General features: G+C 40.6%; 1 protein-coding gene and 3 pseudogenes across 2 annotated transcripts; 3 read left to right on the top strand and 1 right to left on the bottom strand.

Moving 5' to 3' along the window:
- Positions 1-14440: 14440 nt before the first annotated feature.
- Positions 14441-15385, top strand: LOC147368507 (olfactory receptor 7E178-like). The gene has a single exon (XM_086413454.1). It carries the CDS (start codon positions 14456-14458, stop codon positions 15383-15385), a length of 930 nt encoding a protein of 309 aa, XP_086269580.1. The 5' UTR covers positions 14441-14455.
- Positions 15386-28058: 12673 nt separating this feature from the next.
- On the top strand, positions 28059-31094 carry LOC147368506 (olfactory receptor 7E178-like; annotated as a pseudogene). The gene has a single exon (XR_015168487.1). The product of XR_015168487.1 is annotated as an olfactory receptor 7E178-like (transcript).
- A 20265-nt stretch (positions 31095-51359) lies between these two features.
- Positions 51360-52439, bottom strand: LOC147368505 (olfactory receptor 7D4-like; annotated as a pseudogene).
- Positions 52440-64333: 11894 nt separating this feature from the next.
- LOC147368504 (high mobility group nucleosome-binding domain-containing protein 3 pseudogene) lies at positions 64334-69625 on the top strand (annotated as a pseudogene).
- Positions 69626-72089: the final 2464 nt, after the last annotated feature.

The following is a 72089-nucleotide window of genomic DNA, read 5'->3' as shown; positions in this document are numbered from 1 at the left end:
GTTTCTGCTATAGGATAGAATCTAAGATCATTAAACCTTTATTAGGATTGTACTTCATCAATACCTAACTACTCCAGGGATGTCTCAAATTCTGATTTAAGAATCAAGATTGAATGTTTATTAAGTGCTGACCTCTGTTAGAGGCCATTATTGGGGATCAGGATGTGCTGTGTGCTAAGTTGCTGCCGTCGTGTCGGACTCTTTCCAACCCCATGGACTGTGTAGCCTACCAGGCTCCTCTGTCTATGGGATTCTCCAAGCAAGAATACTGGAGTGGGTTGCCATGTCCTTCTCCAGAGGATCAGGATGGGTCACCTCAAAACATGCCAAAATGATGTGTTGATTAGTATGAACTGAAGTTGTTTTTGGAGGAGCTGATATAAGAAAGAAACTCTGTCCTTCTCTGTCTCTATGAAAGTAGGAAATGAATATCTCTTATGAAAGGTCTACTCCCTGCATTTGGGGATAGAAGGACCCACTTATCATCAAGAAATGGAGAATTTGGAGCCTAGAAACCTGTATAAACAATACTCTATATCTCTTTAATTTACTACCCCAAGCCCAGACTATTTAGATTCTTCACTAATTAAGCACCCAAATACTAAGATTCTTTGTCCTGCCAATTCCTCACCAATTTATTGTTTCTTCCTCTAAAAAGTATAAAAGTTGCCTGTTCTGGACACTTCATAGGTCCCATTTCTATGAAACCTCCATGTGCAAGAATTCAAATGTGTTTCTTTTTCTCCTATTAATCTGCCTTGTGTCGATGCTATTATTATTCCATGCACAAGAACCCAAGAGGGTAGAAGGGGAAATTTCTCCTTCCTTGATAACCCATATCTCCAAGTGGATGTTATTTGCCCGACTTCAATGTAAGGAGTACCAGTGCCCAGAGATGGGGAGATTTCCACACACTCCATGTTTCAGTTCAGTTCAGTTCAGTCACTCAGTCGTGTCCGACTCTTTGCGACCCCATGAATCGGAGCACGCCAGGCCTCCCTGTCCATCACCAACTCCCGGAGTTCACTCAGACTCACGTCCATCGAGTCAGTGATGCCATCCAGCCATCTCATCCTCTGTCGCCCCCTTTGTTTAGTGGGTGAAAAATGTGGGACTCAGACAAAGGTCTGCTGATTCCCATCCTAGGGCTCTGTCCCACCAGGGTGCAATGACTGATTACTATTTCCAAACCTGCTTTAATCCCAGATGACCAAATGGAAGTAAACAGGATGATGGATTCCTTCTAGTGTGATTTGGTGGGTCCATCTATGAATTAGCAGAATGCATCAAATGGGGACTTTTTGAATACATATTATGGACCATAAGATTTTCTATGAATGGTAATGCATTTTCCAGTCCATTTTGGAAATTTGACACATGAAAATAACAGCCATATACAAAATGGGAATTTTCATGTGGCTCTATCATGAAAAACTATTGCTAGTCAGATTTCAGGAATCTTTTTGACTTAATTTTTAAAATCAGAACATGTACTTGATCTTGTCTGATTTTTCCAAGAGGAAAACAATTACAGGTAATTAGTAGTAAAATTGGACAGGTTTCAATTTTTACAATTGAAACGATAATGTGTGCATATTTGGAAATTCTCATTTGTGTATTATGAAGGATGGTACAAGAATTTCCCTAACTGAAAACTCAGCTTATCCCCCAGGATACTATGCTCATTTTATGTATTGAACAAATGTGGTACTTCAGGTCAGTTCAGTCGCTCAGTCGTGTCTGACTCTTTGTGACCCCATGGACTGCAGCATGCCAGGTTTCCCTGTCCATCACCAACCCCAGGAGCCTGCTGCTACTGCTAAGTAGCTTCAGTCGTGTCCGTCTCTGTGAGACCCCATAGACGGCAGCCCACAAGGCTCCCCAGTCCCTGGGATTCTCCAGGCAAGAACACTGGAGTGGGTTGCCATTTCCTTCTCCAATGCATGAAAGTGAAAAGTGAAAGTGGAGTCTCTGAGCCTTGTCCAACTCTTAGCGACCCCATGGACTGCGGCCCACCAGGCTCCTCCATCCATGGGATATTCCAGGCAAGAGTACTGGAGTGGGGTGCCATTGCCTTCTCTGCCCCAGGAGCCTACTTAAACTCATATCTATCATGTCAGTGATGCCATCCAATCATATCATCCTCTGTCATCCCCTTCTCCTCCTGCCTTCAATCTTTCCCAGCATCAGGGTCTTTTCCAATAAGATATTTCTTCACATCAGGTGGCCAAAGTACTGGAGCTTCAGCTTCAGCATCAGTCCTTCCAATGAATATTCAGGACTGATCTCCTTGTACTCCAAGGGACTCTCAAGAGTCTTCTCCAACACCACAGTTCAAAAGCATCAATTCTTTGGTGCTCAGCTTTCTTTATAGTCCAACTCTCACATCCATACATGACTACTGGAAAAGCATAGCTTGAACTAGATGGACCTTTGTTGGCAAAGTAATGTCTCTGCATTTTAATATGCTGTCTAGCTTGGTCATAACTTTTCTTCCAGGAGCAAGCATCTTTTAATTTCATGGCTGCAGGCACCATCTGCAGTGATTTTGGAGCCCACAAAATAAAGTCTCTCACTGTTTCCATGGTTTCCTCATCTATTTGCCATAAAGTGATGGGACTGGATGTGATGATCTTCAATTTCTGAAGGTTGAGTTTTAAGCCAACTTTTTTTTTTCACTCTCCTGTTTCACTTTCATCAAGAGGTTCTTTAGTTCTTCTTCACTTTCTGCCATAAGGGTGGTGTCATCTGCATATCTGAGGTTATTGATATTTCTCCTGGCAATCTTGATTCCAGCTTGTGCTTCATCTAGCCTGGCATTTCACATGATAGACTCTGCATAAAAGTTAAATAAGCAGGGTGACAATATACAACCTTGGCGTACTCCTTTCTTTATTTGGAACCAGTCTGTTGTTCCATGTCCAGTTCTAACTGTTGCTTCTTGACCTGCATACAGATTTCTCAGGAGACAGGTAAGGTGATCTGGTACTCCCATCTCTTTCAGACTTTTCAGGTTTGTTGTGGTCAACATAGTCAAAGGCTTTGGTGTAGTCAATAAAGCTAAAGTAGATGTTTTTCTGGAGCTCTCTTGCTTTTTTGATGACCCAATGGATGTTGGCAATTTGATCTCTGGTTCCTCTGCCTTTTCTAAAACCAGCTTGAACATCTGGAAGTTCATGATTCATGTACTGTTGAAGCCTCGCTTGGAGCATTTTGAGCATTACTTTGCTGACGTGTGAGATGAGTGCAATTGTGTGGTAGTTTGAACATTCTTTGGCATTGCCTTTCTTTGGGATTGGAATGAAAACTGACCTTTCCCAATCCTGTGACCACTGCTGAGTTTTCCAAATTTGCTGGCATATTGAGTGCAGCACTTTCACAGCATCATCTTTCAGGATTTGAAATAGCTCAACTGGAATTCCATCACTCCCACTAGCTTTGTTTGTAGTGATGCTTCCTAAGGCCCACTTGACTTCACATTCCAGGATGTCTGGCTCTAGGTCAGCGATCACACCATCGTGGTTATGTGGGCCATGAAGATCTTCTTTGTATAGTTCTTCTGTGTATTCTTGCCACCTCTTCTTAATATCTTCTGCTTCTGTTAGGTCCATACCATTTCTGTTCTTTATCGAGCCCATCTTTGTGTGAAATGTTCCCTTGGTATCTCTAATTTTCCTGAAGAGATCTCTAGTCTTTCCCATTCTGTTGTTTTCTTCTATTTCTTTGCATTGATCACTGAGGAAGGCTTTCTTAGCTCTCCTTGCTATTTTTGGAACTCTGCATTCAAATGGATATATCTTTCTTTTTCAAGAGGCTTAAAAGGCAATGTTTTGTATATCAGAATTCAGTTAACAGTATCTTTAGTGTAATAGTATTTAAGTGAGTTTTCAAGAAAATTTATTGTGAATACAAAAATCAACACCAGTATTAAGGAAACATTGAAAGGAAAATGCATATACCAAATTCATGACAATGTTTACCTTTGGGCAATTGAAGTTCAAGGGAATAAGATCATGCAGAAATAGCAAGAAATCCTCAGGTTTTATCAGTAATAAATATGAATTCTAAAGTGAGCATTATTAAATATTTATATTTTTCATATGGTAATAATGGTAGTATTAATACATAACATTAATGCAACAGTTAATATACAGGTAATGGTTCTCTACCCAGGCAAGATGTGTGTGTCTCTTCAGTTGCTCGGTCATGTCTGACTCTTTGTGGTCCCATGGGCTATCACCTACCAGGTTCCTCTGTCCATGGACTTCTCCAGGAAGGAATACTGAAGTGGTTGTCATTTTCTATTCCATGAGATCTTCTTGACAGGGATTGAACCCACATCTTTTGTGTCTCCTGCATTGGCAGGCAGATTATTTCCCATTAGTGCCTCCTGATAAGTATGCCCAAAGGACTACAGGTAGAGACTCTATTCTAATTGGTTCTAGGCTGTGGTCTATTCATAATTAAATTTGAAAAGATCAAAAGGATCAAAAAGATCAATCAGCTAGCACTGATAACCACTCAGTTCAGTTCATTTGCTCAGTCGTGTCCGACTCTTTGCAACCCCATGAATCGCAGCACGCCAGGCCTCCCTGTCCATCACCAGCTCCCGGAGTTCACTCAGACTCACGTCCATCAAGTCAGTGATGCCATCCAGCCATCTCATCCTCTGTCTTCCTCTTCTCCTCCTGCCCCCAATTCTTTTCCAATGAGTCAACTCTGCATGAGGTGGCCAAAGTATTGGAGTTTCAGCTTCAGCATCATTTCTTCCAAAGAAATCCCAGAGCTGATCTCCTTCAGAATGGTCTGGTTGGATCTCCTTGCAGTCCAAGGGACTCTCAAGAGTCTTCTCCAACACCACGGTTCAAAAGCATCAACTCTTCGGTGCTCAGCTTTCTTCACAGTCCAACTCTCACATCCATACATGACCACTGGAAAAACCATAGCCTTGACCAGACGAACCTTTGTTGGCAAAGTAATGCCTCTGCTTTTCAATATGCTATCTAGGTTGGTCATAACTTTTCTTCCAAGGAGTAAGCGTCTTTTAATTTCATGGCTGCAGTCACCATCTGCAGTGATTTTGGAGCCCCAAAAGATAAAGTCTGACATTGTTTCCACTGTTTCCCCATCTATTTACCATGAAGTGATGGGACCAGATGCCATGATCTTCGTTTTCTGAATGTTGAGATTTAAGCCAACTTTTCACTCTCCACTTTCACTTTCATCAAGAGGCTTTTTAGTTCCTCTTCACTTTCTGCCATAAGGGTGGTGTCATCTGCATATCTGAGGTTATTGATATTTCTCCCGGCAATCTTGGTTCCAGCTTGTGTTTCTTCCAGCCCAGCGTTTCTCATGATGTACTTTGCATGTAAGTTAAATAAGCAGGGTGACAATATACAGCCTTGGCGTACTCCTTTTCCTATTTGGAGCCAGTCTGTTGTTCCATGTCCAGTTCTAACTGTTGCTTCCTGACCTGCATATAGGTTTCTCAAGAGACAGGTCAGGTGGTCTGGTATTCCCATCTCTTTCAGAATTTTCCACAGTTTATTGGGATCCACACAGTCAAAGGCTTTGGCATAGTCAATAAAGCAGAAATAGATGTCTTTCTGGAACTCTCTTGCTTTTTCCATGATCCAGTGGATGTTGGCAATTTGATCTCTGGTTCCTTTGCCTTTTCTAAAACCAGCTTGAACATCTGGAAGTTCACGGTTCATGTATTGCTGAAGCCTGGCTTGGAGAATTTTGAGCATTACTTTGCTAACGTGTGAGATGAGTGCAATTGTGTGGTAGTTTGAACATTCTTTAGCATTGCCTTTTTTGGGGATTGGAATGAGAAGTGCCCTTTTCCAGTCTTGTGGCCACTGTTGAGTTTTCCAAATTTGCTGGCATATTGAATGCAGCACTTTCACAGCATCATCTTTCAGGATTTGAAATACCTCAACTGGAATTCTATCACCTCCACTAGCTTTGTTCATAGTGATGCTTTCTAAGGCCCACTTGACTTCACATTCCAGGATGTCTGGCTCTAGGTCAGTGACCACACCATCGTAATTATCTTGGTCTTGAAGATCTTTTTGTACAGTTCTTCTGTGTATTCTTTCCACCTCTTCTTAATATCTTCTGCTTCTGTTAGGTCCATACCATTTCTGTCCTTTATCGAGCCCATCTTTGCGTGAAATATTCCTTTGGTATCTCTAATTTTCTTGAAGACATCTCTAGTCTTTCCCATTCTGTTGTTTTCCTCTATTTCTTTGCATTGATCACTGAGGAAGACATTCTTATCTCTTCTTGCTATTCTTTGGAACTCTGCATTCAGATGCTTATATCTTTCGTTTTCTCCTTTGCTTAAGTAAAGCAGTGATAACCACTGCCAAAGTACTTTATTTTAATTTAATTTTTACAGCAACCTTGGAAGAAAGTGTAAGTGAGTCATTCAGTTGTGTCCTACTCTTTGCAACCCCATGGACTATACGGTCCATGGAATTCTCTAGTCCAGAATACTGGAGTGGGTAGCCTTTCCCTTATCCAGGAGATCTTCCCAACCCAGGGATCAAACCCAGGTCTCCTGCATTGCAGACAGATTCTTTCCCAGCTGAGCCACAAGTGAAGCCCTAGAATACTGGAGTGGTTAGCCTATCCTTCCTCCAGTGGATCTTCCTGACCCAGGAATTGAACTAGGGTCTCCTGTATTGAAGGTGGATTCTTTACCAACTGAGCTATCAGAGCAGCCCTGAGTCCAGTTCAATTAATATACCCACTTTACATATGTACAAACTACTCATGTATTGTTTTTCTTTTTTTATGAAGTCTTTTATTGGTAAATTTCAAGAGGTACATAGTCTTAATCCCAAGAAACAAGGTTAAATATTTTACCACTCTTTACCAGGGCTCACCAGCTTTCCTGCCCAAGATGGAAAGTATACTCTTTACCCTACTTTTCTGATATTAGTCTTTAGCTTTTCCCCTTTTGATTTTTCCCAAAATACATCATGTTTTGACCTGTCAGGAGAAATGAAGACCTGAGTTGCCTTCAGGATGATGAATGTAGGAGAAATGTCATTTGTCAATAAGGAAGGATGACTTGAAAAGCTGGTATAAGAGGACCAATGTAGCATTTGAGAACAGGCTTTGGCCTTAAATTTTTCAACTGGTGTAAGAGAGTTGGATTTGATGAGAAATCAACCCTTTACAAATGTATAGGAAGAGATATATTAGAGTTTCCCAGGTGGTGCTAGTGGTAAAGAACCTGCCTGCCAATGCAGGAGACACAAGCTGTGCAGGTTTGATCCCTGAATCAGGAAGATCCCCTGGTGAAGGAAATGGCAACCCATGCCAGTATTCTTGTCTTTAAAATCCCATGGACAGAGGAATTTGGCAGACTACAATTCATGGTGTCACAAAGACTCAGACTCAACTAAAACAATTTAGAGACACATTTAAGACGCTTTAATTAGCCACTGCAAACAAAAACAGCAAAAGGCAAATTCAACTTCAGACCTTTCTGTGAGACTGTATAGCACTTTAAAAATGAAAAAAACAAGCATTTATTAAAAGTGAATTTTTCTTTAATCATTGGCATATCATATAGTAATAAAGACCAGTGATGCTGTGTGATTTTATGCTTTCAACAAAAATATGTTTATCAAAATATGAAGCCCACCAAGGCCAAATATTTGTATTTGAGTTATATGTGAAGGAACTTTGACCAGACAACCCAGCCTTATCTCCATGGAAGATGGATGACATAAAACCAAGTAAACATGGAAAAACCATTAAAGATAATTTGCATAGAAATGCTATCTCTGAACATTTCATTTTAATTTAGGATCCAATTAACATGATTCTAGATCTTTAGGACTAAGATGCACATCAAGGAAACTTCTTGTACTGCATTTGGATTAGATAGAGTACATTTGAGTGTTTCTTAGTGTTCTTTAATCAGATTTTTTTCTAAAAGAGAGAAAAGAATACTTTCAATTTCATACACTTCCTTCAAAATCAGGGGACAAATATGTTGCTGTGTTCATTAAGTTCTGATCTCAAATTGTCATTACTTCTCTCAAATTCTTTGGCCTCATACTTTTTTTTTTTTTTTTCCATTTTTCCAAACTATTTTATTTTTTTGTTTGTTTTTGTTTTTTTTTAATTAATTTTATTTTATTTTTAAACTTTACATAATTGTATTAGTTTTGCCAAATATCAAAATGAATCCACCACAGGTATACATGTGTTCCCCATCCTGAACCCTCCTCCCTCCTCCCTCCCCATACCATCCCTCTGGGTCGTCCCAGTGCACCAGCCCCAAGCATCCAGTATCATGAATTGAACCTGGACTGGCATCTCATTTCATACATGATATTTTACATGTTTCAATGCCATTCTCCCAAATCTTCCCACCCTCTCCCTCTCCCACAGAGTCCAAAAGACTGTTCTATACATCAGTGTCTCTTTTGCTGTCTCGTATACAGGGTTATCATTACCATCTTTCTAAATTCCATATATATGCGTTAGTATACTGTATTGGTGTTTTTCCTTCTGGCTTACTTCACTCTGTATAATAGGCTCCAGTTTCATCCACCTCATTAGAACTGATTCAAATGTATTCTTTTTAATGGCTGAGTAATACTCCATTGTGTATATGTACCACAGCTTTCTTATCCATTCATCTGCTGATGGACATCTAGGTGGCTTCCATGTCCTGGCTATTATAAACAGTGCTGCGATGAACATTGGGGTACACATGTCTCTTTCCCTTCTGGTTTCCTCAGTGTGTATGCCCAGCAGTGGGATTGCTGGATCATAAGGCAGTTCTATTTCCAGTTTTTTAAGGAATCTCCACACTGTTCTCCATAGTGGCTGTACTAGTTTGCATTCCCACCAACAGTGTAAGAGGGTTCCCTTTTCTCCACACCCTCTCCAGCATTTATTATTTGTAGACTTTTGGATCGCAGCCATTCTGACTGGTGTGAAATGGTACCTCATAGTGGTTTTGATTTGCATTTCTCTGATAATGAGTGATGTTGAGCATCTTTTCATGTGTTTGTTAGCCATCTGTATGTCTTCTTTGGAGAAATGTCTATTTAGATCTTTGGCCCATTTTTTGATTGGGTCATTTATTTTTCTGGAGTTGAGCTGTAGGAGTTGCTTGTATATTTTTGAGATTAGTTGTTTGTTGGTTGCTTCATTTGCTATTATTTTCTCCCATTCTGAAGGCTGTCTTTTCACCTTGCTGATAGTTTCCTTTGATGTGCAGAAGCTTTTAAGTTTAATTAGGTCCCATTTGTTTATTTTTGCTTTTATTTCCAATATTCTGGGAGGTGGGTCATAGAGGATCCTGCTGTGATGTATGTCAGAGAGGGTTTTGCCTATGTTCTCCTTTAGGAGTTTTATAGTTTCTGGTCTTACGTTGAGATCTTTAATCCATTTTGAGTTTATTTTTGTGTATGGTGTTAGAAAGTGTTCTAGTTTCATTATTTTACAAGTGATTGACCAGATTTCCCAGCACCACTTGTTAAAGAGATTGTCTTTAATCCATTGTATATTCTTGCCTCCTTTGTCAAAGATAAGGTGTCCATATGTGCGTGGATTTATCTCTGGGCTTTCTATTTTGTTCCATTGATCTATATTTCTGTCTTTGTGCCAGTACCATACTGTCTTGATAACTGTGGCTTTGTAGTAGAGCCTGAAGTCAGGTAGGTTGATTCCTCCAGTTCCATTCTTCTTTCTCAAGATCGCTTTGGCTATTCGAGGTTTTTTGTATTTCCATACAAATTGTGAAATTATTTGTTCTAGCTCTGTGAAGAGTACTGTTGGTAGCTTGATAGGGATTGCATTGAATCTATAAATTGCTTTGGGTAGTATACTCATTTTCACTATATTGATTCTTCCAATCCATGAACATGGTATATTTCTCCATCTATTAGTGTCCTCTTTGATTTCTTTCACCAGTGTTTTATAGTTTTCTATATATAGGTCTTTAGTTTCTTTAGGTAGATATATTCCTAAGTATTTTATTCTTTCTGTTGCAATGGTGAATGGAATTGTTTCCTTAATTTCTCTTTCTGTTTTCTCATTGTTAGTGTATAGGAATGCAAGGGATTTCTGTGTGTTGATTTTATATCCTGCAACTTTACTATAATCATTGATTAGTTCTAGTAATTTTCTGGTGGAGTCTTTAGGGTTTTCTATGTAGAGGATCATGTCATCTGCAAATAGTGAGAGTTTTACTTCTTCTTTTCCAATTTGGATTCCTTTTATTTCTTTTTCTGCTCTGATTGCTGTGGCCAAAACTTCCAAAACTATGTTGAATAGTAATGGTGAAAGTGGGCACCCTTGTCTTGTTCCTGACTTTAGAGGAAATGCTTTCAATTTTTCACCATTGAGGATAATGTTTGCTGTGGGTTTGTCATATATAGCTTTTATTATGTTGAGGTATGTTCCTTCTATTCCTGCCTTCTGGAGAGTTTTTATCATAAATGGGTATTGAATTTTGTCAAAGGCTTTCTCTGCATCTATTGAGATAATCATATGGTTTTTATTTTTCAATTTGTTAATGTGGTGTATTACATTGATTGATTTGCGGATATTGAAGAATCCTTGCATCCCTGGGATAAAGCCCACTTGGTCATGGTGTATGATCTTTTTAATGTGTTGTTGGATTCTGATTGCTAGAATTTTGTTTAGGATTTTTGCATCTATGTTCATCAGTGATATTGGCCTGTAGTTTTCTTTTTTTGTGGGATCTTTGTCAGGTTTTGGTATTAGGGTGATGGTGGCCTCATAGAATGAGTTTGGAAGTTTACCTTCCTCTGCAATTTTCTGGAAGAGTTTGAGCAGGATAGGTGTTAGCTCTTCTCTAAATTTTTGGTAGAATTCAGCTGTGAAGCCGTCTGGACCTGGGCTTTTGTTTGCTGGAAGATTTTCGATTACAGTTTCAATTTCCGTGCTTGTGATGGGTCTGTTAAGATTTTCTATTTCTTCCTGGTCGAGTTTTGGAAAGTTGTACTTTTCTAAGAATTTGTCCATTTCTTCCTCGTTGTCCATTTTATTGGCATATAATTGTTGATAATAGTCTCTTATGATCCTTTGTATTTCTGTGTTGTCTGTTGTGATCTCTCCATTTTCGTTCCTAATTTTATTGATTTGATTTTTCTCCCTTTGTTTCTTGATGAGTCTGGCTAATGGTTTGTCAATTTTATTTATCCTTTCAAAGAACCAGCTTTTGGCTTTGTTGATTTTTGCTATGGTCTCTTTTGTTTCTTTTGCATTTATTTCTGCTCTGATTTTTAAGATTTCTTTCCTTCTACTAACCCTGGGGTTCTTCATTTCTTCCTTTTCTAGTTGCTTTAGGTGTAGAGTTAGGTTATTTATTTGGCTTTTTTCTTGTTTCTTGAGGTGTGCCTGTATTGCTATGAACTTTCCCCTTAGGACTGCTTTTACCGTGTCCCACAGGTTTTGGGTTGTTGTGTTTTCATTTTCATTCGTTTCTATGCAAATTTTGATTTCTTTTTTGATTTCTTCTGTGATTTGTTGGTTATTCAGCAGCGTGTTGTTCAGCCTCCATATGTTGGAATTTTTAATCGTTTTTCTCCTGTAATTGAGATCTAATCTTACTGCATTGTGGTCAGAAAAGATGCTTGGAATGATTTCTATTTTTTTGAATTTACCAAGGCTAGCTTTATGGCCCAGGATGTGATCTATCCTGGAGAAGGTTCCATGTGCGCTTGAGAAAAAGGTGAAATTCATTGTTTTGGGATGAAATGTCCTATAGATATCAATTAGGTCTAACTGGTCTATTGTATCGTTTAAAGTTTGTGTTTCCTTGTTAATTTTCTGTTTAGTTGATCTATCCATAGGTGTGAGTGGGGTATTAAAGTCTCCCACTATTATTGTGTTATTGTTAATTTCTCCTTTCATACTTGTTAGCATTTGTCTTACATACTGCGGTGCTCCCGTGTTGGGTGCATATATATTTATAATTGTTATATCTTCTTCTTGGATTGATCCTTTGATCATTATGTAGTGACCTTCTTTGTCTCTTTTCACAGCCTTTGTTTTAAAGTCTATTTTATCTGATATGAGTATTGCTACTCCTGCTTTCTTTTGGTCCCTATTTGCATGGAAAATCTTTTTCCAGCCCTTCACTTTCAGTCTGTATGTGTCCCCTGTTTTGAGGTGGGTCTCCTGTAGACAACATATGTAGGGGTCTTGTTTTTGTATCCATTCAGCCAGTCTTTGTCTTTTGGTTGGGGCATTCAACCCATTTACGTTTAAGGTAATTACTGATAAGTATGATCCCGTTGCCATTTACTTTATTGTTTGGGGTTCGAATTTATACACCATTTTTGTGTTTCCTGTCTAGAGAATGTCCTTTAGTATTTGTTGGAGAGCTGGTTTGGTGGTGCAGAATTCTCTCAGCTTTTGCTTGTCTGAGAAGCTTTTGATTTCTCCTTCATACTTGAATGAAATCCTTGCTGGGTACAATAATCTGGGCTGTAGGTTATTTTCTTTCATCATTTTAAGTATGTCTTGCCATTCCCTCCTCGCTTGAAGAGTTTCTATTGAAAGATCAGCTGTTATCCTTATGGGAATTCCCTTGTGTGATATTTGTTGTTTTTCCCTTGCTGCTTTTAATATTTGTTCTTTGTGTTTGATCTTTGTTAATTTGATTAATATGTGTCTTGGGGTGTTTCGCCTTGGGTTTATCCTGTTTGGGACTCTCTGGGTTTCTTGGACTTGGGTGATTATTTCCTTCCCCAGTTTAGGGAAGTTTTCCACTATTATCTCCTCAAGTATTTTCTCATGGTCTTTCTTTTTGTCTTCTTCTTCTGGAACCCCTATGATTCGAATGTTGTAGCGTTTAATATTGTCCTGGAGGTCTCTGAGATTGTCCTCATTTCTTTTAATTCATTTTTCTTTTATCCTCTCTGATTCATTTATTTCTACCATTCTATCTTCTAATTCACTAATCCTATCTTCTGCCTCTGTTATTCTACTATTTGTTGCCTCCAGAGTGTTTTTAATTTCATTTATTGCATTATTCATTATATATTGACTCTTTTTTATTTCTTCTATGTCCTTGTTAAACCTTTCTTGCATCTTCTCGATCCTTGTCTCCAAGCTATTTATCTGTGATTCCATTTTAATTTCAAGATTTTGGATCGATTTCACTATCATTATTCGGAATTCTTTATGAGGTAGATTCCCTATCTCTTCCTCTTTTGTTTGGTTTGGTGGGCATTTATCCTGTTCCTTTATCTGCTGGCTATTCCTCTGTCTCTTCATCTTGTTTAAATTGCTGAGTTTGGGGTGTCCTTTCTGTATTCTGGCAGTTTGTGGAGTTCTCTTTATTGTGGCTTTTCCTCGCTGTGTGTGGGTTTGTACAGGTGGCTTGTCAAGGTTTCCTGGTTAGGGAAGCTTGTGTCGGTGTTCTGATGGGTGGAGCTGTATTTCTTCTCTTTGTTCAGTCGCGCTCCTTTCGAAGAGTTGAATTGCTTTTCTGGGTGCCTGATGTCGTCTGCCGGCATTCAGAAGTTGTTTTGTGGAATTTACTCGACGTTTAAATGCTCTTTTGATGAATTTGTAGGGGAGAAAGTGTTCTCCCCGTCCTACTCCTCCGCCATCTTGGCTCCTCCTCGGCCTCATACTTTTAAAGTAGTACAAAAACACTGGTCAGTACTTTGAGCATCAGTAAAGATGTGTTCCGGCTTTATCATACTATCCATGGAGTTCTCATAGAAAGCATACTGGAATGGGTTTCACTTCCTTCTCCAATGGACCACATTTTCTCAGAACTCTTCATCATGACCCATCCATCTTGGGTGGCCCTGCACGGCATGGCTTATAGTTTCATTGACTTCTGCAAGCCCCTTCACCACAACACAGCTGTGATCCTTCAAAGATTGGATGCTTTTGAATTTTGGTGCTGGAGGAGACTCTTGAGAGTCCCTTGGACTGCAAGGTGATCAAACCAGTCCATCCTAAAGGAAATCAACCCTGAATATCCATTGGAAGGACTGATGTTGAAGCTGAAGCTCCAGTATTTTGGCCTCTTAATGCAAAGAGCTAACTTATTGGAAAAGACCCTGACACTGGGAAAGATTGAGGGCAGCAGGGGAAGCAGGCAGCAGAGGATGAGATGGTTAGATAGCATCATTGACTCAATGGACATGATTTTGAGCAAATTACAGGAGATAGTGGAGGACAGAGGGGCCTGGCATGCTACAGTCCATGGGGTTGCAAAGAGTTGGACATTATTTAGCAACTGAACAACAATAACAAAATATGTGTTCACAGCTAAGAAGTATTTCTGAAGACCATGGGATGTATGGTCTTCAAGCCTAAACATTTTATTTGTGACCCACTTAAATCCAAAGCATAGACATTTATCTGGGTCCCTCTACAATTGATTTGTTTATTGAATATTCTCTTCTTTTTCAAAAGGTGTTTCATCAACATGGAACCACATAATCTAACAAGTGTCTCAGAATTCCTCCTCCTGGGCCTCTCAGATGATCCAGAACTTCAGCTCCTCCTCTTTGGGCTCTTCCTGTCCATGTACCTGGTCACCATCCTTGGGAACCTGCTCATCATCCTGGCTGTCACCTCTGATTCCCACCTCCACTCCCCCATGTACTTCTTCCTTTCTAACCTATCATTGACTGATGTCAGTTTCACCACCACCACCATCCCTAAGATGCTAGTGAATCTCCAGACACACAGCAAATCCATCACCTATGCAGGGTGCCTATCTCAGGTGACCTTCTTTTCTCTTTTTGTATGTTTGGAGAGTCTCCTTCTGACAGTGATGGCCTATCACCGGTTGGTGGCCATTTGTCACCCCCTACACTATCTGGTCATCATGAACCCCCTCCTCTGTGGCTTGTTTGTCCTGGTGTCATTTTCCATCAGCCTTTTGACCTCCCTGTTGCACTATTTGGTAATGTCACAGCTTACCTTCTGTCCAGAAGTGGAAATCCCTCATTTCTTTTGTGACCTTTCTCAACTCCTCAACCTTGCCTGTTCTGACACCTCCACCAATAACATATTAATCTACTTCATTGGTACAATCTTTGGTGGAATTCCACTCTCAGGAATCCTTTACTCATATACTCAAATTATGTCCTCCATTCTGATAATCTCATCATTAGGTGGGAGGTATAAAGTCTTCTCCACCTGTGGCTCTCACCTGGTAGTTGTTTGCTTATTTTATGGAACAGGTCTTGGTGTGTATCTCAGCTCAGCTGCCTTGTCTTCCCCCAGGAAGGGCGCAGTGGCCTCAGTGATGTACACTGTGGTCACCCCTATGCTGAACCCCTTCATCTACAGCTTGAGGAATAAGGACATCAAGAGTGCCCTCTGGAGGATTATAAGCAGAATAGCCTAAGGTCAACATCCACGTTATCTTCTTTCTATTTATTTTCTTTATTTTATTTTATTTTATTTTTAAAGTTTACAATATTGTATTAGTTTTGCCAAATATCGAAATGAATCCACCACAGGTATACCTGTGTTCCCCATCCTGAACCCCCCTCCCTCCTCCCTCCCCATACCCTCCCTCTGGATCGTCCCAGTGCACCAGCCCCAAGCATCCAGTATCGTGCATCGAACCTGGACTGGCATCTCGTTTCATACATGATATTATACATGTTTCAATGTCATTCTCCCAAATCTCTCCACACTCTCCCTCTCCCACAGAGTCCATAAGACTGATCTATACATCAGTGTCTCTTTTGCTGTCTTGTACACAGGGTTATTGTTACCATCTTTCTAAATTCCATATATATGCGTTAGTATACACTATTGGTGTTTTTCTTTCTGGCTTACTTCACTCTGTATAATAGGTTCCAGTTCCATCCACCTCATTAGAACGGATTCAAATGTATTCTTTTTAATGGCTGAGTAATACTCCATTGTGTATATGTACCATAGCTTTCTTATCCATTCATCTGCTGATGGGCATCTAGGTTGCTTCCGTGTCCTGGCTATTATAAACAGTGCTGCGATGAACATTGGGGTACACATGTCTCTTTCCCTTCTGGTTTCCTCAGTGTGTATGCCCAGCAGTGGGATTGCTGGATCATAAGGCAGTTCTATTTATTTCCATTCATAGGACTAGAAAAGGCAGCAAGGTCAATCATGTGCAAGAAGAAATTCTGATCTTCAGTCCCACAGCATATCTATGTCTTTCTGGATCTGCTTCCTGTTTACACATTTTTTTCCTCTAGTTCAGTTCAGAAACTCAGTCATGTCTGACTCTTTGTGACCCATGGATGGCAGAACACTAGGCTTCCCTGTCCATCACCAACTCCTGGAGCTTACTCAAACTCATGTCCATCAAGACGGTGATGCCATCCAACCATCTCATCCTCTGTCATCCCCTTCTCCTCCTGCCTTCAATCTTTCCCAGCGTCAGGGTATTTTCCAAGAGTCAGTTCTTCACATCAGGTGGCCAAAGTATTGGAGTTTTAGCTTCAGCATCAGTCCTTCCAATGAATATTCAGGACTGATTTCCTTTAGGATGGACTGGTTGGATCTCTTTTCAGTCCAAGGGATGCTCAAGAGTATCCTCCAACACCACAGTTCAAAAACATCAATTCTTCGGCGCTCAGCTTTCTTTATACTCCAACTCTCACATACATACATGACTACTGGAAAACCATAGATTTGACCAGATGGACATTTTTTGGCAAAGCAATGTCTCTGCTTTTTAATATGCTGTCTAGCTTGGTCATAGCTTTTCTTCCAAGGAGTAAGTGTCTTTTAATTTCATGGCTGCAGTCATCATCTGAAGTGATTTTGGAGCCCCCAAAAATAAAATTTCTCACTGTTTCCATTGTTTCCCCATCTGCTGGCCATGAAGTGATGGGACCAGATGCAATGATCTTCATTTTCTGAATATTGAGTTTTACGCCAACTTTTTCACTCTCCTCTTTCACTTTCATCAAGAGGCTCTTTAGTTCCTCTTGCTCTCTGCCATAAGGGTGGTGTCACTTGCATATCTGAGGTTACGGGTATTTCTCCTGGCAATCTTGATTCCAGATTTCTCCTCTTAGAATAAGTTTAATGTAATTGAGAGCTTATTTGGACACCTCTATGAGTCATATCCCTTCCAGGATTTTGCATACACAGCAGTATATTCTTTTCACTTTCATCATGTACTACTCAAGACTCTTCATAATGGGTAGTTTTGTCTCTATCATTGCAAAATAATCATAGCTCCCTCTTTCTTGGGAGGGAGAAGTTTACTACTTATGTACTTTTTCTATGATTTTCCCCTATATATTAGGTGAATCTAAACCCTAACTTGCTTCCCAAGTGGTGCTAGTGGTAAAGAACCCACCTGCCAATGCAGGACATAAGAGACATGGGTTCGATCCCTGGTCAGGAAGATCCCCTGAAGGAGGGCATGGCAACCCACTCCAGTATTCTTGCCTGGAGAATCCCCATGGATGGAGGAGCCTGGCGGGCTATAGTTCATAGTGCTGTAAAGAGTCAGACATGACTGAAGCGACTTAGCATACATGCATACAAACCCTAACTTAATGACCAAGGCATTTAATATATTTTTGCTCCTTAAGGATTTTTGAGCAAATGGGATGCCTATTTCACTTCATTTCCAAGCCAGAGTATTTTGACATTGAAACAGGACACAGTTAACATTAAGTTTGAATAAACATTTATCAACTGGAATTTTCCTAGGAAAACAGGGATGCGTGTTTCCCAAGATAGGAGAGAACCTATCAGAGTAAAATTGATTCCCAGTTTCTCTAATAACTCTCCTTCCCATTCCATCTAACTTTGCCCCAGTCATATTATATAACCAGACACAAAGTGACAAAATTTGAATGATTCCACAGATATAATAGTCAAATTCATAGAGAGAGACTAGAATGGTGGTTGCCAGAGGCTTTGGGAGGAGGAGGGGGAGTTAGTGTTTAATGGGCATAGAGTTCCAGTTGGGGAAGATGAAAACGTTCTGGAGATATAGAAATGGATGGTGGTGATGGCTGCAAAGCAATGTAAATGTACTGATGCCATTGAACTGTATACTGTAAAATGATTTAAAAATAATAATAATAATATGTCCTGTCAGAAATGAGGGACATATGCTCCAATGTTAGATGTACTCAGCCCTCAGTAATCAATGCCTAAAGGAGGCTACCTCTGGACTCCTGACTGTATGGCCAGAAGCAGCGTGGTGGGATCTGCAGAAGTACCCACAACAGAGCATACTCTTCCCTGTGCCAGGTCTTCTCCAGCTAACTTTTCTTGAAAAGATGATACTGTGATGGGTTGGAGACAAGGCTACCAAACACAGAAGCATCTCTATAGTTTTAATTTTTCTTAGAGTCAATGCTTCTGAAAAAGTGTGGGGTCTATATGGGGGTAGCTTCAAAGATGCTCATAATGAACCCTTCCTCCTATATTCATGCCCTTGTATATCTGTCTCCTTGAGTATAGACTGGATACAGTGACTTCCTTTCAATGAATTGAATTTGGAAAATATTGGATTGTCCCTTCCAACCTTAATGTGTAGACCAGCTCTGGTTTCATCTTGCCAACCTGCTCCCACTAAATGACCACCTTGCTCTAATGGAAGCCAGCTGCCATGCTGTCAGAAGCCTATTTGGTAAAAAGCTAAGGGAGTCCTCTGGCCCTCAAAGGACTCAGTCCTACCAAGAGCCATAAAAGTGAGCTTGGAATCAGATACTATCCTAGTTAAGCCTTGATAAGACTGAAGTCCTCACCTATATTTTGAATGTAGACTCTCTGAGGCCCCTTCAAGCAAGCTAGCAAGTTTCCAAATAATATGTCAAAATTCATAGTTGTGTAATATGTCACAGTGGCTCAGTGAGTAAAGAATCTGCCTTTAATGCAGGAGCCACAGGAGAACTAGGTCCAATCCCTGGTCAGGAAGATCCCCTGAAGGAGGAAATGGCAACCTACTCCAGTTTTCTTGCCTGGGAAATCCCATGGACAGAGGAGCCTGGTGGGCTACAGTCCATGGGGTCATAAAAAACCATACATGACTGAGTATGCATGCAATAACATACAATATACAACAACTGAACAGAAAAATTAGAGCTAGAATATTAAGTTAACTAGAACTTAAAATTTAAAATTCTGTAATGTTAGAACTAGAGTTGGAACTCTCATTCAAAATAGAAAAAAGAAAAACCCATAAATCTCCAAATATGATATCCCAAAACCCTAAACCAGAACCAAAGAATGAAAAATAAGGTTTCCCAAGACAGGAGTCTTAATTAAGGAAATGGAAAAAAATCATGTTTTAGAAGATCTAAATCTCTCCAAATCACATAACTGATTAAGTGGATCTGCAGATTAAAAAGTCATTTCTCTTAGTGTTTTCTCTAATTGAAAAAAAAAAAAAAAGTTGCCTGAATATTATGATGAGATAAACATTGTGAAAGTCAGAGACTATGAGTAGAAGTCAAACTCCCCCAAGAAGAGGACAAGTCTAAATCTCTCACTTTTCTCCTTTTCTTCCTCCACGAAATTATAAAACCCTCAGAGACTGAGACACCTTGGACAAATCTGGCAAATTATGTGCTACCCGCATTGAGGTCTCAAGGCTGCATCACTGTAAATAAGCCTGTGATTCTCAGCTCTTCAGTTAGCCAGCTTAAGTCCAGTGGGGTTGATACCTGTGTGTCTCACCCTCCTGGAGTTGTTGTCTGCACCAGGAGGCCCATACTTAAGTACGTCTTGCCGCCAGCCCGAAGCTTCATTCCTCATCCAAGAGCAGGTAGGGGAGGGGAAAGCAATCTGCATCCTTCATCCCTGCTCCAGCAGAGACACAGCACAGCCCAGTGAGTGCCAATGCAGAGGAAGACACTGAAGGTAGAAGGGATTGGAGGAAACTTGTTTTCTTATCATCAAGGCAGTGGGGCAGTTGAGATAGTCAGTGGGAGGGCACCAAAATGCAAAGATCAGCTCAGAGGCTTATGAAGTTGATGTTGTTGCACCTTTTGGGCATCCTAGAACTCTAATTTAAATTTCTATTTCCCCTGCACACTGGGTCTGTCTTCCATGGGCATCTGGTCTACCTAATCACGACATAGGTCCCTCTAAATCATCTCCTAAGTGCTCCAAATGATCATGAAAGTGATGGTGATGAAAATGATGACTGTAAACATAGAATCACAAAGTCTTATGTAGGAACTGATATACCAATAGCCAATCTGATCACACGGACCACAGCCTTGTCTAACTTAATGAAACTAAGCCACGCCATGTAGGGCCAACCAAGACGGATGGGTCATGGTGGAGAAGTCTGACAGAATGTGGTCCACTGGAGAAGGGAATGGCAAACCACTTCAGTATTCTTGCCTTGAGAACCCCATGAACAGTATGAAAAGGCAAAATGATAGGATACTGAAAGAGGAACTCCCCAGGTCAGTAAGTGCCCAATTAGCTACTGGAGATCAGTGGAGAAATAACCCCAGAAAGAATGAAGGGAATAAGCCAAAGAAAAAATAATACCCAGTTGTGGGTGTGACTGGTGATAGAAGCAAGGTCCAATGCTGTAAAGAGCAATGTTACATAGGAACCTGGAATGTTAGGTCCATGAATCAAGGCAAATTGGAAGTGGCCAAATAGGAGATGGTAAGAGTGAAAGTCAACATTTTAGGAATCAGTGAACTAAAATGGACTGGAATGGGTGAATTTAACTCAGATGATCATTCTGTCTACTACTGTGGGCAGGAATCCCTTAGAAGAAATGGAGTAGCCATCATGGTCTAAAAGAGTCTGAAATGCAGTACTTGGATGCAATCTCAAAAATGACAGAATGATCTCTCTCTGTTTCCAAGGCAAACCATTCAATATCATAGTAATCCAAGTCTATGCCCCAACCAGTAATGCTGAAGAAGCTGAAGTTGAATGGTTCTATGAACACCTACAAGACCTTTTAGAACTAACACCCCAAAAAGATGTCCTTTTCATTATAGGGGACTGGAATGCAAAAGTAGGAAGTCAAGAAACACTTGGAGTAACAGGCAGATTTGGCCTTGGAATACGGAATGAAGCAGGGCAAAGGCTAATAGAGTTTTGCCAAGAGAATGCACTGGTCATAGCAAATGCACCTCTTCCAATAACACAAGAAAAGACTCTACACATGGACATCACCAGATGGTCAACACTGAAATCAGATTGATTGTATCCTTTGCACCCAAAGATGGAGAAGCTCTATACAGTCAGCAAAAACAAGACTGGGAGCTGACTGTAGCTCAGATCATGAACTCCTTATTGCCAAATTCAGACTTAAATTGAAGAAAGTAGGGAAAAACACTAGACCATTCAGGTATGACTTACATCAAATCCCCTATGATTATACAGTGGAAGTGAGAAATAGATTTAAGGGACTAGATCTGACAGACACAGTGCCTGATGAACTATGGACAGAGGTTCATGACATTGTACAGGAGATAGGGATCAAGACCATCGCCATGGAAAAGAAATGCAAAAAAGCAGAATAGCTGTCTGAGGAGGCCTCACAAATAGCTGTGAAAAGAAGAGAAGCAAAAAGCAAAGTAGAAAAGGAAAGATATTCCCATTTGAATGCAGAGTTCCAAAGAATAACAAGGAGAGATAAGAAAGCCTTCCTCAGCGATCAATGCAAAGAAATAGAAGAAAACAACAGAATGGGAAAGACTAGAGATCTCTTCAAGAAAATTAGAGATACCAAGGGAACATTTCATGCAAAGATGGGCTTGATAATGAACAGAAATGGTATGGACCTAACAGAAGCAGAAGATATTAAGAAGAGGTGGAAAGAATACACAGAAGAACTGTACAAAAAGATCTTCACGACCCAGATAATCATGATGGTGTGATCACTGACCTAGAGCCAGACATCCTGGAATGTGAAGTCAAGTGGGCCTTAGAAAGCATCACTACGAACAAAGCTAGTGGAGGTGATGAAATTCCAGTTGACCTATTTCAAATCCTGAAAGATAATGCTGTGAAAGTGCTGCACTCAATATACCAGCAAATTTGGAAAACTCAGCAGTGGCCACAGGACTGGAAAAGGTCAGTTTTCATTCCAATCCCAAAGAAAGGCAATGCCAAAGAATGCTCAAATTACTGCACAATTGCACTCATCTCACACACTAGTAAGGTAATGCTCAAAATTCTCCAAGCCAGGCTTCAGCAATACGTGAACCATGAACTTCCAGATGTTCAATCTGGTTTTAGAAAAGGCAGAGGAAACAGAGAAAAAATTGCCAACATCCACTGGATCATGGAAAAAGCTAGAGAGTTCCAGAAAGACATCTATTTCTGCTTTACTGACTATGCCAAAGCCTTTGACTGTGTGGATCACAATAAACTGTGGAAAATTCTTCAAGAGATGGGAATACCAGAGCACCTGACCTGTCTCTTGAGAAACCTATATGCAGGTCAGGAAGCAACAGTTAGAACTGGGCATGGAAAAACAGACTGGTTCCAAATAGGAAAAGGAGTACGTCAAGGCTGTATATTGTCACCCTGCTTATTTAACTTCTATGCAGAGTACATCATGAGAAACGCTGGACTGGAAGAAGCACAAGCTGGAATCAAGATTGCTGGGAGAAATATCAATAATCTCAGATATCAGATGACACCACCCTTATGGCAGAAAGTGAAGAGGAACTAAAAAGCCTCTTGATGAAAGTGAAAGAGGAGAGTGAAAAAGTTGGCTTAAATCTCAACATTCAGAAAACGAAGATCATGGCATCTGGTCCCATCACTTCATGGGAAATAGATGGGGAAACAGTGGAAACAGTGTCTGACTTTATTTTTCTGGGCTCCAAAATCACTGCAGATGGTGACTGCAGCCATGAAATTAAAGGACGCTTACTCCTTGGAAAGAAAGTTATGACCAACCTAGATAGCATATTCGAAAGCAGAGACATTACTTTGCCAACAAAGGTCCATCTGGTCAAGGCTATGGTTTTTCCAATGGTCATGTATGGATGTGAGAGTTGGACTGTGAAGAAAGCTGAGCACCAAAGAATTGATGCTTTTGAACCGTGGTGTTGGAGAAGACTCTTGAGAGTCCCTTGGACTGCAAGGAGATCCAACCAGTACATCCTAAAAGACATCAGTCCTGGGTGTTCATTGGAAGGACTGATGCTGAAGCTGTAACTCCAGTACTTTGGCCACCTCACGCTAAGAGTTGACTCATTTGAAAAGACCCTGATGCTGGGAGGGATTGAGGGCAGGAGGAGAAGGGGACGACAGAGGATGAGATGGCTGGATGGCATCACTGACTTGATGGACATGAGTTTGAGTAAACTCTGGAAGTTGGTGATGGACAGGGAGGTCTGGTGTGCTGCGATTCATGGGGTCACAAAGAGTTGGACATGACTGAGCAACTGAACTGAACTGAAACTTAGATTTTTTTTGTTTTTTGTTTTTAGCTTAGTTTTTAAGTAGCTTGTTTCTTTCCTTTTGTATGCATTCAGTTCAGTTCAGTTCAGTTCAGTTCAGTTTGTCAGTCGTGTCCGACTCTTTGCGACCCCATGAATCACAGCACGCCAAGCCTCCCTGTCCATCACCAACTCCCGGAGTTCACTCAAACTCACGTCCACCAAGTCAGTGATGCCATCCAGCCATCTCATCCTCTGTCACATTACCAGCCTCAAAAGACAGCAGTGTGCATTATCATTATTTTACAACTGAGGATAAGATCACAGTATTTTACTGCAATTTTTATCAAGCCCTGGGATAAAAAGGGAGTATAGTCAGATTTTAATGTAAACATTGAATCTCCTTTCATAGGGCACCTAGACCGTATTCTCTCCTGCCAATCCAAACTTCATGCAAGGGTGAATTTGGGGAAAATGTAACACCTACATAAGAGTTTATTGAAAAGTTCATAGTAATTTCTAGTTCCATCGATGTGACTGCAAATGACATTATATCCTTCTTTTCTAAAATTGCTGAGTAATATTTCATTGTATATATCTACCAAACCTTCTTTATCCACTCGTTTGTCGATGGATATTTAGATTGCTAGAGCTGGAGACTGTCGTACTGAGTGAAGTAAGTCAGACAGAGAAAGACAAATATATGATATCACTTATATGTGGACTTTTTAAAAAACAGTACACACGCATTTATTTACAAAACAGAAATAGAGTCACAGATGTAGAAAAGAGACTTGTGGTTACCAGGGGGTAAGGGTGGGAGGGATAAATCTGGAGATTGAGATTGACATATACACACTGTTATATAAAATAGATGACTAGTAAGGACCTACTGTATAGCACATCTTCTCAATATACTATCATTACAGGGAAAAGAATCTAAAAAAGAGCAGATGTATGTATGTGAATAACTGGTTCACTTGATTGTACACCTGAAACTAACACAACATTGTAAATCAACTATATTCCAATTAAAAAATTTTAAATAAGAATTCAAAATTTAAAAAAAAAAAAATAAAGCTCTTTAGTTGGCATACAAAGGCCAACTTAGCATTTGAGAACTGCTTTGGTCCTAAATTGTTCAACTGTACATAAGAGGGTTGGATTTGATGATAAATCAACCCTTCACAAATGTTTAGGATTTGAGACATATCGAAGAAGTTTTATTAAGCTATAAAAAAAGGAAAACACCAAAAAGCAAACTCTCTTCCTTTTCTTCCCAGGCAGAGACCCCCTGGGCTCCCCTGGTGGCTCAATTGATAAAGAATCTGCCTGCAATGCAGGAGACCTGGGTTCAATCCCTGGGTTGGGAAGAAACCCTGGAGGAGGGCATGGCAACCCACTCTAGTATTCTTGCCTGGAGAATCCCTGCGGACAGAGGAGCCTGGTGGGCTACAGTCCATAGGGTCACATAGAGCTGGACATGACTGAGCAACTAAGCACAGCACAGCACACAGAGACCCCCTGATCACTGTACTCTTCCTTTTGGGTGTTCACAGTAGACACAATGGACAGTATGAGTGGCACCTGCTACATCAGTGATAGGAAAGAAGACTGAGTTGAAAGTGAAAGTGAAAAAGTAAAAGTGTTCGTCACTCAGTCGCGTCTGACTCTGCAACCCCATGGACGGTAGCCTGCTAGGTTTCTCGGTCCATGGATCTCTCCACGCAAGAATACTTGAGCGGGTAGCCATTCCCTTCTCCAGGGGATCTTCCCAACCCAGGGATCAAACCCATATCTCCTACATTGCAGGCTGATTCTTAACTGTCTGAGGATCCCAGAAAGTATCAGTTTTGACAATTCAAGGCACTTCTCTCTCTTGTCTTTGATCTCAAATTTTGCTTCACTGTCAACCTGCTCCTTCATTCTTATAATTTATAACCTCTGGATCTCTAAGAGAGTATCGTGTTAGGGTGCTGATTAGAAAACAAGAAACAGTATAAAGGTATATGTTAGAAAGTTTGGAAGAGACTTCTCAATCTGTGCTTCAACTCTCTGAAGTGTACATAAACGGAGTGCCTAAGTTCAGTGCATGGGCTTCAGAAACCCACAATTTAACTTTGAATCTTATGCTCTATTTATTATCTGAACCACACTGGACAAGCTCTTAATATCTTTGAGCCTGAAACTGGTCATCAAAATTGATATCCAATTGATACAACTGCCTAAGTAAGAATGAAACAAAAGAAGTAAAAAGCATGTGATTAAATGTTCCCTGGATGCATTTGCATTACCATAATGACAGAGTAAATTTTAGGTATTGCTTTATTATTATTACCCTTGAGTTTAAGTACCAATTACTCAATCAAAATATTCTGTGATCTGAGGTTTGATTTTTCCCAGATCCTGAAAGAACATTTTATACGATAGTTCTTGTCCTTATGCAAATAGATTCTGAATGCCTCCAGGGAAAACTGAGTCGTATTCATCTCCGATTTCTCAGCGCCTCTCTTTGCTTGGCACAGAATAGGCTACAAGAACAAAAATCTCTGTTAAAAAGTTCTCAGAAACACAACGTAGGCAATAAGGCTAAGGCTTCCATATGCTGGGTCATTTCTGTCTGTCCCTTCATTCCTTCCTACAGCTTCCTGTTGTTGTTGTACAGTTGCTAAGTTGTGTCCAACTCTTTGTGACCCCATGGACAGCAGCACAATGTCTTACAGGACTAGACAAAACATAAACCAGTACTTGTATGCTTCTGTGTCACTTTCTAAGGGATCTATCATTTTCCATTTAATAAAATCTACAACACTCAATTATTCTTTAAAAAAATCATTTATTTTAAATGAAACAAAGATGAATTAAAAATTTTTTTAATTTATTTATTTTTTAATTGAAGGATAATTGCTTTACAGAATTTTGTTGTTTTTCTGTCAAACATCAACATGAATCAGCCATAGGTATACATATGTCCCCTCCTGTTTGAGCATCTCTCTCATCTCCCTCCCCATCTCACCCCTCTAGGTTGATACAGAGCCCCTGTTTTAGTTCCCTGAGACAAAACACAAATTCCCATTAGCTGTCTATTTTACATATGGTAATGAAGTTTCCATGTTACTCTCCATGCATCTCACCCACTCCTCCCCTCTCCCCATGACCATAAGTCTGTCCTCTATGTCTGAAACAAAGATGAATATTTTTAATGGTTAAAGGTACAATTCACAAAGATAGACATCATATACCATTAGATACCTTAACAATAAACATAAAGCAAAAATCAGAAGAAATATAAGGGAAAGAAAAAATACATAATCATAGTATGACATATTAACATTTCTCTGACAATATTTTATCAAATGCAGAAAAAGTAAGAATAGGGGCATCTTGAGTTATGTCATTAATAATTAAAATATAATAAATTTATATTTAATTAATTTATATTAATCATATCCTACACAAATATATTTAAATTTTGTATCTCATACATTGTTATTAGATGTCCATAGAACATTTAGAAAGCTGGCAAAAAGAAAAACATTCAAAAAGTAGAATTCTTTTTTGTGTACAACACCATTATTTAAACAAGTAGTGAATCATAAAAATTTTTTAACTTTATTATTATTTTTAATTGGAGGGTAATTACTTTTCAATGTTGTGATGGTTTCTGCCATATATCAACATGAGTTGGCCATAGGTATACATGTATCCGCTCCCTTTGGAACCCCCTCCCTCTTCCCTCCCTATCACATCCCTATAGGTTATCACAGAGCACTGGCTGTGAGAACGTAAAAGGTTTTTTTTTAAAGCAGAATCAGTTAAAGAACAAGGAAAGCTAATTTTATTGGGTGGACTGAAACACATATTAGGATTCCATTCATTCTGTAGATGAATTCCCTGAGACATGACAGGCTTCTCTCTCTCTCTCTCATATAATAGAATGTAAGATCATTAAAACTTTATTAGGATTTCATTTCATCAATAAGATAAATAGCCCAATAATGATTCAACTTCTGATGTAAAAGCCATGACTGGGGACTTCCTTGGTGGCCCAGTGCTTAAGACTTTACCTTCCAATGCACGAGGTTTGGGTTCAATCCCTGGTTGGGGAGCTAAGATTCCACATGTTTCATGGCCAAAAAACTACAGCAGAAACAATACTGTAACAACAAAAGAAAAAACCTTAAAAATGACCCACATAAAAAAACTTTTAAAAAAATTAAATAACTGTAACTGAATATTTCTTAAGTACTGACCACTCTTATGTGCCACTACTGAGGATTAAGGAGATTGGTCCCAAAATGTGCTGCAATGGTTTATTGATTAGTTTCTACAGAAGTTACTTGAGAATCAGCCAGTGCAAGAGGAAATTCCTTTGTCTCCTGGAAAAGCAGGGAATAAATCTCTGACAAGAAAGGGGCACTCCTGCATCAGAAGTGGGAAGGACCTCCTTATGATCAAAGATAGGGAATTCAGAGCCTAGAAGCCTGCATTTGTTGTTGTTTGATCGCTCAGTTGTGTCTGACTCTTTTTAACCCCAAGGACTGCAGCACACCAGCCTTCTTTGTCCTTGACTATTTCTTGGAGTTTGCTCAAACTCATGTCTATCGAGTCACTGATGTCATCCAACCACCTCAGCCTCTGTCGTCCCCTTCTCCCGCTGCCTTCAATCTTTTCCAGAATCAGGATCTTTCTCAATGAGTCAGTTCTTCGCATCAGGTGGCCAAAGTATTGGAGCTTTGGCTTCAGCATCAGTCCTTCCAGTGAAAATTCAGGGTTAATTTCCTTTAGAACTGACTGGCTTGATCTCCTTGCTGTCCAAGGGACTCTCAAGAGTCTTCTCCAGCACCACAGTTCGAATGCATCAAATCTTTGGTGCTCAGCCTTTTTAATGGTCCAACTCTCACATCTATACTTGAAATGGGCACTCCTGCATCAGGAATGGAAAGACCCCCCCTTATGATCAATTATAGGGAATTTGGAGATTAGAAGCCAGTGTTCAATTAAGTTCAGTTCAGTCACTCAGTCATGTCCAACTCTTTGCGAAGCCAATGTAAACAAATCTTATTTTTCCTTTTATTTACCACCCTAAGCCTAAATCTGTTGATATTCTTCATTCATGAAATACCAAAAGCCTACGTGTCTTTCTCCTGTCAATTCCTCATCAACTTACTGTTTCTTTGCCTAAAAGAGATAATAGCTGCCTGCTTTGGCCACTTCTTAGGTCTTATTTTAATAAGACCTCTGTGTGTAAGAATTCAAATTTGTTTCTTTTTCTCCTGTTGTCTTGCATCAATTTTGTTATTATTCCAGCCACAAGAACTCTAGAGGGGTAGAAGAGGAAATTTCCCCTTCCTCCACACCACACACATCCTACAAATGGGTGTTATTGGCCCTACTTCAGTGTGAGGGATACAAGTGCAGAGAAGTGGGGAGATTTACACACTGCACATTAAGTGGGTGAAACATGTGGAACTCAGACAAAGGCCTCCTAATTCCCACCCCAAGGCTCTGTCTCACCAGATTATTTCCTTTTAAAACCTATGTTAGTCCCAGATGATCAAATAGAAGTAAAACCATGAATTCCTTCTTTTGAGATGTGGTGAGTTTATAGGTAAATAGGCAGAATGGACCAAACTGCTTGCAAGGGATCTTTACTGTATGAATATTATGGATGATGGGCTTGTCTATGGATAGTAATGAATTTTCCAGCCCATTTTGTAAATCTGAGTGATAATAGTTATAATAATATCATTCCTTGTGCTCAGTTGCTCAGTCATGTCGGACTCTTAACGACCCCATGGACCATAGCCCACAAGGCTCCTCTGTCCATGGAATTTCTCAGGCAAGAATACTAGAGTGGGTTGCCATTTCCTCCTCCAGAGGATCTTCCTGACCCAGTAATCAAATCCCAGTCTCCTGCATCTCCTGCATTGGCAGGCAGATTCTTTACCACCTGAGCCACCAAGGAAGCCCCATCATTCCCTATGCTGCTGCTGCTAAGTCACTTTGGTCGGGTCCTACTCTGTGTGACCCCATGGACGCAGCCCACCAGGCTTCTCCGTCCATGGGATTCTCTAGGCAAGAACACTGGAGTGGGTTGCCATTTCCTTCTCCAATGCATGAAAGTGGAAAGTGAAAGTGAAGTTGCTCAGTTGTGTCCAACTCTTAGCGACCCCATGGACTGCAGCCTACCAGGCTCCTCTATCCATGGGATTTTCCAGGCAACAGTACTGGAGTGGGGTGCCATTGCCTTCTCCATCATTCCCTATATAAGGTGCTAAATTTCATGTGACTCTATCATGAAAAGACTATTCCTAGTCAGCCTTCTAGGATCTTTCTAGTTTTACACCTTGAAAATCAGACCATGTGGTTGATTTTGTCTGATTTTTCCATTAGCATAACTTGTAGAGATACTTATAGAAAAATTTAATGTTTCAATTTTTTTTAATTTAATTTTATTTTTAAACTTTACATAATTGTATTAGTTTTGCCAGATATCAATTTTTTAAATGGAAGCAATACTGTTGAATGCATATATCTTTTGGAAATTCTCACTAGTGTAATATACAGAGGATTGCAAGAATTTTCAGAACTGCATCATAATAAAAATTTTTTTAATATTTGTGAATTATTAAATCCAAAGTATGGACACTTATCTGTATGCCCCTTCAATTGTTCTGTTTATTCAATACTCTCTTATTTTTCAAAGGTGTCCCCTCTACATGGAACCACAGAATCTAACAGATGTCTCAGAATTCCTCCTCCTGGGCCTCTCAGGTTATCCAGACCTGCAGCCCCTTCTCTTTGGGCTCTTCCTGTCCATGTACTTGGTCACTGTGTTTGGGAAGGTACTCATCATTCTGGCTGTCACCTTTGACCCCCACCTCCACACACCCATTTACTTCTTCCTCTCCAACCTGTCCTTGGCTGACATCAGTTTCAACACCACCACTGTCCCCAAGATGCTAGTGAACCTCCACACACACAGAAAATCCATCACCTATGCAGGCTGCCTAGCTGGGGTGACCGTCTTTTCTCTTTTTGCATGTTTGGAGAGTCTCCTCCTGACAGTGATGGCCTATGACCAGTTGGTGGCCATCTGTCACCCCCTATACTACCTGTTCATCATGAATCCCCGCCTCTGTGGCTTCTTGGTCCTGGTGTCATTTTCCATCAGACTTTTGAACTCCCAGCTTCACTACTTGATGATGTCACAGCTTACCTCTGTGCAGAGGTGGAAATGCCTCATTTCTTCTGTGACCCTTCTAAACTCCTCAATCTTGCCTGTTCTGAAAACTCCATCAATATCATATTAATTTATTTCAACAGTACCATTGTAGGTGGGATTCCACTTTCAGGAATCCTTTACTCTTATTCTCAAATTGTTTCCTCCATTCTGAGAGTCTCCTCATCAGGTGGGAAGTACAAAGCCTTATCTACCTGTGGTTCTCACCTGTCAGTTGTTTGTTTTATGGAACAGGCCTTGGGGTGTAACTCAGCTCAGCCATCTCACAATCTCCCAGGAAGAGTGCAGTGGCCTCAGTGATGTACACTGTGGTCACCCCTATGCTGAACACTTTCACCTACAGTCTAAGGAACAAGGACATCAAGAGTGCCCCCTGGAGGATTATCAGCAGAATAGCCTTATCCCAACCCCTGTTTTTCGGTTCATGGGAGTACAAAATACAACAAAATCAAACAATAAGTGATTGCAATAAGTGATTCTGAATCTGAAGTCACTTACTGAAAATGTACCTATCTGGCTCTCTACTTTATGTTTACACAATTTTTCCTCTTTGTAGCATAGCTCTAATGGAATTGGGAGATTAGCTGGATGCCCCGTGTGAATTATAACCCTTATGGGACTTTGCATATCACATCAGTATAGCCATCTCTCTTTCCTTGTGTATTACTCAAGACATTTGGTCACAAGCAATCTTGTTTCCATCATCACAAAATAAATACACCTCTCTCTTTCTTGTTTTGCATTGTTTCTATAACTTTCCTATGAGTATTCCCTATGTGTTAGGTGGATCTAAACCCTACCTTAATGACCAAGACACCTAGTATATTTTTGCTCTTTAGTGATTTTTAAGTAAATAGAGTGGATATTTGATTTCTAAACTGGAGTATTTTGAAACTGAAATAGGACACTATGAATATTAAGTTTGAATAAACACTTATCAACTGGGTTTTTCCTGGGAAAAGTGAGGTGTATGCTTCCCAAGGAGTAGATGAGAGGGTACCTACCAAAGCAAAGTCAGTTCCCAGTCTTGCTGATAATTCTCCTTCCCATTCTATCTAACTTCTTCCCAATCATATTAAATAGCAAGACACAAAGAGACAAAAATTGAATGATTTGACACCTAAAGTAATCAAAGTCATAGAGACAGTGGGTAGGATGATAGTTACCAGAGGCTTTGGAAAGAAGAATGGGGAATTAGTTTAGCGGAAATAGAGTTTCACTTGGGGAAGATAAAAAGTTCTGGAGATGGATAGTGGTGTGTGCGTGCATGCTCAGTTGTTCAGTCATGTCTGACTCTTTGCAACCCCATGGACTGTAGTCCACCTGGCTCCTCTCTCCCTGGGATTTCCCGGGCAAGATTATGGGAGTGGGTTGCCTTTTCCTCCTTCAGGGGATATTCCTGATCCAGGGATCAAACCCATGTCTCCTGCATCTCCTGTCTTACAAGCAGATTCTTTACCACTGAGCCACAAATGTTCCTGAATTGGACACTTAAGATGTCTAAGAGGGTAAGAAAATAATAGCAAATGCAACAACTGACAAAGGATTAATTTCCAAAATATACAAGCAGCTCATATAACTCAATACAAGGAAAACAAACAACCCAATCAAAAAGTGGGAAAAAGACCTAAACAGACATTTCTCCAAAGAAGACATACAGATGGCTAACAAATACATGAAAAGATGTTCAACATTGCTCATTAGAGAAATGCAAATTACAACCACAATGAGATATCACCTCATACCAATCAGAATGGCCATCATCATTTATTGTTTCTACAAACAATAAATTCTGGAGAGGGTGTGGAGGAAAAGGAATACTCTTGCACTGTTGGTGGGAATATTAATTGATACAGCCATTATAGAAGACAGAATGGAGAATCCTTAAAAAACTAGGGATAAAACCACCATATGACCCAGCAATCCCACTCCTAGGCATATACACCGAGGAAACCAAAATTGAAAAAGACACATGTATCCCATTGTTCATTGCAGCACTATTTATAATAGCTATAACATAGAAGCAACCTAGATGTCCATCAGCAGATGAATGGATAAAGAAGTTGTGGTACACAATGGAATATTACTCAGCCATAAAAACAAACACATTTGAGTCAGTTCTGATGAGGCGGATGAACCTACAACCTATTATACAGAGTGTGAAGTAAGTCAGAAAGAGAAAGATACATATCATATTCTAACGCACATATACAGAATCTAGAAAAATTGTGCTGAAAAATTTATTTACAAGGAAGCAATGGAGAAACAGACATAGAGAATAGACTTATGGAGATGGGGAGAGGGGAAGAGAGGGTAAGATGTATGGAAAGAGTAACATGGAAACTTACATTACTATATGTAAAATAGACAGTCAATGGGAATTTTCTGTATGGCTCAGGAAACAAACTCTATCAACCTAGAGGGGTGGGTTGGGAGGCAGATGGGAGGGAGGTTCAAAAGGGAGGGGATATATGTATACCTGTGGCTGATTCATGTTGAGGTTTGACAGAAAACAACAAAATTCTGTAAAGCGATTATTCTTCAATTAAAAAAAAAAGATAAAATGGCTAAGAGGGTAAATTTTATATTGTTATATTATCCTGTCAGGCATGACAGACATATTCCTCCAATGTTGGGTGTTACTCAGCTGTCAGCAATCAACTCCGAGAGGGATCAGCCTCAGCTACAGAGCATCACTAGGCAGCCCAATTCAATGACTATATGATGAGGGTGTGTAAACATTTATCTCTTTTGCCCCCAGTTCCAGCCAACTCTAAGGTTAGCTCCAGAGCTCCCTGGGGGTTTTCAAAGGCCTGTGATGAGTTTGAACTTGACTATTTTTTCCAATGTCTTTTCTGGCTCCAAGTTGAGTTCAGTTCAGTCACTCACTCGTGTTCAACTCTTTATGACCCCATGAACTGCTGCATGCCAGGTCTCCTGTCCATCACCAACTTCCAGCATTTACCCAAACTCATGTCCATATGGTCGGTGATACCATCCAGGCATCTCATCCTCTGTCATCCCCTTCTCCTCCTGCCACCAATCCTTCCCAGCATCAGGGTCTTTTCCAATGAGTCAACTCTTCACATGAGGTGGCCAAAGTATTGGAGTTTCAACTTCAACATCAGTCCTTCCAATGAACGCCCAGGACTGACTTCCTTTAGGATGGACTGGTTGGATCTCCTTGCAGTCCAAGGGACTCTTGAGTCTTCTCCAACACCACAGTTCAAAAGCATCAATTCTTCAGCACTCAGCTTTTTTCACAGTCCTACTCTCACATCCATACGTGACTACTGGAAAAAACATAGCCTTGACCCGACGGGCCTTTGTTGACAAAGTATTGTCTCTGCTTTTTAATATGCTATCTAGGATGGTCAGAACTTTCCTTCCAAGGAGCAAGTGTCTTTTAATTTGATTGCTGAAGTCACCATCTGTGTGATTTTGGAGCACCAAAAAATAAAGTCTGACACTGTTTCCCCATCTACTTCCCATGAAGTGATGGGACCGGATGCCATAATCTTCGTTTTCTGAATGTTGAGCTTTAAGCCAACTTTTTCATTTTCCTCTTTTACTTTCATCAAAAGGCTCTTTAGTTCCTCATCACTTTCTGCCATAGGGTGGTGTCATCTGCATATCTGAGGTTATTGATATTTCTCCCAGCAATCTTGATTCCAGCTTGTGCTTCCTCCAGCCCAGCATTTCTCATGATGTACTCTGCATATAAGCTAAATAAGCAGGGTGACAATATACAGCCTTGACGTACTCCTTTTCCTATTTAGGACCAGTCTGTTGTTCCATATCCAGTTCTAACTGTTGCTCCCTGACTTGCATACAGATTTCTTAAGAGGCAGGTCAGGTGGTCTGATATTCCCATCTCTTGAAGAATTTTCCACAGTTTATTGTGATCCACACAGTCAAAGGCTTTGGCATAGTCAATAAAGCAGAAATAGATGTTTTTCCAGTTTTTTAAGGAATCTCCACACTGTTCTCCATAGTGGCTGTACTAGTTTGCATTCCCACCAACAGTGTAAGAGGGTTCCCTTTTCTCCACACCCTCTCCAGCATTTATTATTTGTAGACTTTTGGATCACAGCCATTCTGACTGGTGTGAAATGGTACCTCATAGTGGTTTTGATTTGCATTTCTCTGATAATGAGTGATGTTGAGCATCTTTTCATGTGTTTGTTAGCCATCTGTATGTCTCCTTTGGAGAAATGTCTATTTAGTTCTTTGGCCCATTTTTTGATTGGGTCGTTTATTTTTCTGGAGTTGAGCTGTAGGAGTTGCTTGTATATTTTTGAGATTAGTTGTTTGTCGGTTGCTTCATTTGCTATTATTTTCTCCCATTCTGAAGGCTGTCTTTTCACCTTGCTAATAGTTTCCTTTGATGTGCAGAAGCTTTTAAGGTTAATTAGGTCCCATTTGTTTATTTTTGCTTTTATTTCCAATATTCTGGGAGGTGGGTCATAGAGGATCCTGCTGTGATGTATGTCGGAGAGTGTTTTGCCTATGTTCTCCTCTAGGAGTTTTATAGTTTCTGGTCTTACGTTTAGATCTTTAATCCATTTTGAGTTTATTTTTGTGTATGGTGTTAGAAAGTGGTCCAGTTTCATTCTTTTACAAGTGGTTGACCAGATTTCCCAGCACCACTTGTTAAAGAGATTGTCTTTAATCCATTGTATATTCTTGCCTCCTTTGTCGAAGATAAGGTGTCCATATGTGCGTGGATTTATCTCTGGGCTTTCTATTTTATTCCATTGATCAATATTTCTGTCTTTGTGCCAGTACCATACTGTCTTGATAACTGTGGCTTTGTAGTAGAGCCTGAAGTCAGGTAGGTTGATTCCTCCAGTTCCATTCTTCTTTCTCAAGATCGCTTTGGCTATTCGAGGTTTTTTGTATTTCCATACAAATTGTGAAATTATTTGTTCTAGCTCTGTGAAGAATACTGTTGGTAGCTTGATAGGGATTGCGTTGAATCTATAAATTGCTTTGGGTAGTATACTCATTTTCACTATATTGATTCTTCCAATCCATGAACATGGTATATTTCTCCATCTATTAGTGTCCTCTTTGATTTCTTTCACCAGTGTTTTATAGTTTTCTATATATAGGTCTTTAGTTTCTTTAGGTAGATATATTCCTAAGTATTTTATTCTTTCCGTTGCTGCCTTATGATCCAGCAACCCCACTGCTGGGCATACACACTGAGGAAACCAGAAGGGAAAGAGACACGTGTACCCCAATGTTCATCGCAGCACTGTTTATAATAGCCAAGACATGGAAGCAACCTAGATGTCCATCAGCAGATGAATGGATAAGAAAGCTGTGGTACATATACACAATGGAGTATTACTCAGCCATTAAAAAGAATACATTTGAATCAGTTCTAATGAGGTGGATGAAACTGGAGCCTATTATACAGAGTGAAGTAAGCCAGAAGGAAAAACATAAATACAGTATACTAACGCACATATATGGAATTTAGAAAGATGGTAACAATAACCCGGTGTACGAGACAGCAAAAGAGACACTGATGTATAGAACAGTCTTATGGACTCTGTGGGAGAGGGAGAGGGTGGGAAGATTTGGGAGAATGGCAATGAAACATGTAAAATATCATGTAGGAAACAAGTTGCCAGTCCAGGTTCAATGCATGATGCTGGATGCTTGGGGCTGGTGCACTGGGACGGCCCAGAGGGATGGTATGGGGAGGGAGGAGGGAGGAGGGTTCGGGATGGGGAACACATGTATACCTGTGGCGGATTCATTTTGATATTTGGCAAAACTAATACAATTATGTAAAGTTTAAAAATAAAATAAAATTGGAAGAATAAAAAAAAAAAAAAAAGAAATAGATGTTTTTCTGGAACTCTCTTCCTTTTTTCATGATCCAGCAGATGTTGGCAATTTGATCTCTGGTTCCTCTGCCTTTTCTAAAACCAGCTTGAACAACAGGAAGTTCACAGTTCACGTATTGCTGAAGCCTGGCTTGGAGAATTTTGAGCATTATTTTACTAGCATGTGAGATGAGTGCAATTGTGTGGTAGTTTGAGTATTCTTTGGCAATGCCTTTCTTTGGGAATGGGATGAAATCCATCACCTCCACTAGCTTTGTTCGTAGGGATGCTTTCTAAGGCCCACTTGATTTCACATTCCAGGATGTCTGGCTCTAGGTTAGTGATCATACCATTGTGATTATCTGGGTCATGAAGATCTTTTTTGTATAGTTCTTCTGTGTATTCTTGCCACCTCTTCTTAGTATCTACTGCTTCTGTTAGGTCCATACCATTTCTGTCTTTTATCGAGCCCATCTTTGCATGAAATGTTCCCTTGGTATCTCTAATTTTCTTGAAGAGATCTCTAGTCTTTCCCATTCTATTGTTTTCCTCTATTTCTTTGCACTGATCACTGAGGAAGGCTTTCCTATCTCTCCTTACTATTCTTTGGAACTCTGCATTCAAATGGGAATATCTTTCCTTTTCTACTTTGCTTTTCACTTCTCTTATTTCCACAGCTATTTGTGAGGCCTCCTCAGACAGCCATTTTGCTTTTTTACATTTCTTTTCCATGGGGATGGTCTCGATTCCTGTCTCCTGTACAATGTCACGAACCTCCATCCATTGTTCATCAGGCACTCTATCTATCAGATCTAGTCCCTTAAATCTATTTCTCACTTCCATTGTATAATCATAAGGGATTTGATTTAGGTCATACCTGAATGGTCTAGTGGTTTTCCTTACTTTCTTCAACTTAAGAAAGAAATTGGCTACAAAGTTTGCCAAACTGTGATGGCTGAGAAAACAGTCCTCACAAGCCTGTCCTCATTTCAGACACCAGCACAAGTTCCCAGGTTCCCGGGGGACCCACACTTCAGGTCAGCCAGCTACAAATTCGAGGACTTTCTCATATTCAGTAATTTTCTAGAATGTTCAAATTAAGGAGAATCCCTCTGGTTTAATAGTACACGAGAAACTTACAGAACTCAGGAAAGTTATTGGCTCAGATGGTATAGAATCTTTCTGCAATGTAGGAAACCTGAGATCAATCTCTAGATAAGGAAGATCTCCTGGAGAAGGGAATGGCAACCCACTCCAGTATTTTTGCCTGGAGAAGTCCATAGACAGAGGAGGCTGGTGGGCTACAGTCCATGGGGTCACAACCAGTTGGACACGACTGAGTGACTAACACTCTATGATTATATCTTTTTTAATAGTAAAGGACACAAATTAAATCAGATGAAAGATACAACATAGACAAGATCTGGAAAGTCCCATAGGTGAAGTTTCTTGGTTTCCTCTTTCCATGGAGTCCAGATCCATTACCTCCTCCTAGCTACAATATATGACAATAATACTAATATATATATATTGCTAACAACAGGCTGGTTCCAAATAGGAAAAGGAGTATGTCAAGGCTGTATATTGTCACCCTGCTTATTTAACTTCTATGCAGAGTACATCATGAGAAATGCTGGGCTGGAAGAAGCACAAGCTGGAATCAAGATTGCCAGGAGAAATATCAATAACCTCAGACATGCAGATGACACCACCCTTATGGCACAAAGTGAAGAAGAACTAAAAAGTCTCTTGATGAAAGTGAAAGAGGAGAGTGAAAAAGTTGGCTTAAAGCTCAACATTCAGAAAATGAAGATCATGGCATCCGGTCCCATCACTTCATGTCAAATAGATGGGGAAACAGTGGAAACAGTGTCAGACTTTATTTTTTGGTGCTCCAAAATCACTGCAGATGGTGACTGCAGCCATGAAATTAAAAGACACTTACTCCTTGGAAGGAAAGTTATGACCAATCTAGATAGCATATTCAAAAGCAGAGACATTACTTTGCCAACAAAGGTCTGTGTAGTTAAGGCTATGGTTTTTCCCATGGCCATGTATGGATGTGAGAGTAGGACTGTGAAGAAGGCTGAGCGCCAAAGAATTGATGCTTTTGAACTGTGGTGTTGGAGAAGACTCTTGAGAGTCTTTGGACTGCAAGGAGATCTAACCAGTCCATTCTAAAGGAGATCAGCCCTGGGTGTTCTTTGAAAGGAATGATGCTAAAGCTGAAACTCCAGTACTTTGGCCACCTCACGTGAAGAGTTGACTCATTGGAAAAGACTCTGATGCTGGGAGGGATTGGGGGCAGGAGGAGAAGGGGACGACAGAGGATGAGATGGCTGGATGGCATCACCAACTCAATGGACATGAATTTGAGTGAAGTCCAGGAGTTGGTGATGGACAGGGAGGCCTGGTGTGCTGCGATTCATGCGGTTGCAAAGAGTCGGACAAGACTGAGCAACTGAACTGAACTGAACTAAACTAGGTGGCTCACCTGAGCTTCAGTCTCTAGAATTTTTATTGAGGCCAATTCCATAAATGTTACTAGTTGAATTTTTGCCCATATGATTGAACTCCATTTCCAGCTTCCCTCCCCAGATGTTGGGTTGATAAACTTGAGAACACAGTTGTTTAGACATCTTGGTTTTCTTCTAGTTCATCAACCAGACCACATTCTTTTCAGCCTCTGGATCATGCATTTATTTCTCTCTGTCTCATCTCTCCTGAAACAAAAAATGGGAGGATTTTTCAAGCTGGGGCGAGCTAACGGAAAAGCACTGGAAGATGTTAGGGAAGGAAGGTGGGTTGATAGGATAGGCCATTTGTGTTTGCTAATTGCTGCTTTCCTTTTTGGGACCTCCCAGGTGTTGGTAGTGGTGAAGAAGCCACCTGCCAATAAAGAAGACAGGGGCTTGATCCCTGGGTCAGGAAGTTCCCCTGGAGAAGGAAATGGCAACCCTTCTTGTCTAGAGATTCCCCATGAGAATCCCCAGGGACAGAGGAGCCTGGCAGGCTAGAGTCCATAGGGTCGCAAAGAGTCGGACATGACTGAAGTGACTTAGCACACATGCACGCTTTTCTTTTTAACTAGAGGATAATTGCTTTACAATGTGGTGTTGGTTTCTGCTGGACAACAAAGGGAGTCAGCCATAGCTGTACATATATCCCCTCCTTCTTGACCCTCCCTCCCCACCTCCCATCCTACAGCTGTAGGTCATCACACAGTGCCAGGCTGGGCTCCCTGCGTCGTATATCAGCTTCCCACTAGCTTTCTGTTTCACACATGATAGTGTATATATGTCAATGCTACTGCTTTGGTTGCTGCTTTTTTAAATTTAGGCTCTTACATTCCCACAGAAGCAGGGAGACAGGGGAACTAATTTTCTTGATGATTAGATTTCAAAGAGAAGGCTTTGTGAAAATCATTCTTTGGTTGTAAAAAGGATGAGAGACTTGGAGAAGATTTATCTACATTTACTAATAAAAGAAGCAGAGTGGACTTGCCTGGTGGTTCAGTGGTTAAGGCTCTGTGCTTCCACTGCAAGGGGCATGGGTTCAGTCCCTGGTCAGGGAACTAAGATTCCCACATGCCCATGGTGTGGCCAAAAAGAAAAGGAATAGAAAAAGAATTTAAAATTTTTCTAATGTAAGTACTCTAAGAAAAGAGAGCGAGGACAGATTGGTAGAAACTCATTTAAGCTGAAGGGGAAACTCAAAGTAGTCTTAGTCAATGAATATCCAACATTTCTATTGTTGTTACAACTTTGCAATTCTTGGGATTTTGATTGTGGTGTGGGAAGCTAACCTCCACACTGAGCAGGAGTTTTAAATTATGCTTACAAGTAAAATTATAAACTCAAATGTCGGTGTTAACAGTGAGAGGCAAGGCAATAAATCTGGAATGGTACAGTTACAGGTAAGCACACATCAGGAGCATTGTTAGATTTAGCTAACCAAAAAAATCAAGAGCAAGTCAGCAAAAGGCAGAAGGAGATATATGTATACAAAAGCTGATCCACTTCGTTGTTCAGCAGACTAACACAAGAGTGTAAAGCATCTATACTCCAATTAAAAAAAACAAAATTGAAAAAGATGCATGTACCCCAATGTTCAATGCAGCACTGTTTATAATAGCTAGGACATGGAAGCAACCTAGATGTCCATTGACAGATGAATGGATAAAGAAGTTGTGGTACATATATAGAGTGGAATATTACTCAGTCATAAAGATGAACAAATTTCAGTCAGTTGTCATGAGGTAGATGAATCTAAAACTTGTTATACAGAGTGAAGTAAGTCAGAAAGAGAAAAACAAGTTTTGTATTATATATATATATAGTAGGAAAATGGTACTGATGAACCTATTTTCAGGGGAGGAATACAGACTCAGACATAGAGAACAGATTTATGGACACAGAAGGAAAAGGAGAGGGTGGGATGAATTGAGAGCATCATTGAAACAGACACATTCATCCCTCTCAAGATTGCTTTGGATATTCGAGGGTTTTTGTATTTCCATACAAACTGTGAAATTATTTGCTCTGCTACTGCTAAGTCACTTCAGTCGTGTCCAACTCTGTGCAACCCCATAGACGGCAGCCCACCAGGCTCCCCCATCCCTGGGATTTTCCAGGCAAGAACCCTGGAGTGGGTTGCCATTTCCTTCTCCAATGCATGAAAGTGAAAAGTGAAAGTAAGTCGCTCAGTTGTATCCGACTCGTAGTGACCCCATGGACTGCAGCCTACCAGGCTCCTCTGTCCATGGGATTTTCCAGGCAGGAGTACTAACTCTGTGAAAAATACCCTTGGTAGCTTGATAGGGATTGCATTGAATATATAGATTGCTTTGGGTAGTATACTCTTAACTATATTGATTCTTCTGATCCATGAACATGGTCTATTTCTCCATCTATTAGTGTCCTCTTTGATTTCTTTCACCAGTGTTTTATAGTTTTCTATATATAGGTCTTTAGTGTCTTTAGGTAGATATATTCCTAAGTATTTTATTCTTTTCATTGCAATGATGAATGGAATTCTTTCCTTAATTTCTCTTTCTATTTTCTCATTATTAGTGTATAGGAATGCAAGGGATTTATGTGTGTTGATTTTATATCCTGAAAATTTACTATATTCATTGATTAGGTCTAGTAATTTTCTGGTGGAGTCTTTAGGGTTTTCTGTGTAGTGGATCATGTCATCTGCAAACAGTGAGAGTTTTACTTCTTCTTTTCCAATTTTGATTCCTTTTATTTCTTTTTCTGCTCTGATTTCTGTGGCTAAAACTTCCAAAACTATGTTGAATAGTAGTGGTGAGAGTGGACACCCTTGTCTTGTTCCTGACTTTAGGGGAAATGGTTTCAATTTTTCTCCATTGAGGATAATGTTTGCTGTGGGTTTGTCATATATAGCTTTTAGTATGTTGAGGTATGTTCATTCTATTCCTGCTTTCTGGAGAGTTTTTATCATAACTGGATGTTGAAATTTGTCAAAGGCTTTCTCTGCATCTATTGAGATAATTATATGGCTTTTAATTTTCAATTTGTTAATGTGGTGTATTTCATTGATTCATTTGCAGATATTGAAGAATCCTTGTATCCCTGGGATAAAGCCCATTTGGTCATGCTGTATGATCATATTAATGTGTTGTTGGGTTCTGATTAACAGGAAAATTGGCCTTGGAATACAGAATGAAGCAAGGCAAAGACTAATAGAGTTTTGCCAACAAAATGCACTGGTCATAACAAACACCCTCTTTCAACAAAACAAGAGAAGACTCTATCCATGGACATCACCAGATGTTCAACACCGAAATCAGATTGATTATATTCTTTGCAGCCAAAGATGGAAAAGCTCTACACAGTCAGCAAAAAAAAAAAAAAAAAAAAAAAAAAAGACCAGGAGCTGACTGTGGCTCAGATCCTGAACCTTTTATTGCCAAATTCAGACTTAAATTGAAGAAAGTAGGGAAAACGACTAGACCATTCAGGTATGACTTAAATCAAATCCCTTATGACTATACAGTGGAAGTGAGAAATAGATTTAAGGGCCTAGATCTGATAGATAGAGTGCCTGATGAACAATGGAATGAGGTTCATGACATTGTACAGGAGACAGGGATCAAGACCATCACCATGGAAAAGAAATGCAAAAAAGCAAAATGGCTGTCTGGGGAGGCCTTACAAATAGTTGTGAAAAGAAGAGAAGTGAAAAGCAAAGGAGAAAGGAAAGATATAAGCATATTCAAAAGCAGAGACATTACTTTGCCAACAAAGGTCCAGCTAGTCAAGGCCATGGTTTTTCCTGTGGTCATGTATGGATGTAAGAGTTGGACTGTGAAGAAGGCTGAGCACTGAAGAATTGATGCTTTTGAACTGTGGTGTTGGAGAAGACTCTTGAGAGTCCTTTGGACTGCAAGGAGATTCAATCAGTCCATTCTGAAGGAGATCAGCCCGGGATTTCTTTGGAAGGAATGATGCTAAAGCTGAAATTCCAGTACACTGGCCCCCTAATGCAAAGAGTTGACTCATTAGAAAAGACTCTGATGCTGGGAGGGATTGGGGGCAGGAAGAAAAGGGGACGACAGAGGATGAGATGGCTGAATGGCATCACTAACTCGATGGACGTGAGTCTAGGTGAACTCCAGGAGTTGGTGATGGACAGGAAGGCCTGGCGTGCTGTGATTCATGGGGTCGCAAAGAATCAGACACGACTGAGCGACTGAACTGAACTGAACTGGGTTCTGGTTGCTAGAATTTTGTTAAGGATTTTTGCATCTATGTTCATCAGTGATATTGACCTGTAGTTTTCTTTTTTTGTGGCATCTTTGTCAGGTTTTGGTATTAGAGTGATGGTGGCCTCATAGAATGAGTTTGGAAGTTTACCTTCCTCTGCAATTTTCTGGAAGAGTTTAACTAGGATAGGTATTAGCTCTTCTCTAAATTTTTGATAGAATTCAGCTGTGAAGCTGCAATGGAATTGGAGGAATCAACCTGCCTGATTTCAAGCTCTACTACAAAGCCACAGTCATCAAGACAGCATGGTACTGGCACAAAGACAGAAATGTAGATCAATGGAACAAAAGAGAAAGCCCAGAGATAAACCCACACACCTATGTACACCTTACCTTTGACAAAGGAGACAAGAATATACAATGGAGAAAAGACAATCTCTTTAACAAGTGGTGCTGGGAAAACTGCTCAACCACTTGTAAAAGAATGAAATTAGAAAACTTTCTAACACCATACACAAAAATAAACTCAAAATGGATTAAAGATCTAAATGGAAGACCAGAAACTATAAAACTCTTAGAGGAGAACATAGGCAATACACTTTTCGACATATATCACAGCAGGATCCTCTATGACCCCCCTCCCAGAATATTGGAAATAAAAGCAAAAATAAACAAATGGGACCTAATTAAAATTAAAAGCTTCTGTACAACAAAAGAAACTATAAGCAAGGTGAAAAGACAGCCTTCAGAATGGGAGAAAATAATAGCAAATGAAGCAACCGACAAAGAACTAATCTCAAAAATATACAACGACCCAATCAAAAATTGGGCCAAAGAACTGAATAGACATTTCTCCAAAGAAAACATACAGATGGCTAACAAACACATGAAAAGATGCTCAACATCACTTATTATCAGAGAAATGCAAATCAAAACCACAGTGAGGTACCATTTCATGCCAGTCAGAATGGCTGCTATCCAAAAGTCTACAAGCAATAAATTCTGGAGAGGGTGTGGAGAAAACGGAACCTTCTTACACCATTGGTGGGAATGCAAACCAGTACAGCCACTATGGAGAACAGTGTGGAGGTTCCTTTAAAAACTGGAAATAGAACTGACTTATGACCCAGCAATCCCATTGCTGGGCATACACACTGAGGAAACCAGAATTGAAAGAGACACGTGTACCCCAATATTCATCACAGCACTGTTTATAATAGCCAGGACATGGAAGCAATCTAGATGTTCATCAGCAGATGAATGGATAAGAAACCTGTGATACATATGCACAATGAAGTATTACTCAGCCAAAAAAGAATACATTTGAATCAGTTCTAATGAGGTGGATGAAACTGGAGCCTATTATACAGAGTGAGGTAAGCCAGAAAGAAAAACACCAATAGGCCTTACAAATAGCTGTGAAAAGAACAGAAGCAAAAAGCAAAGGAGAAAAGGAAAGATATAAGCATCTGAAAGCAGAGTTCCAAAGAATAGCAAGAAGAGATAAGAAAACCTTCCTCAGTGATCAATGCAAAGAAATAGAGAAAACAACAGAATGGGAAAGAGTAGAGATCTCTTCAAGAAAATTAGAGATACCAAGAGGACATTTCATACAAAGATGGGCTCGATGAAGGACAGAAATGGTATGGACCTAACAGAAGCAGAAGATATTAAGAAGAGATGGCAAGAATACACAGAAGAACTGTACAAAAAAGATCTTCAAGACCCAGATAATCACGATGGTGTGATCACTGACCTAGAGCCAGACATCCTGGAATGTGAAGTCAAGTGGGCCTTAGAAAACATCACTATGAACAAAGCTAGTGGAGGTGATGGAATTCCAGTTGAGCTATTTCAAATCCTGAAATGTGATACTGTGAAAGTGCTGCACTCAATATGCCAGCAAATTTGGAAAACTCAGCAGTGGCCACAGGACTGGAAAAGGTCAGTTTTCATTCCAATCCCAAAGAAAGGCAAATAACCTACAGCCCAGATTATTGTACCCAGCAAGGATCTCATTCAAGTATGAAGCAGAAATCAAAAGTTTTTCAGACAAGCAAAAGCTGAGAGAATTCTGCACCACCAAACCAGCTCTCCAACAAATAATAAAGGATATTCTCTAGACAGGAAACACAAAAATGGTGTATAAACTCGAACCCAAAACAATAAAGTAAATGGCAACGGGATCATACTTATTAGTAATTACCTTAAACGTAAATGGGTTGAATGCCCCAACCAAAAGACAAAGACTGGCTGAATGGATACAAAAACAAGACCCCTACATATGTTGTCTACAAGAGACCCACCTCAAAACAGGGGACACATACAGACTGAAAGTGAAGGGCTGGAAAAAGATTTTCCATGCAAATTGGGACCAAAAGAAAGCAGGAGTCACAATACTCGTATCAGATAAATTAGACTTTAAAACAAAGGCTGTGAAAAGAGACAAAGAAGGTCACTACATAATGATCAAAGGATCAATCCAAGAAGAAGATATAACAATTATAAATATATATCCACCCAACATGGGAGCACCGCAGTATGTAAGACAAATCCTAACAAGTATGAAAGGAGAAATTAACAATAACACAATAATAGTGGGAGACTTTAATACCCCACTCACACTTATGGATAGATCAACTAAACAGAAAATTAACAAGGAAAAAAAAAAAAAAACATGTATCTATAAAGCTCACTAAAGCAAAGCACAGTAAAATGAGGTATGGCAATAAAAGGCGTTAAATTTATCAAAAAAAAAATAAATAAAGTGCTAAAAAATTAAAGCTGTCAAAAAAAAAAAAAAAGAGTCAGACACGACTGAAGCAACTTAGCACACACACGAGGGCTGGGGAGGAGAGTCTTTGCACCTAAAAAACATAGACTGTTCTCACATTTGATGGATTAAAGTGTGCTTGCTAAATAAATAAAAATAAAAAATAAGTAAAACCTGAAAAAAAAAAAAAAAACAAAGAAAGGCAATGCCAAAGAATGCTCAAACTACTGCACAATTGCACTCATCTCACACGCTAGTAAAGTAATGCTCAAAATTCTCAAAGCCAAGCTTCAGCAATATGTGAACTGTGAACTTCCTGATGTTCAAGCTGGTTTTAGAAAAGGCAGAGGAACCAGAGAAAAAATTGCCAAGAAAATTGCCATGGAAAAAGCAAGAGAGTTCCAGAAAAACATCTATTTCTGCTTTATTGACTATGCCAAAGCCTTTGACGGTGTGGATCACAATAAACCATGGAAAATTCTGAAAGAGATGGGAATACCAGACCACCTGACCTGCCTCTTGAGATATCTGTATGCAGTTCAGGAAGCAACAGTTTGAACTGGACACGGAACAACAGACTGGCTCCAAATAGGAAAAGGAGTACATAAGGCTGTATATTATCACCCTGCTTATTTAACTTACATGCAGAGTACATCATGAGAAACTCTGGACTGGAAGAAGCACAAGCTGGAATCAAGACTGCTGGGCGAAATATCAATAACCTCAGATATGCAGATGACACCACCCTTATGGCACACAATGAAGACGAACTAAAAAGCCTCTTGGTGAAAGTGAAAGAGGAGAGTGAAAAAGTTGGCTTAAAGCTCAACATTCAGAAAATTAAGATCATGGCATCTGGTCCCATCACTTCATGGGAAATAGATGGGGAAACAGTGGAAACAGTCTCAGACTTTTTTGGGGGGCCTCCAAAATCACTGCAGATGGTGACTACAGCCATGAAATTAAAAGACGCTTACTCCTTGGAAGAAAAGTTATGACCAACCTAGATAGCATGTTCAAAGGCAGAGACATTATTGCCAACAAAGGTCCGTCTAGTCAAGGCTATGGTTTTTCCAGTCGTCATGTATGGATGTGAGAGTTGGACTGTGAAGAATGTTGAGCACTGAAGAATTGATGCTTTTGAACTGTGGTGTTGGAGAAGACTCTTGAGAGTCCCTTGGACTGCAAGGAGATCCAACCAGTCTGTTCTGAAGGAGATCAGCCCTGGGATTTCTTTGGAAGGAATGATGCTAAAGCTGAAATTCCAGTACTTTGGCCACCTCATGCGAAGAGTTGACTCATTGGAAAAGACTCTGATGCTGGGAGGGGTTGGGGGCAGGAGGAGAAGGGGATGACAGAGGATGAGATGGCTGGATGGCATCACTGACTCAATGGACGTGAGTCTGAGTGAACTCCGGGAGTTGGTGATGGACAGGGAGGCCTGGCATGTTGCAATTCATGGAGTCGGGAAGAGTCGGCCAGACTGAGCGACTGAACTGAACTGAACTGAACGCATAAGAAAAACACCAATACAGTATCAGTTCAGTTCAGTCGCTCAAGTCCCAGTCCAGCATTTCTCATGATGTGCTCTGCATATAAGTTAAATAAGCAGGGTGACAATATACAGCCTTGATGTACTCCTTTTCCTATTTGGAACCAATCTGTTGTTTTGTGTCCAGTTCTAACTGTTGCTTCCTGACCTGCATAGAGATTTCTCAAGAGGCAGGTCAGGTGGTCTGGTATTCCCATCTCTTTCAGAATACTAACACATATATATGGAATTTAGAAAGATGGTAGCAATAACCCTGTATGTGAGACAGCAAAAGAGACACAGATGTATAGAACAGTCTTTTGGACTCTGTGGGAGAGGGAGAGGGTGGGATGATTTGGGAGAATGGCATTGAAACATGTATAATATCATATAAGAAATGAATCACCAGTCCAGGTTCGATGCAGAATACAGGATGCTTGGGGCTGGTGCACTGGGATGTCCCAGAGGGATGGTACGGGGAGGGAGGTGGAAGGGGGGTTCAGGATGGGGAACATGTGTACACCCGTGGCAGATTCATGTTGATGTATGGCAAAACCAATACAATATTGTAAAGTAAAAAAAAAAAGAAAGAAACAGACACATTGCCATATGTAAAACAAATGGCCAGTGGGAAGCTGCTGTATAACACAGAGAGCTCAACCAGGTACTCTGTGACTGCCTAAAGGGATGAGATGGGGTAGGTGGTGGGAGGTAGACTCAAGAGGGAGGGAACATATGTATACTTATGGCTGCTTTGTGCTGATGTATGCCAGAAACCAACACAACATTGTAAAACATTATCCTCTACTTAAAAATAAATAAATTCTTAAAAAATAGTCAGTTCCCACAATTGGAAATCATGAAATGAGTCACCAGTCCAGGTTCGATGCACGATGCTGGATGCTTGGGGCTGGTGCACTGGGACGACCCAGAGGGATTGTACGGAGAAGGAGGAGGGAAGAGGGTTCAGGATGGGGAACACATGTATACCTGTAGCGGATTCATGTTGACGTAATGCAAAGCCAGTACAATATTGTAAAGTTAAAAAATAAAATTAAATAAATAAAAAATTTAAAAAAAAGAAAATCATGTTTCTTTTCCCAGTTGCCAGACCCAAGACTGTTTTCAATCTCAAAGCTTAGAAATTAAATGGATTAAATAGGAGATGACCCCCCCTTTTGGAAGCCCATTCTTTTTTTTTTTTTCCTTTTTTTTTAAATTTTATTTTATTTTTAAACTTTACAAATTGTATTAGTTTTGCCAAATATCAAAATGAATCCGCCACAGGTATACATGTGTTCCCCATGGTAACACTCTTCAAGGACATAACTTGGTGGCCAGTTGATTCCACTGGACTCCAGTCCTGGTGTGAGCAGCGATTCTTCTTTACCAAGTTGAATATTTATGTGCTTGCGTTTGCCTTTCCTGCCTGCAGTGCCTTGGCAAACACACCATTGAAAGACAACATATCATCCAATTTTGGTTTTTAACACGTATTTATTTATATTTCCTTTTGGTTGTGCTGGGTCTCCCTTATTGCATGTGCAGTGTCTCTAGCTGTGGCAAGCGTGGGCTACTCTGTAGTTGTGAGGGTAGTGATAAGTGTGGGCTTCTCCTTGTGGTGACTTCTCCTGCTGTGGAGCACAGGCTCTAGCACGGATGGGCTTCAGTAGTTGTGGCTTATGGGCTCTAGAGCACAGGCTCAGTAGTTGTGGCACACAGGCTTCCTTGCCCCATGGCAAGTGAAATCCTACTGAGCCAGGGATCAAACCTCAGTGCCCTGAACTGGCAGGTAGACTCTCAGTCACTGGACCACCAAGGAAAGTCCCATTCAATTTCTTTATGGTGAAGAATATGGGAAAATAAACATCCATCAAGACATCTAGTAGTTTGAACATATTCTGTACCCCGTGAAGCTGCTCAGCATCATATATCTCCAGGGTGGCAATTCTGTGATCAATTCTTACTCTCCTGAACTCTAATCCAGCACTCTGTCCTGGCACAATACCTGAATATATGTCCCCTTTCATTCAGATTTGGTCACCATCTGGATCTTGTGTTTCAACCTCAGTAAATTCACCTAGAGTGAGGCAGCTAGACCCAGCAATTTATTAGCACCTGACCTGTTCTAATCTTCTTGGCTTTGCAGTTTTTCTGTCCTAGTGATACATGTTCAAACCTTATTTTGGAAGCATACTAAGTATATGCAGAAAGTGTATTTTCTGTTTGGACATAGAACATGATCTGATAAATGCTGAAATCCAGGATTTAAGCTCTATGAGGGCAAAGATTTTTGTCTTTTTTTCCTCCCTTCACTTCTGTGTTCCAGATATTTGCATCAGCCTGGCACACTGAGAACTTCTCAGTAAGTACTGTTGAATAAATGAATTTGGTAAGAACTAGCAATGGTATTAAGAACAGGCACTATTTCATAACTCCCATTCAACTATTCTGAGTCTGTACTTGAAGTGGCTGATATCAGCCTGCAAGACTGGAAATCCAATCCATTTACAGTGATGGATTAGTAAAAGGAGGGATACAGAGAGTAGAACTGAGGTTAATAGAGATAACACTGTGAGAGGTGAAGACAAAGTACTCACTAGGCAATTTTGACAAAAATCCCTTGTGGAGGATGGATAAGAACAAAACTTGATGTGACTAAAAGGCAAAATTTCTTGTTGGAGAGAGTGTGGAGAAAAGGGTACCCTCTTATACTGGTGGTGGGAATGTAAATTGGTACAGCCACTATGGAGATTCCTTAAAAAACTAAATATAGAAGTTCATATAGAATATATGATCCCACAATTCCACTCCTTGGCATATATCCAGAGAAAACCATAATTCAAAAAGATACATGCTCTTCAATGTTTATTGCAACAAAACTGTTTATTCACCAAAACTGGGACAAGGAAGCAACCCAAATGTCCATCAAGAGAGGAATGATTGAAGATGTGTACATATATACAATGGAATATTACTCCGTTATGAAAAAGAACAAAATAATGCCATTTTCAGTAACATAGATGGACCTAGAGATTATCAAACTAAGTGAAGTAAGTCATACAAATATATAGTATCACTTACATGTGGAATTCAATAAAAAATGATACAAACAAACTCACAAAACACAAAGACTCACAGACCTCAAAATCAACCTCATGATTACCAAAGGGAAGCATGAGGGGTGGGGGTAGTGATAAATTGGGAGATTGGAATGAACATATATACATTACTATGTATAAAATAGACAACTAATAAGGACCTACTGAATAGCACTAGGAACCCTATTCAATATTCTGTAATCACCTATGTGGAAAAAGAATCTGAGAAAGTATGGATATATACATATAACTGATTCACTTAACTATATAGCAGAAACTAACACAACATTGTGAATCAACTATACTCCAATAAATTGTTTTAAAATATTCTGTGGTAACCTATACAGGAAAAGAATCTGAAAAAGAATAGATCTGGGTACATGTATAACTGATTCACTTTGCTGTGCACCTGAAATTAACACAACACTGTAAATCAACTATACTTCAATAAAAAGTTTTTAAAAGAGGCAGGATTTCAAACACTTGAATGCCAATATAGTATACTGAGTAAATGCAACCTGTTGAGTAATTAAGCATAGGTCTACATTCTAAAATTCAATCAGTGGTCATTAAAAAACACTCTCTCTACATATGTAAAATTATTAAATAATAGTTGATAGTCTAAGTTCATGAAATGTGTTCCTAAGACAATTCTGAAATTGTTTAATGAGCTGAATGCAAGATATTTGCATTAAAATGTATACGCTTTGCTTAAATAAAATACATGTTTATTCAAATCACACATACAAGAAAGAGGCAGGATTTCTTTAGCCAACTACTGCTATCACTGTCAGCTCAAAACCCTGGATCAGTGTTCCCATCACTGAACACAGAGTGTTCTTCCAAGGACTTTTTGTAGAGCCCTCTTGATGTCCCTGTTCCTCAGGCTGTAGATGAAAGGGTTCAGCATGGGGGTGACCACAGTGTACATCACCGAGGCAATCATGCCTCTCCAGGAAAATGAATCAAAACTGAGATACACACCAAGGCCTGTCCCATAGAACAAAGAAACCACAGACAGGTGAGATGAACAGGTGGAAAATGCCTTATATTTCCCACGAGCTGATGGGATTCTCAGAATGGAGGAGACAATGCGGGTGTAGGAGAAAAGGATCCCTGAGAAGGGAACAATGCCAAGAAAGCCAGTCACCACGTACAGCAGGATGTAACTGATGAGCGTGTCTGAGCAGGCAAGTGTTAGGACCTGAGAAAATTCACAATAAAAGTGTGGAATGACCCAGTTGGTACAGAAGGACAGCCGTAACATCAGCAGACTCTGGATCAAGGAGTATAACAAGCTGATGAACCAAGACACAAGAACCAGCAGACCACAGAGGCAAGGGTTCATGATGACTGTGTAGTGCAGGGGGTGACAGATGGCCACAAAGCGGTCATAGGCCATCACAGTCAGGAGAAAAGTGTCCATAACTCCAAAAACCATGAAAAAAATACATCTGGGTGATGCAGCCTGCGTAGCTGATAGATTTGCTCTGTGTCTGGATGTTCACCAGCATCTTTGGAACTGTGGTGGAAGTGAAACAGACATCGGTAAAGGCCAGGTTGGAGATGAAGAAGTACATGGGGGTGTGGAGGTGGGAGTCTGAGCTGATGGCCAGGATGATGAGCCAGGTTCCCAAGGACAGTGACCACAAACATAGATAGAAACAGCTCAAATAAGATGTGCTGGTGCTCTGAGTCTTGGGAAAATCCCAGGAGTAAAAATTCTAAAACACGTGTTTGATTTCCTGCTTTCATGTTGCTGATGCATCTGCTAGATGATTGAAGAAAGGGGGGAGAAACATGAAATAACCACTGGACTGACTCTAGAGTCTCTCTGTGTGTGTTAGAGGAGCCCACTAGGCTCCTGTGTCCATGGAATTCTCCAGGCAAGAATACTGGAGTGGGTAGTCTATCCCTTCTCCAGGGGATCTTCCTAACCCAGGGATCGAACTCAGGTTTCCTGCATTTCAAGCAGATTCTTTACTGTCTGAGCCACCATGGAAGCCCATAGAGTCTTTCTACTTCTTTAATTTCTTAAAGTGATAGATTGGGTATAAAAGCATTAACATGACAAAGCTTCAGAATCCTGTATTGCTATTTGTCTATACAGCATTTCAACCACTGTCCACTGACCTTTGGGATACACATCCATCCTCTTCACTCTGGCTTGTTGTTGGGTTAGTCACTAAGGTGTATCTGATTCTTTGCAACTGCATGGACTACAGCCCACCAGGCTCCTCTGTCCATGGGACTTTCCAGGCAAAATAATGGAATGGGTGGCCATTTCCTTCTCCAGAGTCTCTTCCTGATGCAGGGATCAAAAACGTGTCTGCTGCATTGCAGGCAGATTCTTTACTACTGAGTCACCAGGGAAGCTTCTATCTCTGGCTTCAGTTCAGTTCAGTTGCTCAGTCGTGTCCGACTCTTTGTGACCCCATGAACTGCAGCATGTCAGGCCTCCCTGTCCATCACCAACTCCCGGAGTTCACCCAAACTAATCTCCAAGGATTCGGTGATGCCATCCAGCCATCTCATCCTCTGTCGTCCCCTTTTCCTCCTGCCCCCAATCCCTCCCAGCATCAGAGTCTTTTCCAGTGAGTCAACTCTTCACATGAGCTGGCCAAAGTATTGGAGTTTCAGCTTTAGCATCATTCCTTCCAAAGAACAGCTAGGACTGATCTCCTTTAGAATGCACTGGTTGGATCTTCTTGCAGTCCAAGGGACTCTCAAAAGTCTTTTCCAACACCACAGTTCAAAAGCATCAGTTCTTTGGTGCTCGGCTTCCTTCACAGTCCAATTTTCACATCCATAAATGACTGCCAGAAAAACCATAGGCTTGACTAGATGGACCTTTGTTGGCAAAGTAACGTCTCTGCTTTTGAATATGCTATCTAGGTTGGTCATAACTTTCCTTTTAAGGAGTAAGCGTCTTTTAATTTCATAGCTGCAATCACCATCTGCAGTGATTTTGCAGCCCCCCAAAAAGTCTGAGACTGTTTCCACTGTTTCCCCATCTATTTCCCATGAAGTGATGGGACCAGATGCTGTGACCTTAGTTTTCTAAATGTTGAGCTTTAAGCCAACTTTTTCACTCTTCTCTTTCACTTTCATCAAGAGGCTTTTTAGTTCCTCTTCATTTTGTGCCATAAGGGTGGTGTCATCTGCATATCTGAGGTTATTGATATTTCTCCCAGCAATCTTGATTCCAGCTCGTGCTTCTTCCAGCCCAGCATTTCTCATGATGTACTCTGCATAGAAGTTAAATAAGCAGGGTGACAATATACAGCCTTGACGTACTTTTTTTCCTATTTGGAACCAGTCTGTTGTTCCATGTCCAGTTCTAACTCTTGCTTCCTGACCTGCATATAGGTTTCTCAAGAGGCATGTCAGGTAGTCTGGTATTCCCATCTCTTGAAGAATTTTCCACAGTTTATTGTGATCCACACAGTCAAAGGCTTTGGCATAGTCAATAAAGCAGAAATAGATGCTTTTCTGGAACTCTCTTGCTTTTTCAATGATCCAGCGGATATTAGCAATTTGATCTCTGGTTCCTCTGCCCTTTCTAAAACCAGCTTGAACATCTGGAAGTTCATGGTTCACGTATTGCTGACGCCTGGCTTGAAGAATTTTGAGCATTACTTTACTGGCATGTAACATGAGTGCAATTGTGTGGTAGTTTGAGCATTCTTTGGCATTGCCTTTCTTTGGGATTGGAATGAAAACTGACCTTTTCCCGTCCTGTGGCCACTGCTGAGTTTTCGAGATTTGCTGCCATATTGAGTGCAGCACTTTCACAGCATCACATTTCAGGATTTGAAACAGCTCAACTGGAATTCCATCACCTCCACTAGCTTTGTTCGTAGTGATGCTTTCTAAAGCCCATTGACTTCACTTTCCAGGATGTCTGGCTCTAGGTCAGTGATCACACCATCACGATTATCTGGGTCATAAAGATCTTTTTTGTACAGTTCTTCTGTGTATTCTTGCCACCTCTTTGTAATATCTTCTGGTTTTGTTAGGTCCATACCATTTCTGTCCTTTATTGAGCCCATCTTTGCATGAAATGTTCCCTTGGTATCTCTAATTTTCTTGAACATATCTCTAGTCTTTACCATTCTATTGTTTTCCTCTATTTCTTTGCATTGATTGCTGAGGCAGGCTTTCTTATCTCTCCTTGCTGTTCTTTGGAACTCTGCATTCAGATGCTTATATCTTTCCTTTTCTCCTTTGCTTTTCGCTTCTCTTGTTTAGGATCATCAAATCTAAAAAGTTAGTGCAGGACTTCCCTGGTGGTCCAGTTGATAAGAATTCACCTGCCAATGCAGGGTACATGGGTTTGATCTCTGGTCCAAGAAGATCCCACATGTTGCAGCACAACTAAGCCCATATGTCACAACTGCTGAAGCCCTCATGCCCTAGAGCTCATGCTCCACAAGAGAAGCCACCGCAATGAGAATTCCACTCACTGATACTAAAGAAAGCTCCATGAAGCACCAAATACCTAGTGTAGAGAAAAACAAACAAGTACATCTTCTAAAAAAAAAAAATTAAAAGTTAAAAGCAACTTTGAAACTTAAAGATAAATGGTTCATTCTTGCTCTAAAGAAAAAGTGGAACATGAAGCCCAGTGAAATACAGTAACTTGTTCTAGATTATTTACCTTGTCTGGGACCAGAAATGAGTCAGTTAACCATGCCTCAGAGGTGAGAAAATTTGATAGAATATCTCAACTATCTAGACAGAGTACTGTGGGATGAGTAGAATTAAGGTTTATTTCTTATGTAAAAATGAAGAAAATATTTTCACTAAATAATAAAACACATTTACAAATGTTTAGGGGCTTCCCTGATAGTTCAGTTGGTAAAGAATCCACCTGCAATGCAGGAGACCCTGATTCAATTCCTAGGTCAAAAAGATCTGCTGGAGAATGGATAGGCTACCCACTCCAGTATTCTTGAGCTTACATTGTGGCTCAGCTGGTAAAGAATCTGCCTGCAATGAGGGAGACCTGGATTCGATCCCTGGGGCGGGAAGACACTCTGGAGAAGGGAAAACCTACCACTCTAGTTTTCTGTCCTGGAGAATTCCATGGGCTGTATTGTCCGTGGTGTTGCAGAGTCAGACACAACTGAGCAAGTTTCACCTACAAATGTTTAATGCCTGGTATGACAAGGACATTGAGGGCAGGAGGAGAAAGGAGCGGTAAAGGATGAAATTGTTAGATAGCATTATTGACTCAATGGACATGAGTTTGAGAAAATTCCAGGAGATGGTGAAGGACAAGGAAGCCTGGCATGCTGCAGTCCATGGGGTCACAAAGAGCTGGACATGACTGATTGTCCAAACAACAACAAATACCAAGACGATCATTATCTTGTAGAAACAGGGCTATATGCTTCCTGGACATTTGTCACGTGATGAAACACCCTTCACCTGGGAAGTTAAGGGACTGGTTTAAATGTCCAAGGAAAATGTGTCCATCAAGTCTTAAACCATTTCAGTACCATTAGATACTAGAATGGTCACAAATAAAATTTTGTCCTCTATGCTGCTGCTGCTGCTGCTAAGTCGCTTCAGTCTTGTCCAACTCTGTGAAACCCCATAGGTGGCAGCCCACCAGGCTCCCCCGTCCCTGGGATTCGCCAGGCAAGAACACTGGAATGGGTTGTCATTTCCTTCTCCAATGCATGAAAGTGAAAAGGGAAAGTGAAGTCGCTCAGTCGTGTCTGACTCCTAGCGACCCCATGGACTGGAGCCTACCAGGCTCCTCTGTCCATGGGATTTGCCAGGCAAGAGTACTGGAGTATGGTGCTCATTAAATATTGGGAGGAAAGAAATTGCACCAAGATATTTACACATGAACCTGAAAGGATGAGTCGTATGTGGCACCCACATTACAGTGATGCTTAGAATGGAGCTAAGATGACACTCATCTAGAGTCCACCTGCCCTCTGATTCTCACCATCCCTGGTCCTGAGGGCCTTTTACCCAAAGTAATAGATCCTATAGCCAGCAATTAGGGATAACATAAGATCATACAATGATTGATACTGAAGGACAGGGAAGCCTGGCATTCTGCAGTCCATGTGATCACAAAGAGTCTGACACAACAGCGACTGAACAATACAATGACTGTCAGTGTTCTGTTTGCCTTTTACAAGTCTTTCTGCACACTTGCTATTCTGTAATGCACCTAATTACAAAGGAGAAAGACTACCATTGGCTGTCATCACTGTCAGTCTCCTTTGGTATTAAAATCCAAGTCCCCTAAGTTTCCTTAGGAGGATGAAGGATGGGTCAGATGGGCGAAGGGGGGTCCAAATGCGCAAACTTCCAGTTATGAAGTAAATAAGCCATGGGTTTCTACTGTATAACATGGAGACTGTTTGCATACTTGAAAGCTGCTAAGAGAGTAGAATTTAAAAGTTCTCATCACAAGAAAAAACTTTGTAATCTTTTTCTTGAGTTTGTGATCTTGTGACTTGGTCTTAACTGGCTTGTTGCAACCATTTTGAAATATTGAGTATTGAATGTCTTCAAATATTGAATCATTTGGTATACATCTGAAAATAATATCGTGTTATATGTCCATTGTCAGTCAATAATTTAAAATAACTCAAGGCAGATAGTGTCTTTGGAAAGATAAAAATGACCATATCATATGCAAATTGCTTAACTACACATGAGTATCTTCACTCTATCTGACTTTGGGGAAGATGGGCAGTTTGTAATTGTCTATAAGGGCTTCTGATCACTTGAAAGGCAGTCCAATTTCCATGACTCATATTTGAAGTATGATAGTTTGTAAAAGATTCCCATGATTTTTAATAAATGTAGATTGTTCTCTTGCATTCCAACTTGCTTTATTCAGCAAAGTAGTAGAGGGTATATGAGAATGTCTGAGATTCTAGGTATTCCCTGGAGTGTGCTGTGTAAGTTAATGGATCAACTGCCTTGAAAGAGAGGAAAGTAATTTTGTCTCCTACTGATCTGTTGTGGGCTTCCCAGGTGGCACTGGTGATAAAGTGCCTGCCTGCCAACACAGTATATGTAAGAGGCCAGGGTTCGATCCCTGGGTGGGGATCGCAGATCTATCGCAGAGTTCTTGGCACACAGAAACCCTTCAAATGACTACAATGAGTGAATTAATAAGTAGATGAGTGTACAAACCAGTATTTCTCCAAAATCTCTGGGTGTCTATGACTCCCAAACCTTCAGCAACTCTTGTCCTCAAGGAAGTTACTATGTGGAAAGAAGATAAAAGAAATAAGATGTTAATATTAATAGAAGAGAGATAGAAAGAGAGGCAGAAAAGGAATATCAACTTTCTGCACATTAAATAACCAAGTCCAGACTTCCCTGCGGCTCAGTTGTAATCAATCTGCCTGCCAATGCAAGAGACAAGAGTTCTATCCCTGGTCTGGGAAGATTCCACATGCAGTGGAGCAACTAAGCCCATGCGCCACAACTACAGAGCCCACACTGTAGAACCTGGAAATATCAACTACTGAGCACCTAGAGCTCATGTTCTGCAACAGAAGAAGCCACCACATTAAGAAACCCAGGCACGACAACTAGAGAATACCCGCTGCTCTTTGCAATCAGAGAAAAAAGCCTGCACAGCAACAAAGACCCACATAGCCAAAAATAAATTAAACGGGCAACATGCTCACTCCCAATGTTGAGCCATCCCTAGTTCCAACAATTTAGCCTATTTGCTCTGGCCATGATATTTACTAATTCTTTCACTTGGGATCTTTCTTCTTTTCAGTTTTAATTTTTTATTGAAGTAGAGTTGATTTAAAATGTGTACTCTCTGCTGAAGAGTGAAATGATTCATTTACACATATACATTGTTTTCTATATCCTTCTCCATTATGGTTTATCACAGGATGTTGAATATAGTTCTCTGTGCTATACAGTAGGACCTTGTGGTTTGTCCATTCTGTCACCTGGGGTCTTTACCCAGGAAAGTATCAGCAATTGCTCTTCTAGTCCTTCTCTGAAATACCATCATACGTGTCTCTGACTTCCTGTCCTAATTATCTAAAGGTGCAAACTTAAGGTAACTGAGAGACTAAATAGGGAAATTCCACATTTGCAAGAAATTTCACAAAGGATGAATTATCACACAGCTATTTTTCTGTGATGATAAGTAAAGATACTCATCATCTTCTGATTTCCCTTTCTGGAATTTCTTCAACATTTATATTCCGAGTTCTTTCACTTCTGCTAAATACCTTTAATCTCTGAACGAGGAGATCCTTCCTTTTTTGTGCTCTCCCCTCAAACACTTGAAGACCTCCTTCCAGGACAGAACAATGGGGTGTGTGTGCGAGCTTAGTCTTTTGGCTGTTTGTGACCCCATGGACTGTAGCCTTCCAGGCTTCTCTGCAAATGGGATGTTTTCCCAGCAAGAATACTGAAGTGGCTTGCCGTTTCCTCCTCCAGGGGATCTTGCCAACTCAGGGATCAATCCCTCATCTCCTGTGTTTCCTGCATTACAGGTGGATTCTTGACCACTGAGCCATCTGAGCAATGGCAGGTAAGAGGATAAAGACACTCATTCCTTTACCTCTGGTTACAGGGCCTAAGAAACTGGAAAGGAAAGAGTCAGGGAGTAGGCAGACACTAGACAAATGCCCCCTCTGTCCATCTTCTCAGCATCACCTCATGGGTGACCCTCATCCTTTCAGGATCATACACAAACATCCTGGTGCAATTTTTCTCTTCTTATAAGTATTTATGAACACCAGGGAGGATAGTACTTTCCCAGGTAATGCTAGTGGTAAACAACCTGCATGCCAATGAAATGTGGGTTTGATCCCTGGGTTGGGAAGATCCCCTGGAGGAGGGCGTGGAATCCACTCTAGTATTCTTGCCTAGAGAATCCCATGGACAGAGGAACCTGGCAGGCTGTATATATAACTGTATATAAATATATATAAACTCCATATATATAAATAACTGAGGTGAAATCTCACTCTGTTGTGGCAACTTCACACAAGTAGTGTAGCCATTCACCTTCCCAAGCAATTATCCTTTAGAGCTTTTTCTCCATAGACATCATAGGGTTTTCTTTGCCTTGTGCTTAATAAGTCGATGCCTTTTTCACTCAATCACCTGTTTTTTCTACTTCCCACAACACTTACTGGGATATGCAGGCTTGCCAATATGGGATCACCACAGGGGCCACCTTCCCTGAACCCTGGTCTCTCGTGGAGCGTGGGTGATGAAGGAAGAAGGTCTGTCCCACCAGAAAACAAGGATATAGGCCCAGACACATGGTTTGGAGTCTGTTGATTTCTCCTGGAGAAGGTATTAAGTGTCTTTGGTCTCGCACATGGAGGCCTTGGTGACTATAAGTTGATGTGTTACAGCTTTTGTGCCCCTAGAGACTGAATGCCTTCTGAAGCTTGTTAGACAAATTGATCAATGGATCTTCAATTCCCTGTTCAGTCTGACTCCTTAAGGACAAAGAGCACACAGGAAAGGATCTCTGACCTGCCCAGTTCCTTGTCCCTGTGAGACTTACAGAGGGTCTACCTGTGATTCCTCTATTTTGGGTCTGTTTACTCTGGGAAGAATCACTCTGGTCTCCCTTCAATCTCCTCTTTGACACAAGTGTCAGCATTTTGGATTTGTAGTTTCCACATTAGAAAGATTGCAGAGTACCAAAGGGCCCCAGGATTCACTAGGGCAGTTCTCAAACTTAAGCCTGCATCAAAATTATCTTGAGAATGTGTTACATCACACACTGCTGAGTCCTACCTGAAATTTCTGCCTCAGTAGATTTGGGGTTGAGTTTTTTGGGTGGTACTTAGTGATAAAGTATCCACCTCCCAACACAGGAGACTCGAGTTCAGTCCTTGGATCAGGAAGAGCCACTGGAGAAGGAAATGCCAATCCACTCCAGTACTGTTTCCTGGGAAGTCCCATGGACAGAGAAGCCTGGTGGGCTAAAGTCCATGGAGTTACATAAGAGTTGGACACAACTTAGGGGCTAAACAACAACAATGTTTGGGGCTTAGCTCTAGTAGTTTAGATTTTTTTTAAGTTTCCAAATTTTGCCAGTCCCCACGACAATCTTTTGAGAACTACTGTCCTGGGGTTCAGTTCAGTTCAGTCGCTCAGTCGTGTCTGACACTTTGTGACCCCATGAACCTCCAGCACGCCAGGCCTCCCTGTCCATCACCAACTCCCGGAGTCCACTCAAACTCATGTCCATTGAGTCGGTGATGCCATCCAACCATATCATCCTCTGCCGTCCCCTTCTCCTCCTACCCTCAATCTTTCCCAGCATCAGAGTCTTTTCCAATGTGTCAGCTCTTCACATCAGGTGGCCAAAGTATTGGAGTTTCAGCTTCAACATCAGTCCTTTCAATGAACACCCAGGACTGATATTCTTTAGGATGGATCTCCTTGCTGTCCAAGGGACTCTCAAGAGTCTTCTCCAACACCACAGTTCAAAAGCATCAATTCTTCAGTGCTCAGCTTTCTTTATAGTCCAACTCTCACATCCATACATGACCACAGGAAAAACCATAGCCTTGACTACATGGACCTTTGTTGGCAAAGTCACATCTCTGCTTTCTAATATGCTGTCTAGGTTAGTCATAAGTTTCCTTCCAAGGAGTAAGCATCTTTTAATTTCATGGCTGCAATCACCATCTGCAGTGATTTTGGAGCCCAGAAAAATAAAGTCTGACACTGTTTCCACTGTTTCCCCATCATTTGCCATGAAGTGATGGGACCAGATGCTATGATCTTCGTTTTCTGAATGTTGAGCTTTACACCAACTTTTTCACTCTCCTCTTTCACCTTCATCAAGAGGCTCTTTAGTTCTTCACTTTCTGCCATAAGGGTGGTGTCATCTGCATATCTGAGGTTATTGATATTTCTCCTGGCAATCTTGATTCCAGCTTATGCTTCATCCAGCCCAGCGTTTCTCATGATGTACTCTGCATAGAAGTTAAATAAGCAGGGTGACAATATACAGCCTTGACGTACTCCTTTTCTATTTGGGACCAGTCTGTTGTTCCATATCCAGTTCTAACTGTTGCTTCCTGACCCACATACAGATTTCTCAAGAGGCAGGTCGAGTGGTCTGGTATTTCCATCTCTTTCAGAATTTCCCAAAGTTTATTGTGATCCACACAGTCAAATAATTTGAGTATTATCCAAACTACCATAAAACTAATGGAAAAGAAGAAAACTTACACAAACATAGGCACAAAATTATACTAATTGTGGGTATGTTTGTGTGTGTGTGTGTGTGTGTGTGTGTGTGTGTGTAAAAAATGTGTATGTATAGAGAAGAGACTGGTAGAAAATGAAATGAAGTGTTGACAGTGAAAAACAATCCAATTGACTGAGGTTTTTGTTAATATATAGCTTCCCATCTTATCCCAGACTTACTTACTCAACATCTCCAGGAGAAGAGTTTGAGAATTTACTTTTTAAAAATGTTTATTTATTTGCTTGCATAGAGTCTTAGCTGTGGCACACAGGATCTTCGTTGCAGCCTACAGATGCTCTAGTTGTAGTGAGAGGGCTCCGGACCTCAAGGGCTCAGCAGTTGTGGCATGGGGGCTTAGTTGCACCCACATGACACATACATCATAGTTCCCCTTCCAGGGATACATCCTGTATTCCCTGAATTGCAAAGTAGATTCTTAATCACTGAACCACCAGAGAAGTCCTAACTGAGGGGTTACTTTTGAAAGAAAATTACAATACATGTGAGAGTTGAATGGCAAAGAAGGCTGAGTGCCAAAGAATTGATGCTTTTGAACTGTGGTGCTGGATAAGACTCTTGAGAGTCCCTTGGACAGGAAGGATATCAAATCAGTCAATCCTAAAGGAAATCAACCCTGAATATTCACTGGAAGGACTGATGTTGAAGCTGGAGCTCCAATAATTTGGCCACCTGATGGGAAGAACTGACTCATTGGAAAAGATCCTGATGCTGGGAAAGATTGAGGGCAGGAGGAGAAGAGGACGACAGAGGATGAGATGGTTGGATGGTATCACTGAATCAGTGGACATAAGTTTGAGTAAACGCCAGGAGATAGTGAAGGAAAGGAAAGCCTGACGTGCTGCAGTCTATGGTGTCGCAAAGAGTCAAACACTATTTAGTGACTGAGCAACAACAGTTTTACTTTATTTTATGTTTATTGCATATAGGCTCACAAGCTGGATCAAGATTGCCAGGAGAAATATCAACAACCTCAGATATGCAGATGATACCACTTTCGTGGTAGAAAGTGAACAAGAACTAAAGAGCCTCTTGATGATGGTGAAAGAGAAGAGTAAAAAAGCTGGCTCAAAACTCAATATTCAAAAAACTGGGATCATGGCATCTGGTCCCATCACTTTATGGCAAATAGATGGGGGGAAAGTGGAAACAGTTGCAGATTTTATTTTCTTGGGCTCCAAAATGACTGTGGATAGTGACTGCAGACATGAAATTAAAATACACTTGCTTCTTGGTAGGAAAGCAATGACAAACCTAGACAGTGTATTAAAAAGAGGAGACATCACTTTGCCAGCAAATGTCCATACAGTCAAAGCTATGGTTTTTCCAGTAGTCATGTACAGATGTGAGATTTGGACCATAAAGAAGACTGAGAGCTGAAAAATTGATGCTTTTGAACTGTGGTGCTGGAGAAGACTCTTGAGAGTCCGTTGGACAACAAGGAGATCAAATCAGTCCATCCAAAAAGAAATCAATCCTGAATATTCACTGGAAGGACTTATGCTGAAGCTTCAATACTTTGACCACCTGAAGGGAACAGCCAACTCATTGGAAAAGACCCTGATGCTGGGAAAGAGTAAGGGCAGGAGAAGAGGCCAACAGAGGATGAGATGGTTGGATGGCATCACAAATTCAATGGACATGAGTTTGAGGAAACCCTGAGAGATAGTGAAGGACAGGGAAGCCTGGAATGCTGCAGTTCATGGGGTTGCAGTCAGACACCATTTAGTGACTGAACAACAACATACAATATATACAATATTCATGTTGTATATTTTATATTGTATATGTGTATATATAATGAAATTCATCATTTTAACCACTTTTATGTATAAAAGTTCTGTGGCATTGAGTACATTCACAATGTTGTGCAACCATTACCTCCATCTATTTCCATAACATTTTCATCATCCAAACAGAAGCTTTAAATCCATTAAACAGCAACTCCCCATTCTTCTCTCTGATCAGACCCTGAAAACCTCCTTTCTACCTTTTGTCTCTATGAATTTGCCTATTCTAGACATATCATGTAAATGAAATCATATAACATTTATCCTTTTATGTCTGACATTAAAATACTTAATGGTAAACATTTCACTTAGTAAAATGTTTTCAAAATTCAACCATGCTGCAACACCTATCGAAATTTCATTCTGTTTTAAGATTGAATAATATTCCATTGTGTGTATATATCCCATTTTGTTTATTCTTACATTATTGATGGACACATGGCTTGTTTTTATCTTTTGGCTCCTGTGATTAATGCTGCTCTGAACATTGGTGTGCAAGAATCTGTTTGAATTCCTGCCTTCAATACTTTGGGGCATATACATACACAGAATTGATGAATCCTGAAAATATACCTTTAAAAGGATTTCAAGGGGCCTGAGCAGCTGTGGGGGCAACATTATTTAGCAGCAATGCCATCAGTTCCAGCCCACTGCTTTACTTTTTAGCTGCATGAGCATAGGAACATAGTTATTATGCCAAAGAGAAAATCCCCAGAGAATACATAGGAGAAGGATGGATCCAAAGTAACTGAATAGGGGCCTACCAGACAGTTTGCCAGGTTTTCAGCAAAACCTGCTTCTTCAAACCCTGAACCTAAACCAAGAAAAAAAATCTGCAAAGAAAGAACCTGGAACAAAGAGTAATATAGGGGCTGATTGTTGTTGTTTAGTTGCTAAGTCATGTCTGAGTCTTTTGCAACCCCATGGACTGTAGCCCATCAGGCTCCTCTGCCCATGGGATTTCCCAGGCAATAATACTGGAGTAGGTTGCCATTTCCTTCTTCAGGGGATCTTCCTGACCCAGGGATTGAACCTGAGTCTCCTGCATTGGCAGGCAGATTCTTGACCACTGAGCCACCTGGGCAACCCAATGCTGGCTATAACCTGAGCCATATGCTTGAGTTGTTTTGAACATATTTGAATCCCCACCATATGGTAGAATTTAAATGCATGCTGACTACAAGCACAAAGAGCCCAGAAGACTGGTTGGAACCAGAAGGTTGATGATACTGACCCTCGATTACTCCATCACCAACCAATCAGAGAATTGTGCACCAGCTGATCATGCACTCCACAATCCTCTTCCTCACCCTGTCTTTAGAAACATTTCCTGGAAAGCCATCAGGGAGGTCTGAGCCATTTGAGCATTAGCTGCCTATACTCTTTGTTTGGCCTTGCAAATAAAGTCTGCACTTTCCTTTACCTGAACCTGAAGTTAGTAGATTGGCTTTTCTGGATGCAGGCAAGAGAACCCGGGTTTGGTTCAGTAACAGGATGGCTACCCTGAACACTGTTATATCTACTACTGAGAGATCTGTATGTAAGTTAAGAATAACAGCTAGAACTGCACATGGAACAACAGACTGGTTCCAAATAGGAAAAGGAGTACATCAAGGCTGTATATTGTCACCCTGCTTATCTAACTTATATGCAGAGTACATCATGCAAAACACCAGACTGGATGAAGCACAAGCTGGAATCAAGATATCTGGGAGAAATATCCATAATCTCAGATATGCAGATGACACCACCCTTGTGGCAGAAAGTGAAAAGCAACTGAAGAGCCTCTTGATGAAAGTGAAAGAGGAGAGTGAAAAAAATGGCTTAAAACTCAACATTCAAGAAACAAAGATCATGGCATCTAGTCTGATCACTTTATGGCAAGTAGATGGGGAAACAATGGAAACAGTGACAGACTTTATTTTGGGGGGGCTCCAAAATCACTGCAGATGGTGACTGCAGTCATGAAATTAAAAAACACTTGCTTCTTGGAAGAAAAGCTATGACCAACCTAGACAGCATATTAAAAAGCAGAGACGTTACTTTGTCGACTGTCTAGTCAAAGCTATGGTTTTTCCAGTAGTCATGTATGAATGTGAGAGTTGAACTATAAAGAAAACTGAGTGCTGAAGAATTGATTCTTTTGAACTGTGGTGTTGGTGAAGACTCTTGAGAGTCCCTTGGACTGCAAGGAGATCAAATCAGTTCATCCTAAAGGAAATCTATCCTGAATATTCATTGGAAGAACTGATGCTGAAGCTGAAGCTCCAGTACTTTGGCCACCTTATGCAAAGAACTGACTCATTGGAAAAGACCCTGATGCCGGGAAAGACTGAAGGAAGGAGGAGAAGGGGATGACAGAGGATAGGATGGTTTGATGGCATCACCAACTCAATGGACATGAGTTTGAGAAAGCTCCAGGAGTTGGTGATGGACAAGGGGGCCTGGCATGCTGCAGTCCATGGGGTTGCAAAGAGTGGGACATGACTGAGTGATTGAACTGAAATGAACCCTGAACACCCTTCCTTCCAGCATGCAGAACCTATGGAAAGTACAAATTGGTCCCAAGCAGAGGCTAAGTTGGACAGTGTATGAGACGGATGGGCCATCCATTTCCTATCTCTCTCCAAGAGTTTAATCTCTTAGGACTTGGCAGAGAGAAGGGGTAACTAAATATCTTTTTTTTTTTTTCATTTAGTACTGGGGTGTAGACAATTACAAATGTTGGGATCCTGAAAGGTGAACAGAGAAGGGATTTAGCCATACACATACATGTATTCATTCTCCCCCCAAACTCTCCTAGGATGCCACATAACATTGAGCAGAGTTCCATGTACTATACAGTAAGTCCTTGTTGGTAACCCTTTTAAATATAGCACTGTGTACATGTCTATACCAAACTCCCAAAGTATCCCTTCCCTTCTTCTCCGGCAACCATGCATGACTGGTTTCAGTTGTGTCTGACTCTTTGCCACTCTATGGACAGCAGTCCACCAGGTTCCTCTGTCCATAGGATTCTCCAGGCAAGAATACTGCCATGCCCTCCTCCTGACAACCATAAGGGAACTGAATATCTTGAGTCATGGAGATTGTATCTTTCTCTAAGTCAATGCCTTCAAAATGGCAGGACCTTCAATTGGAGTAACTTGATGCCAGTTGGGACAAGAATAAAATCAAGCCCCGTGGTCTTGGAGACAGTTGCAGTCACACTTGGAAGGGATGGAATGCATGTTCAGGGGAGCCTCAAGTGCCACAATGCACAGAAACATGGAACACCATCTGCTTCATGGATTGCAAATAAGGAGAGTGGAACTGGGTGAGTGCCTTGCAAAAGAGGTGAACAGTTTACCACCTTCTTTCTCTCTGTCTCTTTCCATGTCTTACTGATTTAAGAGCTTTGCAGGAACTCTGCTATTCTCCATGTAGCTCCTTCAGTAAACCCATATTTGACACAATTTGTGGCAGTTTTAAGACATGGTTTGCAAATTCTTTTATATTCCTCTCCCTGGTGGCTCAGCAGTGAGGGAGGTCTCACTTCAATCCCTGGGTCAAAGATCCCCTGGAGGAGGAAATAGCAACACATTCCAGTATTCATGCCTGGGGAATTCCATGGACAGAGGAGTCTGGTGGGCTACAGTTCATAGGATCACAAAGAGTTGGACATGACTAAAGCGTTTGAGCACACATGAAAGTGAAGTCCATAACCCCTCTCTTGAATCAACTTGTAATTCTAAGTATGAATTGTAGTTGAAACTATTAATATCTACTGTCTCTAAAGAGTTTGTTGCTCAGTCTATTGAAATGTCAGTTTCTTAGTTTTAAAATAGGGCCAGTAAGAATTACAATTTTCCATAATATTTTTAGAATCAAGAATCAAAGATCCCAGCTATGTATTCTCACATGCTCCTACATTCAATGGCACAGGTATAAATCTCTTTCCTTATCTCTGTTGACTCTACCCAATTTAATTTTTATTTCATGCAAGCAGTTTCTCCAGGGACTAAGGGTGGGGCAAATGGGGAGATACTGGTCAAAGGATCCAAACTTCCAGATAGAAGATGAATAAATTCTGGAGATCTAACTAGAGTCAGGGCTTCCCTAGTGACTCAGACAGTAGAGAATCTGCCTATTTAGAGAATCTGAAACTGCCTATGCAGAAGACCCAAGTTTTATCCCTGGGTCAGGAAGATCCCCTGGAGAAGGAAACGGCTACCTAAGCCAGTGTTCTTGACTGAAGAAGTGCATGGACAGAGGTTACAGTCCATGAGGTCACAAAGAATCAGACACAACTGAGGGACTAACACTTTCACTTTTTCAAATGGGAAGGGAATTCAAAAAAGAGGATATATGTATACATATATATATATATATGTATATATATATGTCAGATTCTATATCTGATTCACTTTGCTATATAGTGAAAACTAACACATTGCAAAGCAACTATACTCCAATAAAAATTAATTTTTAAAAATGTATTTGTTCATTTTTAACAGCCGTTGCTGCAAAGGACAATGTGTACATGAATATGTGGAAGGGAAGGTTGCAGGATCTCAAGCTAGAAAAATAAAGATATATCTTTAAAATAATAAATTTTGATCTTCAAATGAGAGGTAACATTCCATGGCATGTGGAAGCTTTGCTGCTGCTGCTGCTAAGTCGCTTCAGTCGTGTCCGACTCTGTGCAACCCAACAGACGGCAGCCCACCAGGCTCCGCTGTCCCTGGGATTCTTCAGGCATGAACACTGGAGTGGGTTGCCATTTCCTTCTCCAATGCATGAAAGTGAAAAGTGAAAGTGAAGTTGCTCAGTCATGTCTGACCCTCAGCGACCCCATGGACTGCAGCCTTCTAGGCTCCATGGGGTTTTGCCATGGGATTTTCCAGGCAAGAGTACTGGAGTGGGGTTCCATGTGGAAGCTTTAAGAAATGGCAATTAGCAAACATGCAAAAATTAACTGCTATAAACCACAGTATTTAATATTATTTTGAGAATTCAAACAAATGCATAAAATGAAAACAAGAAAGGGAGATAAACATTTTAAAGTGACAACAAATGTATCATCATTTGTTGATCAGATGTTGGAGGTGAAGATCTTTCAAATCTCTGAAGATGCAGCTTTGTGAGGGTCCTTCATCACTCATTTCAACAAATCCCTTAAGGCAGTTGTTTTCAAATTTTAGTCACCCATAGGATGCACTTGGGTGGCTTGTTAAACACATGTAGCTAGGGCTGACTCTGGAGTTTCTGACTTAGCATCAGTAGATCTAGGATGAAGGAAAAATGCGCATGTCTAACAAGCTCCCAGGTGATGCTGATGCTGCTGGTCTGGAGACAAAACTATGAGAAACACTACTCTTCTTTGTGTCCCTAGGACTCTGTCTAATAAGTTTTCCCTCCATTGCTTACATCTCCCTCCTCTATACCACCCCCAACCTTTACTTTGGTACCCTGCCTCTTTCAGATGACATCATGGAAACCCCTAGTTGTCTTGATTGTTTTCCTATAGCACACATTCTCTTCCAGAAAGTACAGGGAGATTATCCAAGAAGGGAATTCACACCATATGCCTGGGAAGCCCAAGATGCTTTGCCTTGGGGACACAGAAAGCTTATTTCAAAGTTTCGAGAACTTTGGTAGCTGAATTCTCAGGCTGTCTCGTTAAATAAATTGGCCTGTTGTCACTCTACTCTTTAAACAATTAAGCTCCCTTGGGGTAGAAGGAGAGTAATAGAAAAGAAACTTTCTGCCACTGCTGTTTCCCTGAAGATCGTAGTAAAGAGAGGCAAATTTCTTTGTTCCAATTATTCTTAATTTATCTGGCTATGCTCAAACATTTGCAGTCCAGATTATTCCCCTGGAGATTAAAAAGCTTTCTTCATGAAGAAGTCTCCCAGGGCTCTGTAAGATTCTACCCTAATTCTTTCTTCCCCTTTATAGGATTTGATTTCAAAGTTAGAAGTTTCTCCCTCAGGGATGCGTTAATGCTGCAAGTTGCCCAGTGGACTTGAATCTGGGAATCCCATTGTAACAGAAACAAAATGCTTTAGAAAGTTTCCTATTTCAAGAAAGGGAATGCAGCCATTAGTGATATTGCTACTGAGACATCAAGCATTTTGACAAAAGGAAAATATACCTTAAAATTTATTTACTCAGCCATTAAAAAGAATACATTTGAATCAGTTCTAATGAGATGGATGAAACTGGAGCCTATTATACAGAGTGAAGTAAGCCAGAAAGAAAAACACCAATACAGTATACTAATGCATATATATGGAATTTAGAAAGATAGTAACGATAACCCTGTATGCAAGACAGCAAAAGAGACACAGATATATAGAACAGTCTTTTGGACTCTGTGGGAGAGGGAGAGGGTGGGATGATTTGGGAGAATGGCATTGAAACATGTATAATATCATATAAGAAATGAATCGCCAGTCTAGGTTTGATGCAGGATACAGGATGCTTGGGGTTGGTGTAATGGGATGACCCAGATGGATGGTATGGGGAGGGAGGTGGGAGGTGGGTTCAGGATTGGGAACACGCGTACATCCATGGTGGATTCATGTTGATATATGGCAAAACCAATACAGTATTGTAAAGTGATTGGCCTCCAGTTAAAATAAATAAATGTAAATTAAAAAAAAAAAGAAAAAAACAACTCATTTGGCATGTGAGGTCACTGCAGACCTTAGGGAAGGCAGTTGTGATGGAGGTAGAAATACTCCTGATGAGTTGGTTGAGAAGAGAGTGAATGTTATGAAAATGGAAGTAACAGATACTGACCAAATTCTTTAGAAGTTTGGAGCGATACCCAAAGGGGAGTATGGGTCTGTGAGTGTTTTATTTCCCTTGAAAGAAATGGGAATGTGAATGATTGGATATTATAACGGGTCAAATGAGATCATATATCCAGATGAGGCTCTACAACTGAGAACTGAAGCATCATGTGTAGGATTCATTCAAGCATGGGCTTCTTTTTCTATTAATAACTCCTGAATCTCTCAGCAGGAACTTCGTCTGTCTGTATGATTAATTAACTTATACTGTCACTTATGCAGATTAATGATATCCAAACCAATACCATTTACCTCTCAGATAATAGTGGGGTGTTCTGAAGGCCATCAACTCAACCTTTCCAAGATAACCTGACATTTTATCCTCCCCAAAATGTTGCTTTTTCTATGACCCCATCTCTTTGAAAGCATACACCATCAATTCTAGTACCCACAGAATTTTATTTTATTCCAGTGTTCTCAACCAGACTGATTTTGCCCTCTCTGGAACAACTGGCAAAATCAGTCTGGTTGAGAACACTGGAATAACCAGTTTCTGCTTATCACAACTCAGTGCTGGCATCTCACGAGTAGAGACCACGGATCCTGATAAACATCAGACAATACAAGATAGACTCTATGACAAATATTAATCAGATCAGATCAGATCAGTCGCTCAGTCGTGTCTGACTCTTTGCGACCCCATGAATCGCAGCACGCCAGGCCTCCCTGTCCATCACCAACTCCCAGAGTTCACCCAGACTCACGTCCATCGAGTCAGTGATGCCATCCAGCCATCTCATCCTCTGTCTTCCCCTCTCCTCTTGCCCTCAATCCCTCCCAGCATCAGAGTCTTTTCCAATGAGTCAACTCTTTGCACGAGGTGGCCAAAGTACTGGAGTTTCAGCTTTAGCATCATTCCTTCCAAAGAAATTCCAGAGCTGATCTCCTTCAGAATGGACTGGTTGGATCTCCTTGCAGTCCAAGGGACTCTCAAGAGTCTTCTCCAACACCACAGTTCAAAAGCTTCAATTCTTCCGCATTCAGCCTTCTTCACAGTCCAACTCTCACATCCATACATGACCACAGGAAAAACCATAGCCTTGACTAGACGAACCTTTGTTGGCAAAGTAATGTCTCTGCTTTTGAATATGCTATCTAGGTTGGTCAGAATTTCCTTCCAAGGAGTAAGCGTCATTTAATTTCATGGCTGCAGTCACCATCTGCAGTGATTTTGGAGCCCAACAAAAACAAAGTCGGACACTGTTTCCACTGTTTCCCCATCTATTTCCCATGAAGTGATGGGACTGGATGCCATGATCTTCGTTTTCTGAATGTTGAGCTTTAAGCCAACTTTTTCACTCTCCACTTTCACTTTCATCAAGAGGCTTTTGAGTTCCTCTTCACTTTCTGCCATAAGGGTGGTGTCATCTGCATATCTGAGGTTATTGATATTTCTCCCGGCAATCTTGATTCCAGCTTGTGTTTCTTCCAGTCCAGCATTTCTCATGATGTACTCTGCATATAAGTTAAATAAGCAGGGTGACAATATACAGCTTTGATGTACTCCTTTTCCTATTTGGAACCAGTCTGTTGTTCCATGTCCAGTTCTAACTGTTGCTTCCTGACCTGCATACAAATTTCTCAAGAGGCAGATCAGGTGGTCTGGTATT

This window comes from Bos grunniens, chromosome 7 (assembly GCF_055505025.1).
Source record: "Bos grunniens cultivar Pamir isolate PY7600 chromosome 7, Bosgru_T2T1.0, whole genome shotgun sequence".
Taxonomy (NCBI): domain Eukaryota; kingdom Metazoa; phylum Chordata; class Mammalia; order Artiodactyla; family Bovidae; genus Bos; species Bos grunniens.
This window is presented reverse-complemented; position numbering and strand designations above follow the sequence as displayed.

Bases quoted from the DNA above. Each gene is read 5' to 3' on its own strand.
- LOC147368507 (XM_086413454.1), top strand. From the start codon at position 14,456: ATGGAACCACATAATCTAACAAGTGTCTCAGAATTCCTCCTCCTGGGC.